General features: G+C 39.2%; 1 protein-coding gene across 9 annotated transcripts; it reads right to left on the reverse strand.

The window, feature by feature from the left end:
- Positions 1-3690: 3690 nt before the first annotated feature.
- On the reverse strand, positions 3691-31524 carry LOC101155219 (paired box protein Pax-2a). Of its 9 annotated transcripts, XM_023963510.1 has the most exons (13): positions 30956-31524; positions 29689-29866; positions 29206-29226; positions 28623-28820; positions 24601-24686; positions 24365-24484; positions 23409-23453; positions 16776-16951; positions 13661-13781; positions 8845-9060; positions 7386-7487; positions 6355-6441; positions 3691-6185 (listed from the first exon to the last, which is right to left on the reverse strand). In XM_023963510.1, exons 1-13 carry the CDS (start codon positions 30996-30998, stop codon positions 6109-6111), a joined length of 1470 nt encoding a protein of 489 aa, XP_023819278.1. In that variant the 5' UTR covers positions 30999-31524; the 3' UTR covers positions 3691-6108. The 9 variants fall into 9 exon arrangements, with proteins under 9 accessions (XP_023819278.1, XP_023819277.1, XP_023819276.1 ...); XM_023963509.1 differs by lacking the exon at positions 29206-29226 and having other exon boundaries at positions 3691-6166; positions 29689-29854; XM_023963508.1 differs by lacking the exon at positions 29206-29226 and having other exon boundaries at positions 3691-6166.
- Between the last annotated feature and the right edge of the window lie 40565 nt (positions 31525-72089).

Here is a 72089-nt window from a genome sequence, read left to right on the forward strand (position 1 = left end):
ACCACCAAGCACAGTCACAAAAGACAAGATCAAACTTTTGGCACAGCAGCGCTGTGGTGGCCTGATAGTGTTTCCGAGCATTGCTGGCTGGGTATTGACCATATGGACACAATAATCACCCGTGGGATGAATCAGCAGATTCTTGATCTGGAGCCCAAAATCACACGACACCTTAATTAGGTAGTGTTGATATCGCCCCTTTACAGTACAAATTTGTCCCCGCCAGCAGAACTTCTTGTGGAAAGCACCGTTGGGCTGACTTTGTCAGGAAAACAGAGCAAAACTAAAATGAATCTCTCCCTCTCTCCCTGGTAGCTTTATCTTGCACAGTCCTTTGATTACCACTAGAGGTTTATGTTGTCTTGTTATATTAATTCATAAACAGAGAAAAAAATTCATACCTTGGTGTTGATATCTCGAATAATTTATGCAACTATTAGATAGGTATTTGTTTGTTTCCAGTGGTAGACAGTTCCTTGTACACTGCAAATAATTGCTTTCCTCAGGAAGTGCAGGCACCATAAAGCAGCAAGTTAAAAAGGTCAGGCATGCTGGAAGAGTTTATTAGCATCCTAAAGACATCTTCAGGAGATAGTCCGAGGCATAATTACCTGGATAAGGTACAGATGAATACTGTTTTTTGGGGGGAAAAGGCAAGGTTGGTTGGATGTTGGCTTTGTCTCCATTAACCTGGAGCACGGTGTTAAAGGATCTGTTTGTGGAGAAGAAATGACAGGGAGTCGAGCTGACGAGGCTGGGGTGAGACAGTTAAAGGTCCCTCACTGCATAGGATAATTAATAAATAAAATACCAGGGGAGCCCCTGCCATGCCTTCGTCTATGACAGGGGCTGTCTCCAGTGCGCTAAAGCATTAAATGACCAATTTCTGTCAGACTAACTTCCACCACGCTTTCTCCCCCTCTCTCTCATGCTTGCCCCCTCGTCTCCAGCACACTCTCACCCCTCTCTCCCCTGCTTCCTCGTTTTCTGAAGTGGGGCTACTTTGCTCTCTTTGCACTGAGTTTTTCAGCGACTGATGGCTCTAGTTCATTTCTGCTGAATTAATTGGTCCCTGAATGAATTCTGTTGACAGGGCAATTCATCATGTGTTTGGCCTGACAGTGACTGGGTGTTGGGTGGAGGGCTCATGCATGTGTATGTGTCTTTGGGTGTGCACGCGCGAGTTAAGGGGGTCGGTATGGGGAGCCAATCAAAGGTGGTGGGGGGTTGGTGGTTGTGGCCTCCCACTTTTTCCTCCTTGTGTCTTCTTCTCGACTGAGGCCGGTCTCCTTTCAGACTGAAGACACTCCGCTTGGAGTAGGGGTTGTAGGGGGGGGGCATGCGGTCAGTGCTACCCCATTTTACACACATCAGCCTTTTGTTGTGCCCCTGCGCGCTTCCTCATGGATTTACTAACGACTTAATACGTGCATGCAAACACAGCAAGACAAGCCCCCCACCTCCTCAGCTCTGACATAATCAGGTAGTAAGGCGTATTTTGTGCTTAATTACACTACGTGTTGCACAATGGCCATTCAAAGAAAGATCATCTAGTTCCTGAAGCAAAATTGCTCTGCACTGCTGACTGATCTAACGGGAATGGGAATATTATAACAGCATATAGTTGGCAGATGAGGCCTGGGTTGAGGAACACAGCTATTGCATTTCTCCAGACAGCTCTTTGAGGGCTCATTATTCTAATTGCATACTAGCAGCAGCAAAGGATGCACACGGAGCCTGAGTGTCCTCTGAGCTTAAACATGGCGGAGACCTCTTTAGGCTGTGTTGAGTCAATCAATGCTCACTCATTACAAACATCACAAAGTCATGTTCTTGTCGCCTGGATGGTCTCACCCGCCAACAGTGAAAATAACCTCATAATCATTGCTCTGTCAGGATCAGGATCATCAGAGATCAGACCGGAACTTGGTGGCTCTCCCACCACACAGGAAGAAACGTGAGGTGAAGATTTTTTTAAATGGGATAGTTTGACAATATTCCATCTCATTTTAGTTACTTTTGTCATTGAATAAACACATACTTTAATATATAAATTGCACTTCAACCTTTATTTTTTTTTTATTTTTGATAAAACACTCTGCCACTGTGACGCCTCGTTTTTCCAACACGAATCCATTTGGGATTAACAGAGTTAACGAAGGCCCCATTGTTAACAATACGGCACCCATGCATCCACTAATTAAAATAGCTTCTAATGAGGCCTTGTTGATTGACACAGCAGAGTTGGCCTCTCCCCTCACTTGCATTAACTGTCACAGCCATATGATGAGGCTGATGACAGGCTGCCATGCAGACACATGACAGTACGTCAAGACTTGACCATCAGTGCACCTTATCCATAACGGACAAGAACAAGAAATACGATGTTTAATCAAAATGGGGATCTTTAAATACTTTCTTAACAATTTTTTCAAAGAAAATGTCTGTAAAGACATGACAACAGTAAGGAAAAACAAGTTCAAATAAAATCTATTCTGATGTAAAATTAAAATATAACAAATTTAGTTCTTCTCCACTCATCAAAGTTGGTTTAAACTCTTAAAGGTAATCTATTTTTAAGAGTTAGCTGGATCATATTTTGATGTGTTTTATTAAGTATACTGAGTCCTGGAGTCTTTGTCCACCAGCAGCTCTTTGAAATCATTATATTTACTGTGTTGTAACAGACGTGAATCAAGCTCAAGAGGCCAAGCTGTGGGGTGTCTCCAAGTCAAGCTGACAATAAGGGTGAAGCGTTTGAGTAAATTTTGCACGTGGTTTGCTGGCCCCCGTGGCAGGGGCCTCTCCATACGGGTTTGAGAAGCCCAGAGGATGACAGGTGCTTTTCGTAATGCCTAACTGATGAGAGCCAATCAGTGGGCCACATTCTGCTGGTGTGTGTGTCTCTTCTCCTGTTGTTGTCATCTGGCCTGCTAAAGTAAAGATGAGCTTGACTGACAGATGCATCCGGGTTCACAGTTTATTGGTTTCTACGAGAGAGCCAGATATGCCAATTTAGACAGGGTAGTGACAAAAAAGTTCCCATCTAAATGGAATGATTTTACCACAGGGAATTCTCAGCTGAGAGAAGATGGAGTGTCTGTGTGTGTGATTTTTTTTTTATCTTTTAACAAGGCCTGAATGACACACACACAGGACAGTTAGGTGCTGACAGAAACAGCAGCTTTTGATGCTTCACAGGGGATCCATGAAATAAACAATAGGCAGAGGAAGCAGAGAAATTGAATTACAACTCGTTCGGTTTGTGTATTTCCAAGGCAGGGAGTGTGGGGTGAACGAGAGGCAGCACCAGTGTGGTACAGCCGGATGAAACCAATGCATCAATAAATATACTGGGAGTGTGAAGCGGAGGAAACGCTCTCTTGCTTCCCCAACTGTCTCCCTTTCTTTGTTTAACTCTCTTCTGCCAGTCCTGTGCACACATGCATCAATAAAATGTTTTTTTTCTTCTCTTTTTGCAACACAGTCTAATTAAAGTGAATCATATTTCATTTCCATGTACAGGCACACACATGTGCAGCTTTCATATTTCAGAGTTGTAACCCATGTGCTGTGTAGTACAAACTGTTCATAAAAGCAAACATCAATATACCAGCAGCAGCAAGGATGCAACCCTGATTTCTAAATCATTTGTTATGGGTGTGATAATGAGGGGACACCAAGTCAATGACAGACATATAAAAGAATTTATTTCTCATGTGCACAAAAAAAGAATTGGAACAAAACTGAAACAAAACAATGTTCGAGGCCACAAGACTTTCCTTTTCATTCCTTTCATTTTCATCAGAAATCCTTTCAATGTTCATGACTTTTTTATCTTTACATCAATGGTCCAGCTCCACTTCCAACAGCAAAGACTGTGCCTGAGCGCTCGCACCCCCCCCAATCCACGTAGTTCACATGGGTCTGCAAGTACACAGAAGCAGGCAAATCCCAAGTGCAATTTTTACAGGGTAGCCTCTCATGGAGAGTCAAGCTTCCTGTTTCTCTGCTTTCTGATGCCCTCACAATGACATCTGGTCCTAAAGTAACCCATCAGCTTGTGAAGATTAAGTGAAAACTTTGTCGTTTGCTCAAAAGTTGTACAAGAAGCGGAGTAAAATAAGGAAAAGTGAGCAGCGGGAGATGATATGCTTCTGTTTGGATGCATGGGTCATTTGGATGATGAATACAACATCAACAAAAAGCAAACTGGACAGCTTCTTTGATTGTTGCCAAAGACTTTTGATGCTCATTAAGATGACTTTCAGGAGCTAAGACAGGGTTGAAAAAGTAAACTCACAACAGTGGGCTTCTTCGCATTCTTTTTAAACTTTCACACTGTCCTGGATGGGGATCGGTTATTCTGAGTCCAACAACAAAACACAGAAAGCCATTAAACTCATTGCATAGTGACATAAAACATTATCATGACAATCTCATGATATTAAAAGATGAAGACAACTTATGTGATGTTAGCATCTAGCCGTAGGTTGCCCAGCAGTTGTGTCTTCCCTCAGAGCACAACAATACATTAAGACACAAATGTAATGCATGTTTTTTTTTTTCAGTCTCTTTATGTACAAAGGGGGCCGGTATATTATTATGATACTGTGACAGTGTGTGTGTGACATTATATTTACAGAAAAACATTATACATAAATCATCCTATAAAGCAGCGCTTTGTTGCAGTTGTTATATTGAGTTACAGAAATGCCCCCCCCCCCTCAAATCACAGTCTTGCTTGACATGTTGTCCACCTGCTGAAACGTTTCAACACACATGTTCAGTCTTGACTTTTTCAAATGATAATACTGCTTTAGTTATGCATACACATACTGTAAATAAAATATTAAATATCAAACTAATTCTTTGGCAAATGTAGGAAAGAGTACATTCATAAAATGTTTTCCAAAACAAAAAATGAAAATGCCTAAATGAATCAGTGTTTCCATTCAGCCTCTGTGGAGAGTAGTGGAAGGAAGTGAATATGCATCCTCAAAGGCCATTTATATCACGAAACAGGTGTGAATTTAGCTTGACAAAACAGATTTGTAAGGCAATTATTGGAGCTAATTTACAGTCTGTTTACACACCTGCATACAGCGTTCTAAAGTTTGTAGGCATCTAGTGGTATGAATGATGAAGAGTTGTTGTGTTGAAAAGGATTTTAGCCGAAGAGCAATGGCTTCCAGTGTACTCAGAAAACATATTTATGCAGTCCAACTTAACTTACAGTGAATGTACAGGAAAAAAGGCTAAAGAAGCTGAGACTGTAGTGCAAAACATAGCAAAGGACTTGACAGGGAAATGTGACAGTAATTCAGTATAAAATCTTTACTTAAAAATACAAGAAAACAACAACAAAAAAGTGAGTAAAATTCTTATACGCCCCTTTTAAATGACTGAATGTTTTGTAAAATGATTGTTTGTCACAGAGTGTCGTGGTGTGCAGGGTCAAGTAAAGTCGGAGGGCAAGCAAAGTTTAGCTGATGTTGTGAGGGACTAGGAGAAATGGAAGCAGACGATGTAGTCAAAGCACCAAAATAAAGCCTCTTCTGCAGTGTGGAGCCACCGCGACACCGAAGATGTCAGAGGTAAACACACAGAAAAGCATTTCCAGTCATTACATGAGCGAGCTGTGGGACCATTGACATCTCCCTTTGACTTTTTTTTCTTCCCAGCAGAAAAATACTGCAGTTCATAACATAAAGGAATGTGAGGATCCATGAATAAAATAACAACAACAGCAACAAAGAAACATGAGAATAAAACCCACAACATTTTCCACATGGTAGTCTTCACACTGTTTTGTTCAGTTTATATTTTATGATATATATTTATATAATCTCTTAAAGTCATTCTGGAATTGTCTGTTGCCTGACAGGTGAGCTCCACACGCACGTGGGCCCCGCTGACCTAAAATGTTTAACGCTGATGCTGGATAAAACGGCGCCGACTTTGCCCATCCCTCCTCCACATCAAAAAAGATGACTGGATTTCATTTGGGAATCCACCTTGCTCCCCTTCCACCTTGGTGTTTCTCAGACGGGGACAATATGGAGGCCGAAGCTGTGGCCCTGCAGTTTCAGCTGGTCTCCGGGGTAACTAGTGGCGGTCGTAGGCAGTGGCAGCAGCGGGAGGTGCGGAGCCACGGGATGCGGCACTATAATAATAAGGGGAACCTGAAAGTTAACAGAAGAGCGAGCCGTTGGAAAACACGAAGTCAGACATTATGTAAGACAATAACTGGTTAGATCCCCAGCCTGTGTTTGAATATCGATTTTGGGGCATTTTAGAGCATATCCAATTACATAAAAGACAACAAAAAAGAGTACTCAGGTTTGTACTTACTTAGTAACGCTGGATTACTGAAACGCCAAGCTTCGTTATAAGTCGTGTACTGTGGATGGGAGTAAGGGTTTCCAGAAAAGTCCCCTCCTGTAGATTGAAAAGACAAGAAATGTCATTACTTCAGCTAAATAAATGAAGTATCAACATTCAAAATAAGTACTTTTCTTTGTATTATTAGGTTATCTTGCACAACATCAAAATGTCTTAAAGACATTTTAGTTTTTTAGATCAAACAGCTTCGTGCCACAGGAGGAGGGATCATTGAAGTTGTTTGAATTACGTTCTTTTAGATTAAATCTGTGCTTTTGTTAATTTTCTTTACACAACCACACCAATAAAAAGGTGTTTTTGGTGCTTTGTCTAACTGACTGTAGTTATTCTGGATCAGCATTTCCATCAACAGTCTAGGTGGTACATTTGGAGAATATTCTCTAAGGAAAACTGTGTCTTCACCAGTTTGTAGGACAGATCTACATGCTGGCAGGGATGGCATCCTCACTGCTAGTTGTGTAACTTGAGCTCATCCCTGAGAGAGATAGTGATTTAAATATTTACAGGCTCTCCACGCCTCTGTGTTTTGACCCTTAACTGTTTGCTGTGAACCTGAACTGCAGGTTAAGTAGAGGGGAAAGAGATACGCTCTGCAGCCCTGGGTGTCCGGGGAGGCGAGGAGAGGAGCAAAAGCAGTGTCTATCGATGGCGCTGGTGAGAGTGCGCTGTGTGGACACGGCAAGGGTAATGAGCGCTGGGAGCTGGAGTGTAACTGAGAGGAACTGTCCTATCTCATGGCCACTGATTGCGATGATCGCCTATCGAGTTCATCTAATGTCCTCATCCACAGATGCTAACCGCAGTCTTACAAAGTAATAATGAGCCTGCTTGAGTCCAACACTTCAAGGTTTCCTCCCCATCACTGTACTCTGTTTCTTTTGATGAGTTTTGGTTGATCTGCTTCCTTTTTTACATACATGAAGGTGACTCCATGATGTTTATGCGGTGAGAAAAAAGTGGCAAAAAGTAGCATTACTCACCAGGAACCATTCCTGCCAGTGTGGAGGTGGGGTAGCTGCCTTGTCCTGTTGGGGGGACGTGAGGCGGGTAGCCAGGTAAGGTGGTGCTGGCCATGTCTCGACCTGCAGGTACAAAGACGGCTTTGTTTAATTTGCTTGAAGGCACAAACAATGATATGTATGCCTTTCTACTTTAGTCATTACTGATTCGCAGCCAGCGTTAGATCTACAATACTGTTTAGTCATGGGACTTTGTAACCCTTAAATCTGATTTCACATCACTGCCCTCAGCAGCCGTTTTTGTCTCTTATAAGCCTGTAAAAAAAGGAATTATTTGAAAGAATGCAAAAATTTGTTTTACATCCAAAGCCATTTGTCATGAGTGGATTTTGTTTTTTTGTAATATAAAAAGGGAAACAAGTATGAAACTTTGTCTGTGAACATTTTACTTTCATTTATTAGATACGTTTTGTGTCACAACAAATCTAATAGAAAAATAATATAAGTTCTGTCTCAAAATATAATAAGAGTGGATAAATTATTCTTAAATATATATTTTTCGAAAAAAGACTTCATACCAACACCATTTGTGAAATACTATTATATTTATTTCAAGTGAGGCACCACCTTTATCCTTAGAAAACATAGTTTTGTTTGTGTTATGGCACGTTTTTTTTGGTGTCAATCATCCATCTGATTGCAAGGACATGTGAAAAACACACACTATAATTGGTTAAAAAAAGCACAACATCACAATGCCAGCTTTTGATAGACTAAAGGAAAAAAGACCTTAAATGATTAAATACTGATGTAAAAATGCTGACATTCACATGCTTCTTCTGGGACTGCAGGAGTCCAGCAGGTTGAGAGTTGTTGGGAGGTCTTTATCAACATTTATTCCCACAGGTTATTTTGCATGTGTTTTGTTGTGCATTTATTAGCTGCGGAGACGCAATCCATTCAGAAAATGCAAAGACACATTAGCGTTGTGCTTGTATCCAGCAAACTGACAGCAGCATCCGGCCAATGAGGGCTCTTTCTGCTCACTGCTCCACATTCAGACCTCTAATTACCAGCGACAGCATTGGCCTGGCTGGATGAGGGGGCACACAAAACTTGGGAGGTATGAATCATCAGCATCAGCCCCGCATCCCTGCCACAACCATCCCCCAGACCTTGAGCCTGTCACGAGGCTGGAAGGACTGGAAGGTCCATTGTTAACCCTAGAGACGAGCAAGGGGTCAAATGCAGAGAAAAGCATGGTGGGAAGGGGAGGATAGCAGCCTCTGTTAATGAGGGCCAAACAGTCAGTTTGGCTTCTGTGTACAAAATAGCAGAGCAACGGCGCAGCATGAGAGGCGGCGGCTTTGTTGGATGTTCAACAGAGAAGTCCTTGATGCTTATGAATAAGCACAAAGGTAAATCCGCTCCGACTGATTAATTTACTTCTGGTTATGGGGCCTTATAGGTAAAATTGTACCTGCTATAAAGGGCTGGCTGGCATACTGGCTGTAGCAGGGGCCGTGGGCATAGGCAAGGTAGCTGGGGGTAGAAGCATCTACAGAAAGGCTGGGCTGGTGGGGCAAGACGTCAGCTAGAGAAGAATCCCCAACAGAGGATGGGGTGAAGGGGGCAAAAGATGCCTCATGGGGCTCCCGCTTTACACACATGGAAGGTGGGTATGATGGGTGAGAGTCTGGCAGGTGGAACACACATATAAAAGGGAAAAATAGGAAATAAAATTTAAATGGATGCAAACATACAATGAGCACACATCCTGAACATGCATATATCAGTCACACGCATGAATGTTTGAATGGATCAGCTTCAGTTGATCTATACTTGACCCATGATAAACGAACAGAAGAAATTTATATCCTACAATGTAGAAAAGAGAAAACGAAAGTCTTTCCATTCATCATTAGACTGAAAATCGTAATGAAAATGATCCTACATCTAAAAAAAAAGCAGCAAACAACAAATTTGACTCTATATTTTACCTCGATATCCTTCTGAAACTAAAAAACCCAAAATGTTATATGAATACTGAACAGAAAAGCAGTCTTTAGAGCTTGATTTGTTCATTTACTTAGCTCATAATAATAATCTTATATGCATCCAGAAGTGATTCATTCAACTAAGTGGAAACATAGACCAGTGGATGCTGTAACAACACACTGCGCCTGATCAATCAAGCTCAAATGCATACAAAATTTCCCGAAGGTTTTGAGAAAACAAACAACATAATCTCACCGCTGCCTTCTCGCAATAAATTCACTTCAACGAATAACATTCGGCCTGTCGACAGTGCAGAACTCTGATCTAATTTGTCTGATGGGTTGAGGCATCTTCTGTTTTATCTTAGTCTTGAACGTGTGCCGTAAATGTCAGATCTGTCTCTGGCTTTTTCCTGCCTGTTGGCTGAGGTCAAATTTCCTCTAAAGGCTTTAAGGGAAATAAAAAGGAAATCTGGGTTTCATTAAATTAATGAATCAAAGTCACACAAAATTACAAGTTTAATTTAAGTAAAAGTTGGATAATTCACTCATCTACCAAATTGGCAGTTGTGTTTTTATAAAATTTTTGTTTTAAAAAATGAAAAACAATTTGGATCTCATTCAATTTAACAAAATAAGCAAATGTTGGATTGGATCTCTAGGATAGAGGCAATACTATTAATCGTCTTTTAAATTTTGAAGTAAAAACTGTCAAGTGCAAGACGGATGCACACACTTTTTTGGAACATATCTAAGCTCTTCTAGCTCCAAAACATTTGACATTTAACATAGTAAAGCCTCTAAAGTCTCTGCTCCTTTAAATGAAATATTAGAAATGATGCGACCTCATTAATTTGGGACAATTTGTATTACAAGCGTCACATCAGAATTTGGGCATTGAAAATTTGTGGTTGTGTTCAGCTTTCACGTAAGTGAATGTTGTTCCTTTAGATATACTGTGTTATCTTGTTTTGATGTGTGCTCCAAGTTGTTTACACCGTATATGAGATTTCCTGCATATCTACTGTGAGCTTCTGTTTTTTTCAACCCCCGGGCAACCGTTGTCAAACAGACAGTGGTTACAGCGTAACAGCAACTGATACAAATGCTGCGTTCAAGACCACTGAACTCTGAAACTAATCAGATATGGTGTTGCTTATTGTCCTGGAGACGAGGCAGCGCCCGGGAAAAGGGAGCCTGTCAAATCAGAGGCCCTGATGATGGAGATAGAAGATAAACTCAGGGTCCACAGGGACCTTTTTCCCCTGCAAACACATCTCTGGGAGAAAGGAGGTGGTATAGAGTTCTCCAGCATCTGTCTGTGCTCCACCACAGATACCACATCTACAGACCCCATCAACCATAGAAATGGACCGTTAAGAACCTGCAGCAATCCTAGGAATGATGTTTCCAGATATAGCAGCAAACAGAGACTCTCAAGTGAGCGTTTCACTTTTAAATGCGCACGGAGGAACTTTGGTGAATTTAATGGTAGAACTATTGTTTTGAAAGGTTGACATACAGTTGTTTTCTCTGTATTGTCAAAGTAAAACTTTCCTTGTGCTGTGTCAATGAAAAGTCATCTCCTGAGGAGTATCTGGACATCAAAATTTTTCCTACTGTTGCACTTAAACATATGCTTTTATTTACCTACATCGGTTGCTGTGTTAAGTCATAAAAACCTACACGAAAGGAAACAGAAGAGCAATAGCCAAAGGTTGCTCCTAATTATGAACGAGTGAGAATATTTACAGAGCACAATTCCCCATTCATGGTTTTAGAATCGTTCATTATCAAATGTGTGTTCAAAGGTTAGTGGGAGCTTTGGGGAGGAAAGGGGGTGCAGAATTAATTCAAAGTGCGGAGCTCCGGGCATTTACTGAGATGAGATGAGATGAGATAAGATGAGATGATTGTCTTCAAGCTGCACAACACAGGATTGGCCATCACTTAATTTTTTAACATTCAGCAGAAGAAGCCGGGCAAGCTAGCAAATACAAAATAAGAGTTGGGAGATTTGTTATTTTTTCATTCACAAAAAAGCAACTGAGAAATAAAGACAGTGAACAATCATCCCCTCTTTGCAGGGCAGAATATACTGGGCAAAGAATGTGCCCAATTACATCTGGCTATAGTGCTATGCTGGGAACAATCAAGCCCAGCATTTAACACTATCCTCAGCAGGTTTTTGCCCTATTAAAAAAAGGAAACAATGTGGGAACCATTAAAAGAAAAATTCTTACACATAAAAAGCAAATTTACTCAAAACAATATAATGTTAGGAGTATGATTGCCAAAGCACCAACACGCAAGCAAAAAACAAAGCAAGCATAAATATCAATTTATCTTTACATATTAATTAATATTTTTTACTATTAACATTAAATCCCAGTGCTGTATTATAATGCACTAAATAGGTCTTTGATAACAGGCACCCATCCCCTACCCAGAAAGGGTCTCTTTCACACATTAGGAGAGAACTACAACAGACGATACAAAAGATGGCCGACTTTGCGTTCGCTAGAGCCCCTGGAATGCAAAACTGGGCACTTCATTAATCATTCATCTTTAATAGATTATGCAAATTTCAGGACATAAAAATCAACAAGATCAATAACTGCATGAATTTTAATTGGGAGCAAAAAAACATTTAAAGAATGAATATAATCTTGTGGCTCCATCCAGTATGAGAGCATAATTTATTGATAATTGGATCCCAGCCTAAGTGAGGAAGGTAATTTAGCTGTTTTTCAGGCTTGGCATGCATTCCTATTTACAGGGTTTGCTAATGGCAGAGAAAATAATATTATGCACTAACAACCTACACTCTGCCTCATGCATTACTTTGCATACTTTAAGTAATAAAAGTTTACTGGATATTACCGCAAGTTCACTTTTGTTTACATTCAGATCCTCATTTAAAGTGATCGTTAAATATTAAACTTTATGAAAAGTTTAGTTAGTCTGCATCTTCTTTAATTCAAATGTTGGCCCTCACATGCTTCCTAGACCCCAGGCCTCCAGGTGCCTTGAAGGCCACCTGCCATGAGCGTGTTCCCTAGAGCGAGACCACTTTCATAGGAGGAGTCCAGCATAAAAGACAAAAACACACCTTTCTACTCCTGAGGCCCAACTTTCTGCAGAAAAGATACCTCCCACATATTGAGGCATGAAAAAGGGGTCTTTCTATTCCCGTAGCTCTCGGTTGAGGCTGGACTGCAGGGATCATATGCCATTTTCAATCACGCTGTCTTCGTCTTACCTTACTCTCTCCTTCTCTCTGTCTGTCTCACACACACTGGATACTTTTATTGACGTTGATTCCCACTGCATAATTATGGGACTTTTAATAAAAGTTAGGCATATTCGTCTGGAGTCAGTGTACTGGCCAGAAAAGCTAAATTCACCTGGGGGAAAAAAATCCCCAACAGAGACGAATATTTCAATTAACCCGGTGTCCATCAACCTGGACAGCATATAAATAATAAAAAAACAATATAAATAATATTAAAAAAAAACTGTGCAGCAAAGTTTATGAATTCCAAAACAGTATAACTGCACTGCACCTGCACCCTTTATTGACTCTTAGTAGCACAGACATATAAATGACAAAATTTGACAATAAAAAATAGGTAATGTCATATTTTTCTTGGCTTTCTTGCATTTAATGTTTTTTGCAGCAAGAACCAGCTAGTCACTGTGAAGCTCCAGTCGCTGTCAATCAGCAAACTATGATAGGCTTTGATGACAGCGTCGTGCAGTGGCAAGTACAGCAGCTGTCTTTTATGAGAAGTGCTCCCAGTCAATCTGTTAGTGAGCCAATCTAGGCCAGCACAGTGGCCAGTTAGGAGTTGTGTGTGAAAGACCTGTAGGATTTAATGGGCTCAGATGGTCTATCGCCTCAGTCTGTCACTTAGAAATAAATGTGGAGTGCCTGAAAAAAAAAACACTTGAAAACGTTTTTTTTGTTCAGAAGACCCACCCCTTTAGAAAGTGGCATATACCTTTCTTTTGTTTTGCAATACATTCTTTAAATAAAAATTTGTTGGTAACTTAAGGTGATTATGCTGTTGGATTATTAGAAAGGGCTTGAAAGTGTTTATTTTGCAATTGATTTTTTGGAATTAGGAAGGAGGATTAATGGCAAAAAAGGAGGAATTTTCTAGAAGTTTTCTACAGAAAATTGTAACTACAGTTTTTCCTCATTGACTGAGTTTAACCACCTTGGTGCAGATGTCTTGGACTGATGCAGCTGTGTGCAATTCTTGAGAAGTCAATGTTGCATGGATGAGATTGTACCTGTCACAACAGAGTAGCTCTGGGAGACGCTGGAGGCGAGGTCTGAGCTGGCGCTGGTGGAGAGGCTCGGCTTCACGTCTTCCAGGCCGGCGTTCAGCGATGGAAGTGAGTACTCGTTTGCCTGTGAAGAAACACTTCATGAGCAGGAGGCCACACAACCTTCTTTATCACATTCCAACAGATCAGATCATTTTATTGCAATAACTCAAACTCTCCATGTAAGCTTGTCTTAGACTCCAAATTTGCCAATTGTTGCGACAAATATTTTTCAAACTTTATTATTTGTATGGCGGCTTTCATTCAGTTGAAACACAAAGCGCTTTAAATAAAAGCAAATAAAATACACATTAAAAGGCAGAGTGTTTAAAAAGAAATACACACAAAGAAAACAGGATATTAAGACAAATTTAGCACCCCTCCCTCTACCCACCCAGTTCCCTAATTTAACCCTTATAACGAAAAAGACATAAGAACTGCAGCTCTAAGGAAACAGTCTGGCTTAGATTTTTACATTAATCTGATCCTCTGACTTTTTTTTTCTTCAGTGTTTTTTCTGTGAACTCTGAGAACATCAACTCAGTCCCCACTCGGTGGCCCTGCGATGATGTATGCAAGCATTAGGGCTTGTCTGAAGAGAATGTCGAGAGGGAGAGAGGGATGAGAGAGGGCTTGGGAGAGGAGTGAAAGGACGGGGTGTCAGCTGGCTCTTTGTGCTCCACTGCAGTCATCCCTGTGACCAGTCAAGGGAGAAGACATTCAGGGCTTTGTTACAGGAGAGACATGTGGTGTGTGTGCCATCGGATGTGTGTGTGTTTACGAAGACTACAACCTTAAAAAAAATCTGACTTTGTGCATTTTGTCAAAAGTGGACACAGATTTTTACAATTAGTCAGATTGTTTCACAATTTTGTTTGTATTTTGAATGACATTTTAAGGCTTTTCTTGAACTGTTAACCATCTTTTGTTATTCCAACTGTCTTTGATTTTGCACTTTGACACTCAAAAACATTTTTGTGCAGATCTGTAGCATTGATTCACTTTAATCCCTTGTTCAGAATCTGTGTGCAGTTGTGGGGAATCCTGTTTGTTAATGAGATGACATTTCCTGACCCAGTTCGTCTTTGAAAGGATAAGTGTGTGTGCACACATTTGCGTCTGTGAGTGTTTGTGTCAGAGTGCATGTGTGCATCTGTTTGTCTCAATAGGTTGGGGTCCCATAGGGGCGAGCTGGTGACCCCAGACTTGTCTGCCTCTATCCCAGATAAACTCTAATTGTCTGCTTACAACTGTTCCTTGGCACTAGGCTGGATGTTCCTCTCTATTCCGCTGGGCCTCAACAGCACAAGAGCCATTTTGTCATGCAGATGGGCTGTGGGTAGGGCTGGGCAGGACTGGGCGGAGGGCGAGTGGCAAGCACAGAGGGACCTGAATGACCTGACCACATGGCTGCCAGAAGTGTGGGAGGGATGAGGCCTATTCAGGTTGGCCTCTTCAAAATGGTTTTTTAATGCTCCAACGCAGACAGCAGACAATCCTCTAATAGCCTAATATGCCACCTTTTCGGCAGTTTAGGAAAAGGAGGGGGTGTTGGAAGCTGGCAGTAGAAAGGAGGTGCATGGAAAGAGTGGAAGGCTGCCTGATTAATATTACATTAAATTAAAACTGATTTTTCTGGACCATTCTGATGGCGTTTTTCTGCCCCTTCCTTTAGCTCTCCCCTTGCCTTTTTAATACCTTCTCCTCCACTCTTTGTGATTGCAAGTCATTTCCAATTCGTTTTGGTATTGATCTTGCCGTAGAAATCACTTTGGTAATTAGCTGCATTAGGGGCTGTAAAGCAGGCTGAGGGGCTGTCCCTCTGATTTATCGCCGCTGTAATTCCCTGCGATCGCGCAGAGATGAAAATGAACTCAATTAGGGCACTGCAAAGGCTTCATGGGTACCCATGTAGAGTTCCAATGCAAAATTAACGGTCTCTGGTTGTTTAACAGTTTAATGAATGTAAATAAAGGTTATCCTCTGTGATAAGTTGTAGACTTTCAGGCAGTCTTGAGCAAGAAGTTAAATAGAGCTTTTTTGTCACAATTTGCCTCTCAAGACCTTCTGGCCAGCAAAGCCTTTGTTCCTTGAACAAGGTTCTGCACATTCAGGAGTTTTCAGGAGCTAGATATGATATGTTGTTTTTAGGAACAGACTTTTGTGTGCAAAACTTGTAAATGCAAGTGTTGGATTCAATTCTGGAAACTAGGAGGACATGCTTTGATAAAGAATGTACTTTATTTTTACTAACACATATCAGGATGTCTTGAAGGGGTGTAACGAATATTTTGATACAATTCATAGTCGATATTGGTTTATTTTAAACATTCCAATTCACTGACCTAAAAATGATCCAGGACATCTTTAACCAAAGATTCCACCAGTGTGATTCAGAGATAAATATTTGGGTACTGAAATATTTGGGAGAGATTTTCAAGATTCTTTGTATTTCTTGCAAGATGATAAAGTGTAAATTAAATGTGTACAAACAATTAAGTAAATAATAAATAATAGCAAATTAATTCAAATTGTAGTTTAATAAAGATAAGCCCACTGTTGTTTTTTCACATAAAAACAGTACAAATGGAACCTTATTGTAGGAAAATAAATCTACCAAGCCTCAGTCCAAATGGTATTTTCCAATATATATTATTATTTAATTATTTAACGTTGAAACAATTTTATTACGGTATGGTTTGAGTTTATTAACAACTTGCCTGAGACAGATTGATCTGGTTGGATCATGGAAATATGAATAATTTCATTGACTAATTGATTAATCATTACACCCCTAATTTTGGTCATTTATAATCAAACGTATTAATTCATTCAAGTTTTATAAAAACGAAAAACAGAAAAATCTATGTTTAAAATGCTCCTCAATCTTTCCCATCATCAGTTTACATACAATTGATTAGGGACACTGTGAATCTTGCTTATGGACTGCATGCAGTAGAATGTGCCAAAACTGTCAAATTCTTTAATCTTTCAAAAAATACAACCAAAAAATAAACATGCTTAGATGGGATTCCATATCAAAAAATTCAATGCCTTTAAAAAAGTCTGTGTTCCGAACCTGTTCAGGTTTGATGTGTTCCGAAGTGGGGAAGACGTCCGGGTAAGATGGCCTTTCGAACACACGGTCCAGGGCCTCCAGCTGTTGCTGGGTGAAGGCGTCTGCTCGCAGGTGCTTCCTTAAACTTTCAACGCTTCCCTGAGAGTCGCTGCCTGGTCCCGAACCATCCGAGCCATCTAGATATAATAGAAGAGGAGGGAGAAAAGAAGGACAACAATCTGCATCAGGATATGACTCCAGCAAATTGAAGGACATTTTAGAAAGGTTGTAGATTTACTGAGAGCCAAAATCAAATCTAAGCCTTTTGCTTATTGGTATAAGTGTACATTCATTTCAGCTGCATTCCCAACCTTTAGCCAGAGCCACCATAAGCACGGCCATCATGCAATAGGTAGTTGATGGATTATTTTCAGTGCAAATAAATGTAAGGGAGAGAAAGCATTTCAGGAGAAGAAATAGGGCCAACGATTACACACAGACTATCTCATTCTGACTGAGGGAAATGGAGGGCCATTGTTTAACTGAAGTATTTTCATCCTGAACATACTGCCCTCCCCTTTTCTCTGTCTCTCTTTATCCCTTTCCATCCACCACATATTATCTGTCTTTGGGAAAGCAGAATGGAGTGGGGATGGAGCTCAGGTCGAATGAGAATGGGGTGATGAGGGCGACGTATGCATTTCCTCACACCCTATATACACAAATAAGAACCATGCTTCGCTCGCTCCTCTGATCTCTGACCCCATCAGCTCTACCATGGAGCCTACCACTGCGGTTCTCCTTCTGCTCACTCATCACGTCCTGAAAACTGAAAAAAAAAAGAAACCTAGGGCTGAAACCTCCAGACAGAAGTCCAGCAGCCTCCACTTCTCTGGCTCCCTCCCACCAACCCCCTCTTTTCCTCTTTATACTGCGCCACCACCAACAGCGGATGAGGGCTTTAGCTCCCGTACAAATCTGTCATTCTAAATTTGCAGCAGATTATGTTCTCTCCTGGGCGAGCCAGCGGTGATATATGATATGCAAGGCCGCTATTGATTGCCTGATCTGCTCGCAGAGGAGGGAGGCGAAATGAACTTGGAATGAACATCATGCCTCAACTCATTGTGCGTATAATACTCTACTTAATCCCACATTTTTCTGTGCTATGGAATTCAATTGATCAATCATGTTCCACTGATGGTACCATTTCAGGGGCGTTATTGCCATTCTGCTCGACTGCTTGACCTTTTTTCAATGGCTGAGGCCAGAGGATGAACTCCATTCATACCAAGAAATAGATCCTTGGAGAGAATGGAATGAAGGAGTAAAACTGGGAGGGAGAAGAGTTTAGGTAGATTTGATAAAATACCTTATACTGGCTTCAACTTTTGTGAAGTAATGCTTTACTTTTCCTACAAAAATCTGTTTTCTCATGAAAGTAAACAAAGCTATCGTTTTTTTGTTTTGTTTTCCAGCTTTATTGATTGGTTACAGTGGAAAAAAGATGAAACTTTAGTATTGTTTCAGTATGAAACTTTGTTGTTGTCTCTGATAGAGGAAGATTCAGTCATTATCTACATCGTATCAGTCTCTCAGAGAAGAGGCAAGCCTAATCAATAGCATTTGGCATTCACAACAGAGGGCAATGCTTAAATTCTCCTCACACAGTTAATGAAGCCCTCTGACCTGACAGTAGAAAAGCAGGACACATTTTGGTGGATTCCTAAGGAATCATTGCAGAGACAAATTCCACTCAAAAGCATAGAGCCTAAAATTAACTGATCTAAATAGAAAAACGTACATTTCCATGTTACATTAATATTCTTCAATGCAAACTATTTGCAAAGATTTAAAACCTAAATAAAATGAGTAAAAATCATTATGCTCCACACCACAGAAAACAGAAAAACATGATTTAAGACTAAACAAACAAAACTTAAATTGCACTGTAATTTTTGGTTGAAATTTAAGGAGGTTGTTCAACAAATGTTGACACATTTAGATTTAGATTTGTGTTCTAGAGAAAAAGGGTTAGATTATATGAGGGTTTATTAGATTGGGCCAACTTGTATTAAAAATAATATTCTCATTTTGTCAACATCTTGTTTTAAAATGAGTGACAGTTTTTTGTCACTGTTATTAGGTTATAACTCAAAAATACAAACCATTAGCTCAGAACTAACAAAAGAAGGAATTGTTTGGCTGTATAAAATTCAATTTCAAGTAGTTCTGTAACAGCTAGCTCTTTTAGCTTAATTTTCCCAATTGAATGCATGTATGGAACTACTTGTTTCTAGTTTTCTGATAAGATTTCTTTTGATGTAAAATTCCCTTGCTGCATGGACAGATAATTTTACTAATTTCCATGGATTTTCTTTTTTAGATTAGTGGTCTTTTCCCATTTTCTTGCAGTGTAGATTAATCGTTTTTGTTTATTGAGTCATCCTTTCCTGGTTTCATCACTTTAAAGCCTTTTTTGTAATAAGGATTTTTTATAAGGATATATTTAAAATTTGTGGCCAAAAATTGTAGAATTGGCCTTTAAATCATCTACTTTGAAATCATCTACTTTCAGAATTTACTATTAGAGCTCCATGTCTCACATACATCACGAGACAGCTGCGATAAATCAGATTCATCCTCTGACAGTCGGTGTGTCAGGTGGAGTGTGAAGCCTGACTGTCAGTCTGTGTGTGCGTGCGTCTCATTGACTGGCTGGTTTCGTTTTCCTAGTGTTCCTTCAATCTCTTCCAGTGTCTCAGCAGGTATTCTCTTATCGCTCCCAAAGCACCAGCTGACTGTGTCTCTTTCTTTTAACACCAGTGTGCCAGGAGATAAAAACAAGAATCTCCCATGGTGTCAATCCCACCTGTTATTTCTGCTACATACTGTCTTTGATCAGCATATTGAAATTCTTTTTGACCTTATTGGGTCCAGAAATTCCATGTGTCATCTTGAAATTTTGTCCAAAACTTGATATTCCTTTGTTTTTAAAAAGGGGGTAAGGGGAGGTGCTCGATCCATCAGTGTGATACCCCCACTTGTTCATACACAAACATGCTCACACACTTAAAGCAATAAGAGTAACTATTGCAAAACAGACCACAATGGCATCAAAAGCTTTCGTCTTTTCCTTTGTCTCTAAGGGGGATGTTCGCATCCTGTTGTGGCATGGTGGCACTTAATGTGCTGCTTTCATCTCCCCTGTTCTTGTGATAAGATAACTCAGAGTAGACAAGAGGAGAAGGCTTGTTTGAAAGGCAAATGAATTCCAACGCATTGCCTGGCGCACTCCGTAAATCAATGATATGTGGTGCTCCCTGGATCAGAGTCTTTTGAGTCAACCGTTTACGTATTTGTCCTGCACTGATAGGTGAAATGATGCTATCGCAAATTGTGGATCATTTGTTGATGCTTTTAAAAAGGCCGTTGAGCCTGGGGAGGGAAGAGAGAAAGAGGGAGGGAGCACAAACAAACTGGTGTACCCAGAGGGTGAAAACTCCTTCCCTGTAAGCTGGCTATATTTATGAAATCTCTGAAGCGGAAAGGAGAGGTGGGTAGGGGGTGGGGGAGGAGAGAGAGCAACACTGCCTTAGCTGTTAAGATCCTGTTATGTTGTGGCGTGTTTAAGAGCTTTATTAATTTGATTTAGCACCACCAACCAGTGTGTCGACTGACAGCAGGCATGGCGACGCTCTTCTGATGTTTACTTTCCCTGCCAACTTCTGGATCTTACGTGACTTTCTTTCATTTCTTAGACCAGGGCAGAAAGTTTCTAATAAATAAATGAAAGCTATCCCATTCAGATCTAGTTTGTAGGCAAATAACATCAATATAATCTGGTATTGAGCAAATTTGCTATTTAAAACTCTAAATGTAAATGTTTATTAAATTGAAGAATTCCAATGAGACTACTGCCATAAAGCGTGTAATGTTTTAAACAAGTTTAATTCATTTGCTTAGAGAAAACAGCCTTTTTATGAGTAAATTAAGGGGGGAAATGTCTTGCTAATAAGGAGATTTTGACACCCTCTACCTCTCTAATATGACTCCATTCTCATCTATGATGTGGTGTGTATTTGTGGAAATGCAATTAACATATCCCTCCTTTTCTCAACCCTTCTCTCCCTCCTCAAGCTGAGTATCGCTCCATTAGCTCTCTGCATTGCCCGTAATTGACTTTTCTCTGACATGATTCCTCTCTTCTGCGTGACTTCCCTCTCGACATTTCTGCGACTGGTCTCATTGTATTTTGTATATGTGGGGTCTCAAACAGCCATGCTTGATGCAAATGTTTCAGCCTCAAGATAGATTAGGTGGAGGGACAATAAAAGGATAAATGTGATCTTGAGGAGAAGAGAGGAGAAAGAGGACAGGCTGGGGTGTAATGTGGACCGTTTGTGCCTTCTCTACTGTCAGGGTCCTAACAGCTTCTTGTCTCTATGTTCCGCTCTGTGGCCCCTCACAAACCTGGGTTTTTCTCTCACATACACACCCCATCAGGGCCATCACTGCACTCATGATTCCAATTTTTCTGTGTCGCTCTGGATGCATTTATTTTCTAAAGAGATCCTCTATTGACTCATTGTCATGGCGTGGCTTGACTAGCCAACCAGTGCAAACCCAGGTTCAATTCCATACACTAACTGATTTAAACTCCGCCAGTGGGTCATGTGTGTTCAAAGATCCACTCTGGACAATCTCGTAAAGGGGCCAAATATAAAATGCGAACAAATCAAAACATCTACTGCATTCGTTTTATTTTTCTTGTGCTATTGACTGAGGTTGATACGATTTTGGCGGTTGCCTATGATCTTTCTTTTGTGTTATGAATGAACAGCCTGCGAGGTCATATTTCTTTCGGCCGTCTCACACACTCATCAGCTCCTTCTACACTCATCCCACACCCACGCTAAACTCACAAGTTATGACCTTTGCTTTCTCCATCTAATTTATCACCACTGCTCCCTGCTGCCTGTCCTCCCCGGAGCTCCATCCAGGACTTAGTAAAGCAATGAGAGAAAGCATTCTGTTAGGTCACATCAACCCAACTTCATTCAGCAGCAAGGTCAGGGGTAACCTGTCATTGCACACTGGAAGAACACTGAACTTACAGGAAGCTTCTGCCGGCAAGGGAAAATTACAGCAAGTACTTTTCATAGAAAATTAACAAAAGGCTTCGGGTTTACTTTACACGTTGGGTCCAGAAATGTCAACAAAGCCTTTTTCATTCTGTTTTTGTTGGTATTTTTCTTTTGGTTTCCAGCACAGATTTAAATAGCAACATGCTGTACAATTGTTTAATTTCCCAATGCCACTGTTAATGTATTTGGCAGGGGAAACTTTCTATTTCCTGTAATGGAAAACACACATAATTCTGGCTATTGATGGAGTTGGAGTGGTGGTGTTTGAGGTGATGTTGGTGGAAGAGGGGTTGAGGAAGGGGAGGGGGGGTATTAGAAGCGCGTTCTCCCAGGGCTGGCATAATTGGTATCACTGCTTGCAGACATGCAAACCAATCTCTCCACAGATAGGACTGCGACTCCCCTTAAGGCTATTTCTTTTGTCTTTTCGATAGCTTGCACATCCAAGATAGGAAAGGGGGGTATTAATTTGTGAATTAATAGCTTTCCTCTGCAGACTCGCTAATTCTTTTTAAATGTCACTGTGTTCACTATGTGGAGAGTAGCTAAAGCCACAGAGTCCCATACGAACACATAAAGAAAGGTGCAGCTCTATGCCAAAGTGAGTCAGCCCTAAAACTAATTCTTATTCAAGTCTCACTGAGGCTGCTTTATCCCTCCTTATGCTCATAAACCCCCTTTTCTCTTTTTTCCTATACCGTTTCTCCTGTATCTCCTGTTTCTCCTCCCATTTTCACATCCAGGGTAACTTGCTACTTTTAATTTGCCATACTACATGACAAGGACAGATTAATAGTTCTTATAGCACCTACGTCCCTGAGGCCCGTCTTATGGGGACCTGGTGTACATAACGCGTGTCACACTACATTATCTCTACAGCCCTGCAGTAATGGGGACCTTTTTCTTCCTGAAAGGGCAACCACTGACTTCAGTCATCAGGAGCACACGCCACAGTCATCACAACATAAGCAGTGCAAGGACACTACAAGGCGATATTACAAAAAAAAAATCCTGGTCAGGCTTTCACGGTGCTTGCACAATCATATGAAGCTTTCAGTTATACTGTAGCTGATTACGAGTGAGTCATTTGTTGAAAATGAGACATGTTAACCCTTTAGCTGGCATCTGTGATTCAGGTTTAAACAGCAAATTCCTGAATGAAAAAAAAGGAAATCATATTGTTTGATTGAAAAAAAAAAAAATGAATCAACTTTGCAGATATATCAACAGAAAAGTAAAGATTTGTTTTAAGTGTAAATTTAAGTTATTACTTTTTCTATTATTCAAGTAAATCTTTATCTAATAAAATCTGCAAACCAATCACAATCTTGTTCAAAGTAAATATGATTTTATGAAAACAAGTATTTTCCATGGTAATTTTAATTGTTTTTTGTTTGTTTTCATTGTGTTCGTAACCCTGTAGGAGCAAAAAACAGCAGGTGAAAGTAGAGTACTTGTAGTCTGATTAACCAAAGTAATAGAAAAGGTTGTCTAGCTTTCAACTTACAATGTCCTATTTTCCTTCCATCCAAGTGGTTGCCACTCCAGAGAACTAAAGAGACAGAAACATAAAAGAAGGAAGTGGCCTGTTTTGATGAATGCTCTTTGAGATCATATTCAACCATGACATCCCATCAGCCAGCTCATAGCACATAAACTTCACATGTGCGTACACACAAAGACATGCACACACACAAAAGGCACGCAGGCTCAGCCCCTTCTCTTTCCTCCACCGGTCTGTTTCTACACCTGTTCAGACCTACACTAGGGACATGTTAATTCACAGGTATTAAAAAGCCAATTGTTTGCACAACCGATTATCTATTAGCCCTCAGGCAGCGTGTGTCCAGTTTCTGCTCTGCCTTGGAATGAGACATTCAGGTTTGGACCGGATAGCCCTCCGCATAATCTTTGACTGTGTGTGGTTGGTTTTGCTTGCCAGCTACACTTTTGTGTTTTGCTGTAAGAAGACCTTGACTTTTTTATGTTTAAAACACTTTTTCCTTTCAGGTTAGTGCAAAGCTGCAAATAAAATAAAATTAAATGAACTTGTCCCTGCATTTTCAGACAATGCTGATTATAAAGCGTCTTGTCAACAAATTGTATCATGATTGACCTGTACAGAAGACTTTTTTGTTACAACTAGAGCAGCTAAACTCTGGCTTACCAAAGGGGGATTAGAGTTGTATGACAGCTATATAAGATATCAAAAATAGATCTGGGCATCAAATAGAGATGCAGCTCTCTTGGAGTATCTGTATGGTAAACTGTAAGGCAAGGCATTTTCTCAACACTCACCCTGCCTGATATATACCATAACAAGTCACAGGAGACAACACACAGAAACACTCTTGGCTGCAGCGCTGTCATAAATGCCAACTTCTTTGCACACAAGAAAAAAAAATACAAGACGAGTGATGAGGAGAATTAAAAAGACGGGGAGCAAAGACATTTGTGTCATACCATCGTCTCGTTTCCTCTTCTCGCCGTTGGACCGGGGGATGCCCAAAATGCCGTTGATGGAATAGGATCCAACGGGATCGTTGGAGGCACTGGTCACAGGAGGGGAGGCTGTGCTGGGCACTGACGGAAAAAAAGCTGAGGTTAGAGTGTGTGTGGGGGTTCATAGACGAGTGACTGTACTTCGCTTTTGGTGCTCTCATTATGACTCGTTTGGCTGCATCCTCGTTTGAGCTCACCTATGGTATGGCCGGGTGTGGAGAGCGGCGTGACAGATCCATCAGGAGATGGGTGGAATTGCTGCTGGACTTTGGTGCGGATAATCCTGATAAAGTGAACAACAGACAAGGATCAATCAATACTGCTCCCAGAGCGTCGAGATTACAAACCAACCCAGCAGACCCTTGACGCTTAAGCATGGCACGTCACGTCCACTTACGCCTGTGCATGTACAAGTGCTCCATCGTTTGGGCACTTGTATCCTCATACTCAGGCACCCTCTCACAAATAGCCAATCTTTGGGCTTTAAGGGCAATCTCTCTGCTGCTGTATGCAGCTGAATAGGGGGTGCCCCATGAGATTGTGGATTCAATCTAGCTGGATTCTGAGGTTAGAAATATGATAAAGTCTCCGTGCCAGTAAGATGTGATGTGGTGGGAAAGTCTTCATTGCACTTTGGTCTGAATGATCTTGCAAACAAAGCATGAAATCACATCAATTCACCTCAATGATCGGCTTCACTGGCTCTACCTGGCCAACTCTAATAATCTCTCTCTTCTGCTCCTTCTTTTCTCCCAGTGCGCTCCTTCTCCCTCCATCTCTCAAAGCCAATCTTTTATTTATCCTCTTTTTCTCTTTTCTGACGTCTGCACTGTCCAGAGTGTTCTACCTTATTTACTGTACTTCACAAACTTATCTTTGAAAACTCTTTTTCTTCCTGTTTCCTCTCAATGTTTTTTTTAGTTTTTGTATTTTATTTTGCTTCTTAAGGAGAACAAACAGGGGTCACATTAATTAGAACAAAGATGAAAGCGCAAATTCTATTGATGATCTATATCCATGTAACAGGAAAGCAATATTATCAACTATGTAGGAGTTTGAACCAGAATCCCCGATAGCCGTAGAAAGAAACAAATAAGGGCAGTGTAAACAGATTAGCGTGATACATGTATGTGTATATATATGTGTGTGTGTGTGTGTGTGTATATTTTAAATGCAATTTCAAGAATAAGTTTTGACAAAGCAAAGTGCTAATAGGATGACATCCTGCTTTTGCTTTTATGCGACATAATTGCCGTATATTAAGCCCTGACTATGGTAATCTTTAGATTGACAGAACATGAGATCATTGATTAACAGGCAGCACTGCACTCAAAAAACGTTCACTTTGAATGAACATAAAAAAATTATGGAAAGGATTTCCACATGATTAGATTGCGTTACTTGAACAAAAATGAATCATGTTGGTCCTACTTAATTTATTTAGGTTGGCTCAACTTAATGTATTTATGTTGGGTCAACTTAATGTATTTAGGTTCAAACTAATAAATTTAAGTTGATTCAATTTAAATAGAGCAGTTGCACCCAACTTTAAATTGATATTGTTGCTCACTCTAAAAAGAAAAAAGTTGATCCAATTTAATTGAATCACTTCAATTGGTCACCTAAGTAAATTAAGTTTATTTAATTTGAATTTCTTTTTATTTCTTTAATTTTATTTATTCATCTGTAATTGATATGTTGTTCCAAAGTTACAACCAATGGGTCTTTTAATTTTCACATCAAAGACATGAATTACCCAGCAAAGTCCATCACAAGACAGGAGCTCAATTACCGCGAACTCTGTGTTAAGTATTGGAACATTAACAGTTTGCCACACAAGGGGGTTGGTCTTCATCCTCTACCAAACTTTAACTCATGGTGCAAAAAAAAATAAACACAACAGTTTAAATCACTAGTTAAAACAGAGTAAAACAGCTAGACAATAAAACCCATGGACAAAAACTCACACTTAGACCCCAATCTGCCCAGATAGACAAAGAAAATGGTATCCCACAATTCCTTGCGATTACTAATGCATCCAATTTAATGGTATCATGTTGGATCAACGTGATTGAAATTAGTAACTTTTAAATGGATTATTTTTATGTACAATCGACATGATTCATTCACGTAACATTTACAAACATAACATTTTCTGGTTGAAATGACAAGTTACTTTTTCGTTAACTTAATTGGCTGGTAATTTCCTTTTTTTGAGTGTGTAAGCTGACATATGTCCTACATGGGAGCCCTTTTACTCAAGGGGAGGTGACAAGAACGGACTTTTACAGACTGCAGATGAGGCGACCGGCATCGACATGAGCATCGGGAGCAAGCTATCAGTTCGGAGTCAGGCGGCTGTTGGGTTCACCTCCTCAGGGGGGGAAAATGCACATCAGACTCTTTTAGTTCTCCTCACTATTTCATGTGTCCTCCTTACTCTGCGCTTCAGGCAGGGCAACAAAGGCAAGAGCCCTCCTCTCTGAGACAAACATCAATATTTTATTTGAATGTATTTTTTTAACATCTCCCCACAACTGTTATCTGACCTCATGACTTGAGGGAGTCTCGTAAACTCAAGGATGTCGCTTCGAGGCTGTTGTTGATATTGAATAAGCAATCTGGATGGGTGAGTTAACGACTTTGGCTCTTGTGAAGATATGTTCATCCCTAAAGAATTATTAAAATGTTGATCAATATAATTGAAAGCGGCTCGTGGGTATAGCTTTAACCACTGGGCATTATACAGTCAGGGGGGACACCTTTCTGCAACAACAAAATAAGGTGCAACCCTCTGTGGAATCTTTAATAATTAATGCGGGGAAAATGTATTTAAAGCCAAACTGTTAGATCAACAGAGCAGCTCTTTTAGCAAAGAGACCACCAGGTGTCTGCTGTCCCTTTCTCCCTTTGTTCATTACTTCCTCTCCTCCTTTTACACACTTTTTCTAATATTCTCTTTGGCAGAAACAACAAAAAATATTTCATCACACACTTACAAAAAAACAAACAAACTTTGAGGTAAATGTTACATTTTTAAATTTGGATTTTAATGCAAACGATGATCTAATTGTGTGACGCTTTAAGAAAAGAAAGAATGTGCAGACTTTTGCATCAATTTAAAGTCTGATGTTAATTATTTACCTTAATTGATATGTGGATTCAGTTTGTTTCTAACACTTTTACACAAAAAATAGTTTTTACTATTTTTTAATAACGCATAAAATGGAAAAATATTGAATTTTTACCTGGTTTTATGCACAACAAATATACTTTTCAAAACTGTTAAAATATTTTTAATTTCATATTTATTATAATTTATATGGAATTACTTTTATTATTATTATTATTATTATTATTAAAACAAATAATTAGAAATGATGATTAAATACTGAAGTTCCCCTGGTTTTTGCATTTAACTGGAAGTGTTATGAGACTCTCTTCAGCTCATTAAAATATAATGCTGATGACCAGCTCTCTGGAACAGTGCCTCCTAACCAAAGTTCATCACTGCAAGGCACAACCAGGACTCTTTTTTTAACCCCCTCCCCCCTCTGCGTATACTCTGCTGCCTCCATTCATGAGAAAAGGTGAAGGTGGGTGCCTGCAGTTATGACTAAATTCCTGTAAAACATTTTTAAAAAGTGCAAACTGTCTGTTTATCTCGTCCAAGCCCAAAGATTAACCTAATAATAATAATAATAATAATAATAATAATAATAATAATAATAATAATAATAATAATAATAATAATTTCCTTAATTACACAGCCAGCATGTGACACCTTTGTGTTGGAAAACACCTCAATTGGCAATAAAGACGCCTCGCCTCCCCGTCCCAGAGTGGTTTGCGGATCGAACGACTTTGTTGGGTATTTCCTTTTGCTTCTGGATCTGGTTACGCGGTATTGATCGGTTTTTATCGAGACAGATGTGGCTGCTCGTGGCCCCAGCCTCGGAGGGCCGCGCGGCGGATTGAATTGCGCACGGCAGACCACCCTCTGAGAGGCTCTGCTGCAGTTGGAGGCGCGTCTCATGTGAGAAAATGAAGGATTTCAGTTACGGTGTATGCTTTGTTATTCCATCCTTTTTTTATTTGTATCTTTTATGTGTTTCCTTTTAATGTGCATGAATTTGTTTAATCTGAGAGGAATTTTCCCCTCTTTTGGAGCAATTTGTAACGCCATGATAAAATAACAAAATAAGTAATTTCCACGTACCTGTTGATGGATGAAACGCTTGGAACGGTGTCGTTGTCGCAGACGCCCTCAGCCAGTAGTCGGTCCCTTATTTCCCAGGCGAACATAGTGGGGTTTTGGCGCTTGTACTCTGCTATTTTATCCACCACTTTTGGGGTCGCAACCTTTGGTTTGGAGCCACCGATGACCCCGGGTTTAATACTGCCGGTTTCATAGTACCTGCACGGGGACAGAGACAGCGTTCCTGAAGGGATCCCTCTTTTACCCAACAATCAAAGCAGCCCTGCGATAATTAGTGAGGAAGCTGCGACGTTTGTGCCGAGACATCGACCTCCCGGACCCACACTTAACCACCGAGAATCACCAACAAATGCGATGGCGGCGTTTATCTATTAACTGTTCTATGAGTGTCAGCTGGAAGGCGGAACAAAACGGAATTTTAGGGAGATGCAATGCACCCTCATTAAAATCCAAACATGATAGAACAAAGGACACACTGAGCAGAAGAGCACAGTTTTACACCTCATCTCCATGATCTACATGCCACCGTGATAGTTTATATAAATGTTAGTGACAAACATTCAGTGTGTGTGAAATGAAATACCTCTGAAATGCCTTCTGATAGCTGGAAAAAAATAGGCCAGAATATTATCTCACAACATTTGGGCTCTGAGGAATTATAAAGTTTAAATAATTTTTAATAAAATATTAAAAGCATTTTCCCCCCCAACTGTTTGTGATGATAAACATACTCTGCTCTTCTTATTTTATTTTATTTAGCATTTACCTTTCTCTTAATATATTATGTCTTATTTTATTTTAGAATTTAAAATAGATTGTCGATTTTTTAAATGTTTTTCCTTTATTTCTGATTGAGTGAAGCTCCAAGGGATGGATGGAGCATCTCGTGCGTAAAACTGCTGCGTTTCAGACAAAATAAAAATAAAAAAAAGAGGAGAAAAGAAAAGTCCTTCCTAAATCTGCGATGACTGAAATCGAGCAGGGTGCGCGTAAAGTACAGCAGCTGGAGAAGATTGATGTTTGACACACACATAGGGCCGTGTTGGAAGTGAATCCCCCCTTTTACCTGCCGAGGATTTTGCTGACACAGCCGTGACTGACCCGTAGCTGTCTGGAGATGTCGCAGGGCCGGACGCCCTGGTGGGCAAGCTCCACGATCCGCTGCCTCACCACGTCCGGGAGGGGCCTGCCGTTCACAAACACCCCGCCGAGCTGGTTCACACCGCCGTGCCCTGCGTGGGATACAACAGCAACACCGGGAGATATAACATTACATACCTGCAGAGGAACAATACACGGCATCAGCGGAACCTTACATTTCTGCCCATGCGCACAGAAACATTTTGTATCCAAAATGCTAAAAAGTCATGTAATAATAATAATAATAATAATAATAATAATAATAATAATAATAATAATAATGAGAAAATACATTGATTATTATTGTTCCTACTTTTTGTCCTTCTTAGCCAACATTTTCCTGGAGCATCTCTTCCCCTGCAGCCTAACACATGTCGCAACTATTGGGTTTCCACCTGTTTAATTTTCCTCGCAACAATTATTGTAAATAATTAAAATAAGCTTTGATAACTCATATTACAAACGCGGATTGTGCGAATGAGGGCGGATAAATAATTTAGGTACAGCGCGGGTCTTCTTTACGCATATCATATGGAGGGAAAACATGAAGGGATCCCTACAGATGCATGAAAAAAAAAACTTCTCCTTTGTTCATTTTGTTCAATTTAAAGTCGGGCTTGTTTATTCCTATAATAACACGAAGACTTTACGTTCATTTACACACAGCACCGTCCTCGCTTCCTGCAGGACCATGTCATTGCTCGGGTAATAAAAGCTTTGTATTCAAATTGAGCCGCTCATGCAATTTGGAGAAGATGTGACAAAAACTGTTTGAACTTTTTTCTGGAAACCTTTGAGGTTTCCGGTAAAATAGGAAAAAAAAGAATACAATAAAAATGTACGACTATTTTGTGTGTATGTAGATTAGACATCTTGATTAGCTTTCTGTAATAACTTTTTATAGTTTAAAGACAAAAATAATACAATGAGTTGAATGAGTTTTAAGTTTTATTTTTACGTGTAATAAATCGTTTAAAGCCAAAATTTAAAATCCTTAGATTAAAAATACTTGTGATTAAGAAAAGGTAAGAAAAAAATTAACAACACTTCGATTACAACAAAACAAACGAACACAAATCCATTTTAGTTGTGTTTTTTTTAGCTACATTTTTCAGTAAAGCTGTGAGGATGCGCACGACGCGCATCAACACTACAGGCGGGTTTTGTTTTCCAAACTAATCCAGCATACTCACGGTGCATCGCCGAGAAGGGGTCTGCTTTGCAGTGAATATCCATGGGATAGCAAAGGAAAGAAAGGTAATCGACTGAGGTCGCCGTTTCGCCTTGGTGATGCAGCTTTAGAGTGAGAAAAAAACGGCAACAAGCTTCTTGTTTTTGGTACCAAAACAGTCCGTCAGGGAGGTGGGCAGACTCCGCGGACTGCAGCGGCCAACAACTTCTTGGGGGTCGATGCTAAGTCCTGTCAATTTAGAAGTCTGCAGAAGAATAGCCTGTCAGGTGCAGAGTATGACCCACGCGTGTGCAGAGCGCACCAGCCACAGCAACATTTGGCTCAAACCGAGTCACTGTTTGCCTTTAGGACATCATAGGGGAAAACAGAAAGAGTTGCTGCGCGTCTCCACTGGAAAAGAAAAAATCCCCTTTTCTTGGTTCAATCAGATATAGGGGTGGAGATGACAACAACATGGACACGGCGGAGTGTATGGAGCGGTGCGTCCCCCTCTCCTCCGGAATGGGCTGTGCCTGAGCGGAGCTTTGGGCTGAGAATGAAAGCCCTCTCCTCCTGTGTCTGTTTCTAAAAGCTGCAGTCCCACCGATCAACCACCCCCCACACCCACCCCCCTTACCTCCATCCCACATCCCCTTGCATAGAGATGGATGACTTGTCAGACAAAGGCAATAGATTCCTACACTTTGTGATTCGCCCACGTAAAAACCTGGAGCTCAAATGAGGAGGTCCCTGCATCCGACAGCCAGGGAGGGGAGGGAGACGAAATAGGAAATGATGAGACTTTGGGGTGAAGAATCAAGGAAATTAAAGCCAGGAGGCTGGAGGAGAGCTAAAACACTGGCAGGTTATGTTGTTTAAAGCGTCGCTACTCATTCAGATGTTTTCACCAACAGGGGGGCATATGTGGAGGCTTTTAGCTGCAGAGCCTGAAACACTTGAAACACAAAAGGAGAGATGATGACACATTACAAGACTAAACACTTTACAAGGTCTACCATGAGTCTCAAAGTTTAATATTTTATTGAGTTGAAACAAATTAGTGGTTTCTCACAGATTACAGATTAAGTAAAACACTTTTGAGGATTGCAGATTGAGTGAGGTAAACCCAACATATTCCATATGTAAGACATTACAGCCTGTCACAATATCCTCCCAGAGCTATTTGTCTTTTTTCCTTAAATCATTCATAAAAAACGAGACAAAGCACATAAACCACAAGACATTTTTGTGAGTTCTTCAACATTGTTGTGTTTTTTCTTTCTTCTTCTTCTTTTTTTTTTTTTTTTTTGGGGGGGGGGGGTTAGTTTAAATGTTCTGATTTGTCCGTGTTTATCCAGGTTGAGCTCACATCCTGCACAAGGAGAGTCAGTCAGCGGACTATTATCATCCCCATCATCACCAGCATCATCCTCACTCAGCGTTTGCAGCTGCGCTCTGTAGATGGCGCTCCGGCAGCAGCTTCAAGGCCCCTGCGCTCTGGCAGGCAGGCTGCAGTCACGCAGTCCGCCACTGTACGGGTGGATGCAGCTGAGGCCGGCCGGGTCAAAGGTTGATAGTAAGATATTGTGAATTAAAGATAATTAATTTCCTTTTCAATTAAGAAACTAAAAGAAAAAAAAAACATGTAAGGGTAATGTGTGTCAAAAGTCTCAAAATTGTAAAAACATACTGACTTCAGGAATGATTGCAGCCCTCCTACACAAGACACACACACACACACACACACACACACACACCCACACACACACACAACAGTTTAATGCAACAACAATATCTAGCTTTTATTTAGGGGTTTTGCCGACTTCACATGGTCCTTCGTGCGTCCGGATACCCTCTGGACAAGTTTGAGGACGATTCCTCTTGTTTCTGTGCGTTTTTTTTAAAGGCGGGGAAGGAGCTTCTGGTACAATATGTAGCACCGTGGGCTGTAATTTCACACATCGGTGCACTTTTGCCCTAAAGCTGCTGCTATTTCGCCCACAACACCCGCATTTGCCCCCCGTACCTCCGCGCGCTGCTGCAATGACGTCCCCGTGTCACGGCACTACAGCAAAACAAACAGCGCGATGATTAAGAAGCTGTTAGTCCTGACTTTGGCCCTTTGAAAAAAGCTTGACAACTGAAAGCCTACTCCCCCCCCCCCTCCTCTGCTTTGATAAAGCTTTAAAAACTGCATTAAAACTTCATAAACTGTACACAGACTGCGCCATAGCATAACGCTCTTTTTTTGGCTTTTTTCCTGTTCAGAAAAAGGACAATTTACGCGCAGTGATAAATAATTATATGAACAACAAAACGGCTGTAAAGTGGGGAAATAGTCATTCAAAGAAACGGAAACAACGATTTAACGTCATTAAAACTAAACATTTAGATTTGATCTCCCTTTTTTGCTGCATGATGAGGTCTTTGAGGCACGTGCAGATTAATAATTGATCATGCCCGGATTGTCTTCCTAAACCTTTTCAGTTAACCTTTTTTTTTGTTAAATAACATCGTCTATGTAATATATTTGCGATAATCTTCAGAGCTGCGTAAAAATTGAGAAACATATTAAAAAATTGAATTTAATGCCAGTTAATCCCAATCTTGTCTGAATATTTGTTAATTTTCTCAAAATATTCTTCTTAAATAATCCACTCAGGGATATAAATCAAAATGGAACATTTCTTTTCATAGTTCAATATTCGCGTAAACAAAGAAAACCCGCCTGCAGACTGTTGCACTTTTGAGTCACAGAAACGTTTCCCCCTGCCTTACACTTATTATTTTTTATCAAGTACTCATTTGAAAATAATCTGCATCATATCAAGAGTTCCTCGCAACATCCCAGAATGATTTGGAGTCTCCTGACACACAGCCATATGGGAAGGCTCTGCCACACTGCACGATATCAGCTGCGTCCTTAGATTGCCCATTCATGCGCTTTATAACGGGAGCAGATGGATATCAATTTGACTCTGTTCTCGACACGATCACAGATTGATTTTGTACTTGCTTTTAATTTTGCCATAATTAATTAGATCATTACAAGGGCTTTCCATTGATCTTCCCATCTAAACCCAAAAATGAAGACGTGAACTGGATATAACTTTTTAATTGTAGTCATAAACATGTGGTCTTACCATAATAATAATAATAAAAATAATAATAGTAATAATAATAATAATAATAATAATAATAATAATAATAATAATGCTCTTACCTTAAAAAATCTAGTGTACTATGTGGAACAATTAATATTTTAAATAAATTGCACTTTTAATTTAAAAAATAAATATGAAAAGAAAGTATAATCCAGATTAATCTCTGAGATCAATCCCTCAGAGTATTTTCTCCGCACAGTGCAACCAGCATACCTGCAAACAAATGCTGACATCAGTCTGAGACGGAGGGAGAAATCCTTACCTGATCGAGCGGCGCTGTGAGGCATGGCTCTCCCCTGTCTAATGGTGCGTCTCCCCGATGCAGCTCAATAGATCTGTCCGGCCTCCTGCGCTCCCTCCCCGGCTGGGCGTCGCGCTTCTCCCCGCTGGTTGTCAGAATCTTTGACCGATCATCCAAAACTAAACGGTTTAGGCGACAACAAAAAGAGGAAGCAACCTTGCTCCACTGAGCTACGATCTGATAAAGGAGCGAGAAAAAACAGAAATCAAAGAACAAGGGACGATACAGGTGTCGAATTAGGAAGAACTGTAAAACTTAGGAACAATGAATCACTCAACAAAAGGAGCGCAGTTTGCTGACAAATGCCCAATTCTTGTCACCTCAGATGGAAATAAATAATCTTTCATTTTTCAGAATACAAATATAATTTCTGTAAAATGTGAACTTTTAAACACATTTTTTCAGTTGATTAAGTATTTAAAATGTGAAAAAAATAGACTTTATAGCAAAATAGAGCATGGAAAGCCTATCAATCAAACCATCAATCATTTGTCAAATTCATTTTACTTTCAGGGATCCCCCTCACTCTCAAACACACACTTGCGCTCACAGGAGGGATTTAATTACTAATCCTTTAATGTTCAACTGATTTTTTAAATAATTGACTTTTTTTTCCGTTAACTTCATCCAGACTAAACTAAGACAACAGATTTAGTCAGATAAACTTCACCCTGGAAACGTTTTGTGTGTGCCGAGCAGTGGAAGGAGATACAGGGAAAGTATAAGGTGAGATTATAAAACTTAGCAACTGGAACATTAACAGATGAATAACCAGTAAAAATGCAATATTACAATATCCACAAGAACGGCAGAGCGTGGTGAAGCCATAAAATCAAACATTAAAAGATTATAGCTTCTCTATCGGCTATTTAACAAACATTTTGTATTATAAGACTCTTTACAGTGCTTGAAGTTCAAAAAAGGCCTATAAGACTGCCAGTGGACCAAGGACTATAATGGATATTGTGGAACACTTTATTCTCAGCCTGAAGTGATGTGTTACTTACTCAAAATGCCACTGAAATAAAAAGGTTACTTTTTGGCTTTTCTACTTAGATTTTCAGAAGAAATGGACATGAGGAACAATATTTTAAATCAGGTTTCAAATAAATACAAATAAAAACTTTAATATTTTTAATGAAAAAAGCGAAACATGACAAGAAAATTGTCAGCAGTGAGCTTCAAGGTTTTGGGTTTCCTTTTCACCTGCTGACCCACTATTATTGCCTTTCACAGTGTTTTGGTTATTGCTTCAAGTATTAAACATCCACTCCCACCAGTGCTTTACTAATACTGACATTAATGATCTTTATAAGTGTTTTTTTTTAAAGTTTTCTGTTAATGTGCCCCGCTGGAGTTCTACAGGAGCATCCAAATGGGAGGAACCAAATCGAGAATCTTAAATGGCCATAAAGCTGTGTGGGCCGCCAGTAATGGAGCCTTAGCCCTTCTCAGAGTGACACACCACATATACGGGTTATGACTGGACTCTGCAGGAAAGGCAAATTTCAAATTGAGGGAGAGGGGTGATTTTTGCCAGTGGGGAAAGGGGATCTTAATGCCCAGTCCATTAGACTGGTCAACAGTATCTATGTCTGTAATTTCCAAGGATGGAAGTGTGGGGGAGGAGGTGAAAAAGTGGAGGGGTGAGGTTAACGTTGAGGCATCTGTAAGCCCCCTTTTCCTGTCTCCTTGGCGTTCTCACCTGCACCTCCACCCTCTGTCAAAGAAGCTCTGCCGTATTTATTTCAAAGTTCTGTCCCACTTACTCACGGGCCGAAAACTAAACACACCCCACTTGCCTTCACCCTTCATGCTCCCCCTGTGTCTCCTTGGCACCGTATCCCTTTGCTCGCTTGGATGCCACTGTAACCCTGCACCAACCTGTGCTCATCTTTCGATGCATTCAAATAAATGTTTCTTTTTTTGGGAGAGTTAAATTAAAAAATTGAAGTTTTGTTTCATTTTTAAACACCCACTCCAATGAAAATTGTGCTTTTGGTATTTTTTAACATGTTCTTGTGCCATTTTTCTCACAATGGAGGACATACATAAAGAAAATCAAGCTTAAAATTGTGTTTCTGAGTAATTCTTTATTCAAATTGTTGTGAATAAGGATAAGACGAAGAAAAATAACCATTGGAAAAAGCTTGTAGCAGTGTCATAGATGCTACAATCGGCAGGCCACAAGCTCTCTACTCCGCTGCATTCTGATGCAACCACTTACTCAAAACTGTGTATATTTAAAGCATAAAATGTAATAAATAACTAAAAAGATATTTAAAAAAATCAAAAAAAGTGGTTTATACAAACATACAGTATGGCCATTAGAAGATACATAACCCCTTCTTTTAATAGTAAAACCTGTCCAACACAAGAAGGCCTTCAGCTCTCATATGTTGGCTCAGTTGTTCGACAGGAAAAGTAAAAAACCAAAAAAAAACTGTACAGGAGGATACCACAGATATTGCTCGCCATTTTTTGCACCAATAATGTTAGCTTATTGGGTGTGTGATGGGCTGTAAGCTTGCAGGAGAGAGTGTAAACAAGAGGGATGATGAGAAGTAAGCTCAGGCTTACTCTATGCTAGTGGTCCTGCCCACAACTTAGAGGCACGTTTCTTATGAATTTCTGCCGCTCTTCAGAAAATATGTCCTCGAAAACGACACTTATTTTCCCCCCTCCAATTTTGGCTAAAAGCAGCATAATTATAATTAAAAGACCACTGGGAACGATTTTAAAATAGCTCAAAAGATTATTGGAGTGGGACCTTAACAGCAAAAAGCCCAACTCTTCTGTTGTGTCGGCTTAACTAAAAGCAGAATGAAACAATATGTTTCCTGCCTGCTGTGTCGGGATTGTTTGTTGGAAATCTGGACAGAGCGACAGCCAGTGTCATCATCATCAGCTCTTGCCAGCTTTTCATATTTAAAGCCAGTAAGGATTTAATTACCAAATGATGACAGTGTCATATGGTACCACGATGGCATGAAATGAGTGTGCGAGATGTCTGTCTTTCTCTCCCTCTTCTTCAACCCCACACACTTGTTTTTGGTGACGGTGAAAGAGGGTACGCCTGACATACACTGGGAACGTGTCGCGGGCTAAGAGGCCTGTAAAGAGAGGCAGAACACAGGAGATTCAACGAGGGGGAGGAGGAGACAAGAAGCACAGTAAAACATCTGTAATTTGTTATTTCCCTGTATTCAATGGTTGCTCATGGATTAAAGATTCAAATCTATTGTCTTGACAGATGGGAGAAAGAGAAAAGGGGAACACCCATGCACATCCCATTTCCATTTGTATATGAGCGGCACAGTTTGGCTAATCACGGTGGAAAAATAAGCTGTCTGCTTGCCTCACTCTGGGCAATGCCACCATGTGCCTCGATTCCAGCTGTGGTGACAGAAGTAGCAGGCGGCGCCCTCGCTCTGTGTCAACCCGCATTTGTTTAATAATTTTCCTATGGGAATAAAGCACACTGTGATCAGCACATTGACTCTTTCAAAGCATTTCAATCATGACAAACAAGTGGCAACAATACTTTGAAAAAATTATTTGTGCTCATGATTCAGAATTATCTTGGTTGGTCTTTACCGAGAGGCTTTGAGTGCGTGTGTGTTTGTGTGGGTGTGTGTGCGTGTGTGTGTGTGTGTGTAAGAGAGAAGTAATGGTCTGGTCACTGGAGTGAAGCGGACCACCTGAGAGTTGTTTTTGGGCATTAGTGTGTGTTCTCCTTCTCTCTGCCTTTCTTTCTATGTGTGCGTGTGATATATGACACTGGCCATCTAAAGGAGGTACCACGCTCTCCCTCTCCAAGCTGCATGAAAGGTAGCCGAGAAGCCCCGATGAATTAAAGCCTCTCTTCAATAAAACATCAGAGTCTTTCAGTAACACACGCTTGAGATGCCCCAGTAATTGACTTTTGGACTTAAGGATTTACATGAACCCTCCAAAAGCAGCTTACCTGTGCAGTGATGCCCCTTGAGTCTGCATCCTTTCCCCACTGATGTGGATTTCCATAAACTCGCGCCATATTCTTCTTATTATTATTTTTAACATGTGATGAATGCAAAACTGTCCTGCAGTCAATTTGAGGGATTTAAGAAGCATCTGAATTATTTATCAAGACTTGGAAATCTTGGAAAATAAGTCTTAATCCATAGTTACTTGGCACAGTTGTATTCAAATCTAGTTTGCTTTCAGACAGAGTTAAATCAATGCTTTATTTTCTATGTACAGCCAATTTGCAGAGAGAATTGCTATTCTTTAAGCGCCTCCATTTAAAGTCCCACTCCGATTATCTTTTGATCTATAAAAGCATTTCCAGTGGTCTTTTAATTATCATTATGCTGTTTTTAGCCCAAACTGCTTTTTGTGTGCTCCTGATTTACAACGATTTTAACAAAGAAATACTCAGAAATACAATTTTAAGCTTAATGTTCTTTATAAATGTCCTCCATCATGAGAAAAATGCCACAGAAACATGTTAAAAACACCAACAACAAAATTTGTATTGGAGTGGGTCTTTAAACACTCATAAAAGTATTCTTCTTTTCAGGTATAATACACACGCTCCGTGTGCCTGTAGACGAGTGCAGTATATTTGCTGTTAAAAGCACACACTTGTGGCTATCTGTCACACTACACATTATTCATTGCAGCTGGTCAAATCAGCCCAAGAGGCTTTGGTATCTTTTTGTTCTCTTGCAGCCAGAACCCAGAAGCTATTAAGAAGGGCAGAACTGGTGCAGGACACAATTTATTGGTCCATTCCTCACAAGTGCCAAGTAACACTTGCTTCTTATAGCTCCTATCCATAAGAAATGGGAATTCCGGATGCAAATGGATGCCTGGAAATATATCATGTTGAATATAAAAAAAAAGAAAAAGACTAGGAAAGATGCTACCAGATAAAGTTGTGAATCTCGTGCAGCGCATAATAAACTCTTTAACAAGATGGGGAAAGTAAGAGTGAAGGAAGATCTATGGGAGGGGCAGAGGCGCTTGGCAGATTTAATTAATCACCGCATATTAAAATGTTTGTTTACAGAAGTGAACAGCTACAAGAGGTCCGATGTTAATTAATTTAAGACGTACTTCCCCCCCAGCCTCAGTGATGTGTCACAAGCTGTAAAGCTGCTCCCTTTGGCAGGACTGCGTCTCATTGGATATCCATCAGTTGCTCTGAGGTGTGTAAGAAACAAAGAGGCACGGAGCACAAATTAGGCCCAGCGTTGACATGATTGCATATTAAGATTTCTAATTAGCAGGCAAAAGGAAAAGGTGAAGTAGTTCAGGGATAGATGATGTACGGACGGTCATTCTAGTCTCACTACATTGAAACATGAATATTCTTTGTGCTTGTAATTTTAGAAACTGATCAACAGGATGGGTTCTGTGTTAACAACCTGAATACATGTGTGCAAAGCTTCGACAGGTGCGCTGGACAAAGTCTCCATGTTTAACACATGCTGCTTCTGCAGGGTCTCCGGAGGTTCCACTCTGGACAATGATATATCTAACTCCCCTTTGAGGTCAGCTGGACGGAGTCCAGAACATCACCTGCAATCAATAGTGTTGGTAAAGCAGGCCCAACTGAACACATGTGAGGGCAATGTCTCTGCTCAGAGTCCCACGGTGGGTATGAAAGGACTGCATGGCCCATTGCCCCGTTAAAACCAAACCAGAGCCAAACCGGACACCTGACACAACAGCATGTTGAGGAAGGGCAAAGATAACAGAATGACAAAGAGAAAATTAAGACTAGTTTTTGGGGAAAATAAGATTAGCGCATATATAAGTACACTTTTTTGGATGGTAAAATTATCTGCTTCTTTCATAAAGATACTGTAGATAAAGATAAAGAGACAGAGAAAATCCATTGGGGCAGGGCTCAATGATGGGCTAGATTCATATATTTAATGTCGCTTTAATAACTCAATGTTGGCTTTTAATGCATCTCTGTTAGTATAGCTAAAACCCTAATGTAATGTTTTAGCTGCCATCTAGTCAGACAACACATCTCACTGCATGCCATACTATGTTTATGACAATAAATCTACTGATTCTGATATTCTCTCAATATGATCATTTAAGGATCCACTCTGATCATCTTTTGATCTATTCTAAAAGCTTTCCCAGTGTCTTTTAATTGTGATTATGTCATTTTTAGCCAAAAAAAGAAATAATAATAAACAGTAGGATTTTCTAGGACATAGTTTCTGCAGAATAGCAGCAGTTCAATAGAAATTCACTTCTGAGTTGTGGGCGGGACTGTTGGCGTGGAGTGAGCCCACACCACTTCTCCTAATTCATCTGTTTACTCTCTCTACCACTGGCTTACAGCTCCTCACAACCCCAACCTAACAAACAAGGCGACCAATACTGAGCTATCCAGCTGTAGAGTTTTGAGTCAGATACCAGGTCAGACGAGGAAAACAAAGACGTACATGGTTCTAGTCGTCTACAACTATGCATCAGAATGGAGCGGTGCAGGGAGCTAATGGTCCCTCTAGCGTATTTTCTGTGACTTCTACGAGCTTTTACTTTTTACTTCTTTTCAAGTTCACTTGAGTCCAATTCTAGGTTTCTGGGAATATCCAGAAAACCACAGAAAAGCACAGAAAATCCAGAAAAGCAAACAATCAGAGATGCAAATGTAAGCTTAATTTTTATTATAAATGTCCTCTATCATGAGAAAAATGCCACAAGACACATTAAAAACAAGATCTTCTTTGGAGTGGGTCTGAAGTTATCTTAATATCCAATGAACTGATGAAAGTTTATTTTTATTCAAGTATTTTAAACTTGATTGAGGTGAGACGCGTGATTTTCATCCAATGTTTTTGTCTGAAGGATGACACTGTTTGCTTTCTTTGTCCTGATGTGTGCTTTGGACTAGAGATGTCTTACTGAGTGTCGCTTGTGTTCAATTCAAGGTTTCTGGGAATATCCAGAAAAGCACAGATTGTCATGTTAAGTTTTTTTTTTCCTTTCACGCAGAGTACCTTAAATTTCTTTAATAGAGTTGGGTAGGTTTACTATTTAACTATTCCATTAATATACTAAATGAACACATGGTTTTTGTAGAATCAGATTAATAAATCAATTTCATTACATCCAAGGGTCAATAATTGCCTAAACATGTTATCTATAGATCACAATTCTAGTAAACAAAACGAAAAAGATTCAAAGATTTTTGTGGCTTTCAGAAAATATTGCTCAAAAAATGTCTTTGCCTTCAGTCTGTTGATTCCATTCTCACATTGGTGGTCTAAGGCCGAATAGACTGCTTACTATTTATTACCAATTGGTGAATTTAGTGGGTCATGCTAAACTCTGATGCATGAAGCCCTACTGGCAGTTTTTGCAAAAAAAAAAGGGTCAGATGAAGGTACAGCTCTGTCACCTTCTGGAATCCATCAGTACTAAAGCACATGACTGCAACCACGTGAAGACAGATTTCTGCAGTAAATTCAGCAACAAACTGGATAAAAGTGTACTCAAACTTATTAGCAACTCCAGTGGTTTTTTTTCTTTTCAGTGACACTACATTTTGAGTGGAATGGAATGAATGCCTTAAAATGTATATAGTTTGTACATCAAACAGAAACGTAACAATTTTCCAATGAATTTCTACGCATCATACTTTTAGACTTTTTAAAAAAGGCTGTTTAGACATCTTCTAATAGAAAGTTCAAATTTCCTCAAACTAGTAGTCACAGAAAAATAAATACACTTTATTTTGTTTATTTGTGTCTATTCAACACAAAGAACACAAAAGAAAAAAATATTTTCAAAACATTACATCAAAAAAAAAATTCAGCAGTTCTTTTAATTGATTTTCCTGTGTGATATCATAGAAAAAGTATCTTCAATAAAAAAACAGAAAAAAACAAAAATCCACATGCTGCTTCTGCCAAAACAGCCATAGTGATTACTTTATTCATTCATCTGTCCACAGAGCCTTCATAGTTACCTCAATCAAGACTTCAGATTGCCACAATGCAGACTCCACTTTAGCAGACACTGATTCCAGGGACACGGAAAGCTGGGGAAAGTGGCAGATGTTTGGGAGAACATGTTGTGCATGTTTGTGTAAACTCCTACTGTAAGTGGGATTTGAAGAATTGGCACAGTCATCTGTGCAGCGCTCCGCATCTCTCACAAACAAATGACGGCCCAGAGCCTCAAAGTGAGATTGATATCTCTTTCTGAACTTCACAGGGAATATTCTGAATATGGAGAGGGCCTCCACATTCCCAGGGGGAGGATACATAGAGCTCCTCTCCCCACCTTCGCACAGATGACAACAGGGGAAAAATAGCTTGGGTTCATCGTTTATGTTCATCAATATTCACTCATTCATTGTGTGTCCTGGCAGCTGAAACGCAGACAAGCCAGGGCCTGAAATCCACTTTGTCGCAAAGGAAGGCAAAGGAAATTGAAATGAAATTGAGTTTGGAATTACAAACAAAACATTAAATAATTTTTGCCAGTGGAGGCAATTTACATACGGTGACTGAAAACTTTTCAATAAACGGATGGATGTACTCGAGCTACAAAGAAAGAGAGAGAAAGAAAGAAAAAGCAAACCTAGACAAAGGCGTCATTTGACTCCTTCCAATACAAACTTTCAGCAGCAAGCATTCATTTAATCTCCCTCAGCATCACTCCAATCGTCTTTTGAGCAATTTTTAAAGCATCCTCAGGTTTTATTATTTTTTATTATGACTAACCCATTTATAGCCAAAAATAAAATTGGTATTGTTTTCTAGGACAGAGTTACTACAGTGCAATAGAAAATGTACCTACATTGGGGATGGGTTCTGTTGGCACAGAGTAAGCCCGTCCTCATTTCCCATCATCCAATTATTTTACACTCTCTCCTGCTATCTTAAAGCCCTTACAAACCCCACATTACCAATGGAGCAAAAATAGCGAGCAATATTGGAACACTAATATTTGAGCCAGATTAAGCTCAGACGGGGAAAACCAAGACGTCTATGGATGTATCTGTCTACAAGTGAATGCATCAGAATGGAACAGAGCAGAAGGCTTGTGCCCTGAGACGTCATTGCTACAAGCTTCACAATGATTTGATTAAAGAAATACTCAGAAACTCAATTTTTGCTTAATTTTCTTTATATAAGTCTTTCATCATCAGATATATGCCACAAGAATAAGCTAAAAACACCAAAAATAAAATTTTCGTCTTTATGGCACCAGTAATTCAAGAGTTTGACAGTTTCAGTGTTTGATTCCTTTCCTCTGCAATCCAGTGTCTGTAGAAGGAAAACCTGAAAACCAGGTTAAACTGGATACCAGTAAAAAAAAATCCATGTTAATCAGTAACAGTAAATAGCAGTGTAGTTTTTAAAGCTTTATGAAATACCTAACTGATGTAAGTGTTATAACTCCAGACAAATGTTGATGTTAAACAGCAAGAAAAACGTAAAAAAAAAGTAGTGCCAATTTTATATTTCGACAAAAAGAACATTTAAATGTGTCTTTTGTTGGGGTTCATTGCAAACGATAATAACTGATTTCATCTGACAGTGACACACTGACCTGGTCCTGCATGGGTCACAAGCTAAAGAAAAGTTTATGACAACTAGGCAGCAGTGCAAAGACCATGTCTCTTTTAACAGCTAGGAATATCAGTAAACCATGGTTATATGTACACAAATTGTTATTCCATTGTTGGTTGAATTTTGTGATACAGTCTACATCATCATTATCATACAGCTTAATTGTCTAAAACACATAAGAATTGTATTGTAGGCTAGTGTACTTAAATTGATAGACAAAGCTATTTGCTCTTTAAATGACACTGACAACATGTAGAAGCAAAGCTAAACCTTTATTCTCCTTTAAATCCCACTCTCCCAAAGCCACTTCATAATGATCTCCCCATTGAAAGGTAAATCAATTATATAACCACGACAAAGGAACCGTTTTGTCATAAAATGGTAATTAGATTGGGTCCTGACCTCCCTCCTGGCACCTCAACTCCCCCAGCTGAGGACCGGGGTAGGTCTGCGGTCCACACTTAACGACAGGCAGGCGTGACGCACAGGCTGCGCATTGTGGGACCTTTGTCTTCATTCAGAGATGAAGCTCTTGGAGCCGCGTTTATCAATCATGGAGAGGCTCCAGCTGTTTCGCAGGCCTCGGCCTGACTGCTACCGCCGGCCTTACAAATTGTCTGTGAATAGCGAAGGGAAGAAACCCCACCACCATGCCCACCAAAAACACACCACATGTACACAAATAAAAAGCCCCCCTCACCTTAACAGCCAACAGATCCAATTTTATTTGTTCCTGGCAGTACCACAAATTTGTCCAAATTTTTCAATTGCTTTAAAATACCCCCTTTTGTTTGTGTCTGGTGACAAATTTTGTATTGCAGCATTCACACAGACATATTCAACCCAGCAATCTGCTCCGTTCAATTACAAGATGGATTAACAGCTTTCAAAAAAAAAAAAAACCTGAACAGATCTGATTGTCAGAAAAGCATTTAAGGCAATAGTAAATCAAAACAAACTTTTTGTGCCTATGTTAAGCTTAATTCTATCTCGTGGAGAAAATAGATTCAGAGTTGAATTCTAAATGAAAGAAAGCGTTGCATATGTCAAAAATCCAGATAGATAAACACAAGAATGAGTTGTTCCTCAAGGTCAAATGGTGATTGCTTTGTTGCTCTCATGTGGCAGGGTGTCAAAACCATCTGCACTTCTACTTTTTCTTCATACTCTCCACATCAACAAAACAGCAAGACAATGAATTGAAAGAGGTCAAGAAATAGATGGAAAGAAGGATACACGCAACACAGAAGAGAAAAAGAGAGTAAATACAAATTGATTGTTTGGTGGCGAGATCAGTCATAGTCATCCCGGGCGGATGGATGAATGTCTTCGTTGGCCGCGGAAGGTTCAGGGAGGAACTGTCTGAAAACAAGAGAAATTGTTTTGGGCCCTGGGGAGAGGAATCAATGTGTGAGGGCCATTTAAGTGCTGTACAGTTGTTCTGAGCAGGCATGGGAGGGTCACCCAAACTTTGGAGAGGAGGCAGCTGAACATTCAACTTTATTATTTAGCCTTTTAAAAAAAAAAAAAAAAAATTGGAACCAGTTGCAAAGTTACATATCTTAAAAGTCCCACTTCAATCATCTTTTGATCAATTTTAAAAGCACTACTACTGGTCATTTAATTATAATTATGCAGTTTTTTGCAAATATATAAAAAAACTGCAGTATTCTAGGACATCTTTTTCGCAAAACGGCAGGAGTTCATCAGAAATTCACCTCTGAGTTGTGGGCGGGGCTGTTGGTGCGGCGTAAGCCTATCCTCATTTCCCATCATCCCTTTGTTTACACACTTTCCTACTTGCTTAAAGCCCTTCACACCCCCAACCTAAACATTACCGGTGCAACAAAAGGGTTAAGTAAAATTGAAGCTACCAGCCATACAGTTTTGAGCCAGATCCAGCTCAGTTGAGGAAAACAAAGACATACATGTCTCTATTTGTGTGCAAGTGGATGAATCGGAATGGAGCAAGCGGGGAGTTAGTTGCCCACCGACTTTAGCGTCCATATCAACTTTTTCCAACTGCATTTTTTGTCTGCACCTGATTCACCACAATTTGAATAAGGAACAACTCAGAAATGCAGTTTAAATCTTAATTTTCTTCATATCCTCCATCATGAGAAAAATGCTACAAGAACATGTTAAAAACACAAAAAACACAATTTTCATTGGAATGGATCTTTAACAGTAAAAGATCCATATCTCATAATTAACTCACCCAATTAAACACTCATGGAACATACAACTGTTGTAATTGTGGTAACTGTATCAAAAAGTATTTGTAAGGATAATATAAGTTACACACACTTATTATGTATGGGTGTATGCTGTTATATGCTGTTGTACGGAGCCATTACGCCTTCTTCTAGTCGTAAGTAAGGTGTGCATACTGGCTACTGAATGACTGCACGCAAATGCTGCGTGCGAGGGGTGTACATTTGAAACGTAAGTGTCCACAGGTTGCATTTAGGATGCCCACACAAAGTACACTAATTGCCTAATTTTTCTAATTTCTAACAGTCAGGCTGCGAGAACGGAGCAAGGGGGCATGCAAGGAGCCTGACTACCCCTTTAGGTGCACGGGGTTTGGGGTGGTTGAAATGACCACTACTTTCAACGTGCCTGCATTCCACCCTTTCTTGCCGTTACGTCTGTCGTGTTTACCAGGACATGTTGCCAGCAGCATGCCTGTAGAGAAACATGTGCTCTAACGTTTTGGCTATACAGGGTCGCTGAGCGGCCCATGACCTTAAAATGTTGTGCAGGCCATCTGTGTGCTCTGTACAGGAATAACCATTTTTCGCCCGCAGACAGCCAATATCCACCCGTATCCACCCGTAGGGGCAATTGTGACTGAAGCATAAACCCAAACAGGTATAAAATAAAAGCCATGAAGAACAATAAAATAAGTTCAGTTTCTTTTTATGCCATTTCATATTTTGTCACTTTTATCTCTTCCTTATATTTTACATTCTAGTGCTTTTTAAAAGACATTAAACCGTAAACGGAGAGTGTTATAGAGAGTCGAAAGTTGACAAGATCTGTTCTCTGATTGTCCTCCTCTGACACCTGCTGTTCAGGAGGCCCGAGGAGGTCAGCAGCTGGCCCGCTCACTGCATTTCATTTAGTCTTTTATGAATTATCTTCCATCTCATCTCTTTTGAGTTGTGTAGATTCCTTTTTTTTTTTAACTATGACCAGAGGTCGTGGGCAAGGAGGTGTTGAGGCAGGTGGTTCAATTTTTTAGGAGGTGGTGCACCAGAAAGACTGATGGTCAAAATGAATGGAAGTACCTGCAGGAAACATTGTTCACAGTTTTTTTTTTAAATCGTATTTACAGGCTTTTTCTATCACATGTCAGCTTCTGACTCTCTCATTTAGCATTAGCAGAGTGTTATTAACTGATTAGTCTCTATTTTAGGGGCAGAAATAAAAATCAAAATCTCACGCTACTTTATGGAGCCATTGTGACTTAAGTAGTTTTTCAGCTGGATTATGATTTTTCTGCCTGACAATCTCTTTGAACGATGATGCAACCAAGTCAACTGTGCTCTGGTAATGAGTCATATGACAACTCCTGGGGTTTCTTCTAACTATCCAGGCAAATGTCAGCAGTCTACCCCCCATTCCCTTTGATGACCTATTAAATATTATGAGGACCCCCTCCTGTGTACGCTGTAGTTTCACTCATATCAAGATGGTGTTTAATGCCCATGAGACAAATAACAGACAGATTGAAGCTATTATTCCCTGCTGCACTCCCACACTCACCCTCTTCAAAGTGGAGTTATGATGAGTTGTTTAATAGTTTTGCAGCTTTCTATTTAGTTTATGCGGTGGTGGGCTATAAATGATTCTGAGGAAAATATATCTTAGTGATCTTTCACAAGTAAAGTGGACTGCTGACCTTTGCAGCTCTTCTTTCTCACGGCAAACGTTTCCCTGTGGCTATATGTGCCCACAGTCCAATATTAAAAAACAACTGATCCCACTTGCCAGACAAGCACCATGTTAAGATGAATAGTCATTTTTGAAGATGAATAAAATAGTTTAAACAATAGTCATTTTCTGGCTTGTAAGACAAGTATAAGGTGCTAATTATAAGGTGTTACGGGCAAAACCAACTTCTCGTTTTTAGGAATAATGGGAGTGAAATGGTATAGAGTAATGGTGCTATTTATCTTCTTTAGGTTTCTGTCGTGCTCCTGCAGTGGCAGTGCTCTCCAAGGAATATATTCATAAAAGGAAATTGAATTCATAACTTAATAGGTTATTACAATTTCTGAATGCAGAATCAGCTTCCCGATTGCAGTGCTGTAAACTTGAATAGAAGTTTGTGGCATTGTGAGACACCATTTAGTGCTTTTTTTATGGTGGAAAAAATGAGTGGGACATGAATCTCTGTCAACATGGGTATTTGCTATTCTAATTTTATGGCAGGGCAGATTATCAGGCACGAATGTCACCGTGCACAGGCTGACTGCTGACAACACTTTAGCCCTTAGCTATGTGTTTCCATTATTGAAAATCAGTGTCCAGGGCTTTGTTCTCTCTATTGCTTTCTATTTCTGTCTTTTATCTTGATTTAGGCATATTCCTCACCTGACATTTCTAACCATTTCCTGCCACCACTTCTCGAGCACATCTTTCCTCACTCTTTTCCTTCTTCCAGGTGTGCTGTCCTCCTGCGCTCTTCCTTTCTGTCATTTAGTGGGGTCCTAGTCATAGATAGAGTTAAACTTGCCATACATTCCAGGAGATTTAGATACAGAGCCACTAAAGCCAGCTATGTGTTATAGGTACTACATTGGAGGCAGTACCACAGAAGGTAAGATGCATTGAAGAAAATAAGGGGGGAGTGATGGAGGAAGAGGGGTCCATCATCTCAGCTGGATGAGTGGGAGGGGATTTTCTAACCTCAAGGTCAAGGGGCAAATTTATTTATTTCCCTGGAAGTTACAATGAGGTTTTACTGAACACTTTGCGCTGATGACAAGGAGAGATCAGCGGCCATAAATTTGTCTTGCAGTTTGGTTGCCAGTGATGAACCATTTATTATGGTGCCTTCAAGGACACAGCGTGGTATTTGTATGAAGGTGCCATTCTGTGTAATGATATCCATTTCATTGTGCCATATAACACAAATGAGAAAATTAAGAATAAAACTGCTCGGTGAGGAGCAAGTCGAGCTTTTGTCGGATATGTACAGTAAATGTCACCTTATATTTGTGATGCCCTTGTCCTGCTTTTATGCCGGCATTTAAATGTTGTCCTGTCAGGCGGAAAGTTTGACTTCTGCCATTTTTATCTCACAGCTCTAAACCCTTTTGTGTTTTACCCCTGAATTTGATAGGAAACAAAAAAGAAATAATCATCTTGACCAACAAATTTAGCTTTTATCTAGCTTCCCACATCAATCATGGCGAAAGAATAGGGTTCTGACAGTGCGCCTCACATTTTTTGTGCTGCCTCTCAGCACAGCAGACACATCCAGGGTCTCTGAGAGGGCACCATGAACTAATGCTTTGTATTGATTGGTGGTTTAAAAGCCTCTTGTAGCTTTGGGAGCATGTTAATGCCATGAGGTCTTTTCTCTAGTGCTGCTTCATCGTCCCATGGGCCCATGGGTGTATTCCTCAGTGGGCTATCATAGGGACTTCATTAATGGTCAATTACCAGCATCTGATGAGACTCATTGTGTTACTACAATGTTGTAACTGGGCATCTGTCTCTGCTACTTGCAAATATCACTATGTCACAGAGCTGTAGTGATGAGAACAACCAAGACAAGGAATAAGGGTGAAAAAATGTATGTGACATTGATGTTGTCTAATTTCACTTTCAATATAAAACCTCTTTTTTTAGTCTTTTCTTTTGTTTATGCAAGTTGAGAACTATAAAAGTATTTTATTTGTTATATTATCTGACCTGTTTAAGATAGGGACTTGATGCTGTCAGGCCCCGAGAGCAAAGAGACCATTGCATTCGATGAGCCCTTCCGTGACTGCTGGCTGAATATTGGAGGATAATAAAAGGAATAAATCAGACAATCTGGGTGAAATTTTCATTTGTTATCCATAGTCCTTGCGGGAAAATGATACAGAAATGTAAAAACAGCCATTTCTCTCTTGCCCCTGCAGGGATTATGCCAAAGAAGAGGTGCTGTTTTCATGTCTGCAGATAAAGTGCATCGTTGCCATCCTTTTCTCTCTGGTATAAATCTTGCAGGCAGCTTGTTCAGTGTCTATACCAGTACAACATAATTCTTAATAGATAGAATAGATTTGTTATTTTGATAAGTTATTATTTCCATTTTTTCCCCCCTCCAGTCACTTCCTGTCCGTCAACACGGTTCTGTTTGCCTCTATAACTGTCCCTCATCTCTTCCTTTCATGTCTTGTATCTGCTCTCCAGAGGACAGTGTTCAGTCTGGGACTGGATAACTCGTGATGACATTATAATGGCCTTCACTTTTCACTCCCTCTGGTGATAGATCCCCCGAGTTATCTCTCCCTCTGTTGAGAGGTGAAGTTTATCTGAATGAAAAGTGCCTGTGCAGTGATAATAGCATGCATCATGGCCACTTGGCTACTTTAGGAAAGGGAGGAAATGAAACATGTTTGGTGCAGCAGTGGTAATGTGCTCAGCTGACTTTGTTCTGAAAGTTTGGAATGTAGTTTGGAAGGTGCTTCAGATAGTTAGTTGTAACAAAGTCTCTTCGAAGTCAAAAGTGCCTGATGAAACCCAAAGAGTTGATTTTCATTCAAGTTCTGATACATGATCAGAAATATGGGCATCGGAATGATCATAACTCAGAAAAAGACCTATTTTGGTGAGTATTTTATGCCAAATCAGCACTCTTCTCACAGCGCCATGTCAGATCTGTCAGTGGACCCTTTAGTGTCAGGTAGCACAGGGGTGGCAGGGGCTGAAAGCAGGGCAATTGGGATCAGTCTGTGGCTCGTAGGCTTTATCACTTCTGGCCTGACAACGCATCTACTTTTCACTTTCACCCTAGAATGTGGAGGCCGGCGTGGCTTTCACAGAAGCAGCAGCAAGAGCAGGAGATGACAGACATGAAAATGAGCTTCTCTTGCCCCCATCACTGAGCGAATGAGGGAAAATGTGTCAAATCATAGCTGAGTTTGGCTGCTGGCCAAGATAATATTCATGCTGGTACATCAACGCGCTACTCTGCTACTGAGGTCACTCCCCAACATCGTGAGCTGCTACGAGGGCACAGATTTACTTATGTCTGAACACAAACTCTCAAACTACCAAAACTGCAAAAAAGTTTGGGATGTTGCAAATATCTTTGTGGTAATGTCGGCTGTACAACGCATAGAGGCTTCCTGTGTTTTTTTTTCTTGGTTTTAATAAACAATTTAAACATTGTTGCAGTTTAACTAGACAAGACAAAGGGTTAGCCATGCCATCATCAATGCAAAGGCTTCCATTCAGTCCACCATTTCAATTATGCCATAAAATGATGTATTACACATCTTTCGATGCAAACTATACCAACTGCATGAAAGCTGCAAGAAGAAATGCAATGCATGTAATAAATCTGACTCCAGACAGACTTTAAAATTTCCTTAAGCAGTCAAGATGAGCTGTTCCTCCATGTTTGAATTCATATTTACCACTTTTTCATAAACAAATATAAGAAGAAAAAAATACATGATAGCAGCATGTAAGCCACTTTGTAGTCTTTTTTTGTTTCCTTAAGGCCCACACATTTGCTTATAGCTTTGTAATTCAGAAAATTAATGAACAAATACTTGAGATATCAAACTTTTCATTTACAGTAAAAAGCAATAAAATCAATTGTGTCAAAAATCTAAATAAAAATGACCACTTTTTTTAATAAACACAAAACATTATCAGCAACACTTTCTTAGACACCAATGCAAATTATAAGTATGTTTTTTAAGTATCTTTAAAAAGGTTTTTTTTAAACTGAATGTTAATGAATGATTTATGCCTGAAATTGAAAAACATCAAATAATTGTAAATAAAAGGACCACTAAACAAAATCTTTGTCAGATTTGGTGAAGTACCAAAATTGTTATAGTACCATGTTTTCTTTATAACTGTTTATAACCCTTATCCCACTTTTGATATATATATATATATCCTCTCTCTCTCTCTCTCTCTCTCTCTCTCTCTCTCTCTCTCTCTCTCTCTCTCTCTCTCTCTCTCTCTCTCTCTCTCTCTCTCTCTCTCTCTCTCTCTCTCTCTCTCTCTCTCTCTCTCTCTCTATATATATATATATATATATATATATAGGTCCTCTACCAGAGGCCTGGGAGCTTGAGGCTTCTGCACTATCTAAGCTGTTCCTACCACTGGATTTTCTGAACTGAGAGGTTACTGCCCCGAGTGCTCCAATTACCACTGTCACCTTCAGTTTCCATGCTTTCTCCAGTTCTTCTCTGAGTCCCTGGTATTTCTCCAGGTTCTCATGTTCCTTCTTCCTGATGTTCCCATCGCTTGGCACTGCCACATCCACCACAACGACTTTCCTCTGTTATTCATCCACCACTACAATGTCTGGTTGGTTCGCCATTACCATCCTATCAGTCTGGATCTGGAAGTCCCACAAGATCTTTGCCCTCTCGTTCTCTGCACCTTCTGAGGTGTTTCCTATTTTGACCTTTGGGTTTCCAGTCCAAATTCTGCACACATGTTACTGTATATTATTCCAGCCATTTGATTGTGGCGCTCCATGTATGCTTTACCTGCCAGCATCTTACACCCTGCTGTCATGTGCTGGATTGTTTCAGGCGCCTCTTTAAACAGCCTACACCTTGGGTCTTGTCTGGTGTGGTAGATCTGAGCCTCTACTCTGGTGCTCAGGGCTTGTTCCTGAGCTGCCAGGATGTGTGTTTCAGTGCTGTCCTGTAGGCCAGTCCTTTCTAGCCATTGGTAGGACTTCTTGATATCAGCCACTTCAGTTATGGTCCAGTGGTACATCCCATGCAGGGGTTTGTCCTCCTATGAGGATCTGTCCTCCAGCGTTGCATCATCTGCTCTCCATTGCCTGAGACATTAGCTGAGCACACTGTCAGTTGGGGCCTTGAGCTTGATGTGTATAAATATCTATATCTATATCTATATCTATATATATGTATATATATAATTAAAATAAATCTGTTAATCAACAACTCAAAAGTAATGGCTGATTTTGATTATTTAATTTTCGATAAATTATAATTGATTGTTGCGTTTGAACGTTTCAAGTTATTTCAGTGAGCATTGTGGACTTTCTTTCTTTAACTGAGGGATACCAACAATTTTGTCCACCGCTGTATACATATACGTATATATATATATACGTATGTATATATATATATATGTATATATATATATATATTTATTGTAGGAAAGAAATCTTCCGCTTTTCAGATCTTTCCATCCATGCGTATTCAATAGTCGACAGAGTTAAAGCAAACCACGGATTCAACCAGATTAAAAATACACAAAGTTTATTGCACTGACAATAGTTCTAAAACAGATTAAAACACATTGTTGCAGATGTCTGGATTCTCAAGTTAAAAGACCTACAGACGCATAAGTTACATGCGAATTACTCGTAGATAACATATATATATATATATATATATATATATATATATATATATATATATATATATATATATATATATATATATATATATATATATATATACACATCAGTGAACACATGAGGATCCCCACAACCGCTGCTTCGAAATCAAAATGAAACACTTTTGATTTCGAAGCAGAGGGTGTTGGGATCCTCATGCGATCACTGATGACCATCAGTCACTAAAGGCTTCTGCCGATATGTTGGCTCTCCAGGCTTGGATAACCCCCCCCCTTTATGCCACACCCTGGGGTGCAACAAATATCAGCATTGTAATTTCACGCCTGTGATTATTATCGTGAGTTCCTGTCTCTGACTGGGAATCCTTCACCCATCCCCTTTAGTCCTCCCAGCTGAGAAACTGTTTAACAGTCTCTCTCCTGAACCTGGAAATTTAGACACATACCCTTAAACACACAAACACACACACACACACAGAAGCATCCACACACACGTGTATAAACTCATGCTGCTTAAGTGCCTTTCCTCCATGGGCCTATTTTAGGCCTTTCATTTCTTTTTCTCCCATCTTCTGTTAATTCACCACCATCTGCCTTAGCATCTGCTTGAAGAGCCAGAAAAAGTGTTTGCAACAGAGAAGAAATGGCTATTTCTCTCTTTCTTCTATCTTCATCACCCCCCCCCCCCCCCCCCCCCCCCCCCCCATCTTTTCCTGGTGTAAATAGCAGCATCCTCTTTGGTCTTTGTCTGGCCTTCTGCTCCACCCCCTCCTCTAAACTGAATCTGATTTAACATAATCTCCCAAAATCCTGCTCCCTCCCCTTTAGCCGCCATGCCACACATGCTCATTTTCCGGCTGATTTTAAGCACTAAAAATCAGTACTGAAAAAAAGCTGAAATATTTCAAACCAACTGAAAACTGCACAGTTGCACATAAAATAAAATAAAGATCTAGTCTACAATTTTGGAGAAATATCGAAAAAAGGGTCAAACACCAGGATAACAAATAAATTATACGGACAGTTAAGGAAAGGGGGGAATCTTTTCGTTTGTAGCATAACCTGTCCAAACCTGCTCTAAATGTAACCGTTTCTTCTGCCCTGCTCTTTTGCTTCCCTCCTGCCTGCCGTCCCATCTTCCTTTTCTCCTTTGAGCTTTTAAGCAACAATGGACCGTCCACTCCACAGCCGCCCTGAGCCGCGGGATCCGTTCCTGCCACAAGAGATTACAAGCATTCTTCATGCAGGCCAAAGTTGTCAAGGAGATTTGCAAAGCTGGGAGCTTTCTGACGACATCTATTTGTAATAAGCCTGCACTTCCCAGAGGTTTTCCTCTTTGGTTTTGATGACAGGAAACACATTCATGAGGGAGTCAGTGAGGAATGTTTATTATCACAATAAGATATTGAAAAATAAAAATATATTTCTTTAACTTTTTTTTTTAAGTTTGATGATACAAACAAAACCGAGAATCTAAGACATTACAAAACCTATAAACCACCTAACAAACAAGAGGGTGTTGCAACATCCCACAAACAAACATACAATTCATTCTTTCATATATGTGGCAATAAACAATAGACAGAAAAGGATAAAAACAGATAGAAAGTCAAATCTTAACTGAGTTTCATTCATTTGTCAACTCATTGTCATGTACATGTGTATATATATATATATATATATATATATATATATATATATATATATATATATATATATATATATATATATATATATATATATACTGTATGTATATTCCTCAAGTTATTTATTAGGTTTTTCATCAAACAACCTCAAAATCAAAAATGTAAATCCTCTTTTACCCCACTCCCTCTCTCGTTAAAAATATCTGCCCTCGTATGAAAGGAGACAGTCAGTTTTTCCATTACTTGTTTTAGTTTCTAAAAAAAAAACATAATTAAATGTTTAAATGTCTGTTTTATGATAAGTTATAATGTTTAGGCCAAAAAAAACAATAATTTTGAAAACTACTCTTGTATGTTACTTATACCAACGTGTTTGTTATTTTAACTTTCCCTCTGACTTTGCTCATGTTTGAACAAATCTGTCAAATATTTTGTTACACAGTAAAATCCCAAACACTTTCTGTCTTTCCTATTTCATATTTAGAGTTTTTTATTTTATTTTGTAGGAGGCACAAACTTTCTCAATCAAGATGAGCTTTATATGAGCTTTTTTATTTATGTCTATGAGTAGGACAAAGAGCTAAAATAAACATTAAAGAGTGTTTCAAAACAAGTCAAATTAACTTTTACTTAAACTTTTGTTAAAAATATTCTAAAACACAATATTGGTGTCAAAGAAAACAAATGTTTCATCTTTTGGCCATTTGATGTTTTTGTGTTTTGACTGGGGGAGTTTAACGAGAGTCAGATTTATGGTATTCTTTTGTAATTACAACCTCGAACAAAGGGATAAAAAGACACTCTAATGTTTTCTCTGGAACAATCAAAGCCATCATTTGCAATTTATTGGTATCAAAATGTTTTGTTTGCCAACAGCAGTTTAACTCCGCTGACATTCGGATAGCGGACCAACAACACGGTCTGTTTATTTGTCTTGACACGGCTAAGACACACGTCCTTGTTTTACTGCGTTTTTCTTTCTCTCAAGACGTCGCTCTGTGTTTACATCTTTGGGAGTGACAGACTTCCCCTCATGATCTCAGGCCCGCTGGGACCGGCAGTGTTTGTTTAGCAGCTCTTACAGACCGCATTATAAACCCTTCACTTACTCAGAGGGGTTGCCACAGGCCAGAGCTGTTGGACTCATCTAATTAAATGCAGAGCTGGACGCTCCTCGCTCCCCTCAGGCCAACATGGATGGGACAGCTTTGTGCAATATGTCAAAACATATGGAGCCAAGGCTTTGCACTTACCATGATATTTGATACTGGCACTTCAGATAATTATGATTATCATACAGTTACTTCTTCTTCATCAAGCTATATTTTTTTTGTCTGCAGGCAATGATATTTCCCTCCCTTCCACCTCCTTCCTCAATATTTCTCGTTCTTTTTTCCTCTCTCTGTGGGGGAGCTTTTGCCTGATAAGTTGTCACATTAAGAGCTAAGTTTTGGGTGATTGCTGGGCTTTTTCTTTCTATCTCTTCATGGCCAGACCGTCTAATAGCTGTCCTGCAGCAGCACCCGAGGCAATCATGTTACAAATAAACAGGCTGACACAGTCATTTACTCAAATAGTCCCTACACTATTCACAAGCCTCCCCTGGTGATGATCTTTCGAACAACAATTATTTCAAATGTCAAAGATCCAAGCCTCCAGGGCCCAGATAAATGCACATTAAAAATCTATTACCAAACTCTTTAAAATATATATGTAGTTTTTCTCTTTATTTGCCTGATAATTTATTATGTTTGGGAAAATCACTGCTTTTCTTTTTTTGTAATAATTACACCTCTTTTGGAGAATTGTTTCAAAAGTGGCTGCGGCAGGGGTTCGAGTTTTATCTCCTTGTTTCCTTTCATCTCACATGACTGAAAGCAGAGGGTGGGCTCTTGATTTGTGGTCACGCTGAGCTGTTCTACATGACCTCTCATAACCTCATTTCATCTCTCCGAGGACTTCCAGGAACCTTCGGTCAACCCAGCGGATGAGATGAAGATATTCTTACCTCAGCAGACTGTAAACTCTGGAGGAGATGAAGCTTTTTGAGAAGTCAAATTTTGACCACAATGATTTATTATTTTACAGAGAGAAGCTCTAAAAGAAGTGTTTCAGAACAAACTTGAAACCCTGGAATTGTTTTGTTTGGCAGCATCCTGTTAAACGTTTCATAAGTGAATTGTCCTGTTAAGATATATAAGCTTAATATCAAAATACTGCTTGCGGTACCAATCTATTCCATGTGATTGCCCTTCATGATGGGCAAGAAATCAATCCAGTGATAATGGCATCAATCTTCACCTTTATGCTGCATGTATTTGTTACCTTTGGCCCAGTAGCAATAAATCCAATCTAGTCTCCTGGTTGTGGACCACTGACCACTGTGAACTGGTCAAGGAGAATAGCTACAGTTCATTTCACTTCACCACCTGTCATGATTATGAAGAGATTAAAAGGCCTGTCCAGCACTTTTTTTTAAAAGCTCATATACTTTAAGTCAGAAAAAAATAAAGAATTCAAACATGATTTTAACTTTACAAAAACTCCAAAACTGAAACTGTTAAGATGACAGGGACCTTTACTGCTTTAAACATTTAAGTGTGAAAAACAGAACAAATAACTAGATCTGGTTTGTTTGTCTCTTCTTTATCTTGTCAAAAAAATAATCAAATAACTTTAAGACTTTAAAATTATATATTTTGAAGATCATAAAAGTGTTCCTTTCAAGTTGAACATGTCACTGATACTTTAACAATAAGTAAAAAATGGTTTTCCACCGTTTTTTATGGTAATGAACAAAATATGTGTAAATATAAAACTCCAGTTTAAAGAGAAAATATAATCAGGCACACTGCAGAATTTACTTTATTGTGCTGTATCTTTGAGCACAAAGTATTTGGGGTGGAGCAATTAATTGACAAATTGATTTTTATTCATAGGATCGAACCAGAATGACCCTATACCATTAAAAAAATCCTTCAAAATGATATAAATCGATAATCAAATCAAAATTGGAAAATACCAAATGGTTTGAGACAGTAGTTTTATTGTAACATGAAAATGACCATCAGTACCATGTACCAAAGTACAATCACAACAGAAAACACACATGTGATGGCAAAAAATGATCAACCATAATTTCTGTCCAATGTGTGGAAACACTTTGAACTTTGCAAAGACATGTTATTATACAGTGTGGTAGAATGTTCTAATAATGTTTCCTTTGTTTTATTTTGATATGGAAAAACAACAGTGGGCTAAACTTTATAAAACTACTATGTGAATGTATTTGCCATTAATTCTTGTTTAATTGTTCTTCACCTGCACTGTTCAGTACCCAGGTATTTATCTTTGAGTCACAATGGCTCAATTTTTGGCAAAGGATGTCTTGGATGGATTTTTTGAGTTGGATCGAAGCTGATCATTTCAAATCAATCAAAATCAAAAGTAAATTGAATAGGCAACCACAAGTGTCGAATCAAATCATTATTAAAATGAATTGTTACACGTCTAAAAAATATAAATAAAACTGTTGCATTCTCACAAATATATGTGTATGTATATAAGTGTGGATGTTTGAGTTAGACTTAAAACTTATGCTACGTTCATACTGGGCATTTAATAAGCACTCTTGAACACACTTTCGGTGTTCGTACTGGACTAGTGGGGAGGGGCTTCTTTTTTCTTTTTACTGTTAACCTGCGCATTTTTGCTACCTACAGTTGGAAGAGGCTTGATGCGAGATGTCAAAACCAGGCTCCAGGCTTTTTCTTTTACAGTTTTTTATGAAAGACTTATCATATAAAAAAAACCTTCAGTTATTATATTCTCCTCAGTTTTCTGTGAACACCATCCATACGTCACTACCAAATGTGAGTCTATGATTAATCATTAAGCTTTCAATGCAGGTTCAATGGCCATGTGTTTGGTATGTAAAGCCCGCAAACGGTTGTAGAAACTTGTGTAACGATGTGTAAATGCAAGTTTTGAATGCAGAAGCCTAGCTTTGTGTGAATGCACTTTTAGAACAGTGTTTTTTAACCTATTTTGAGCCAAGGCACACTTTATCCTTGACAAAAATCCCGCGGCACACCAGCATCCAAAAATTAAAAAAGGAGAAACTCTATAGTCTGTATATATGTACAGTCCCTTCACAATCTCGCATGCATTTTAGTGATAATTGTGGCAGAAAGAGCTGGAAGTTGCAGCTGTTTTTTCTAAATGATTTAGTAGGTTTTCGGTGATAATTTTCAATTAAATTATTTGATATTTTACCCTGGTCGTTTTTTTTTCCTCCAGTTTATTAACATGCAATTTAACGTAACCTCACAAAAAAAAAAATGTATTCTTTCTAAATAGTGATTTATTTTTTCTATATTTATTTTAATGTTAGTGCAAAGGCAACTGTAATCTTTGAACAATTATATGATCACAATATGTTTGATAAAATTTACACAAAAAAATGATATTATATTTAGGCCTGCACAATGTATCGCAAATTTATAGTTATAGCGATTTTAAGCTGTAAAATATGTATATCGCAAAATATGGCGAAAATTGCAATAAATGGTTACCTTAAATGTGCTAAAACAATCATATGGCAGCTTGAAGTATTTCACAAATCAAGTAAATCTCTTAATCCATTTGACTAATTAGATGTACGCCCTCAAGTTATTCACCAATCGGATGGAGCCATTTAATGTTAGATTTTTGCCTCCTATGTAGACTATGGTTTACTCTTGTTTAAATTAAGGTGTTTCAGTAAAATGGTAATTATGGTTTTAGTTGTTTTGCTATTTATTCATGTATCGCAAGTTATACCGTCATCACAATATTGATCACGAAAATTGCATATCGCGAGTTTTCCTCATATCGTGCAGCCCTAATTATATTTATTTTTTCTGGAGTTACACAAAAAGTGAACATGTTGAAGTTTTATTAGTTTTTCTTGTGTCTTAATCAAAAATGAAGACTTTGAAAACATTAACAAACATGTTTTATTTCTTTTTAGATTATAAAATTGTTTGAATTTAGTTTAATTGTGTCTGTTGGCCACTTCACCTTAATCCTGTTTCTGAGTCTGTCCGCCGATGGCAGACAGACTCGCTTCTCTGAGCTTCGTTGTTTTGTTCACTTGTTCCACGGTCTGACACCGGATTCTGTGGAAAGCTACACCGCTGAAGGCTAAAAGCTATTTTTGTTGGAACTGAGAGACTTTACGAGTTAAATCAGAACAAGGAAGTTAAGACTTTAACCACTTCTGATTGGTCAGACTGATGATGTGTGATTAAGCCTATAAGAATGATTGGTGGAGACAGTTAAAGGGGCGGGACTAAAAAAAAACAGAGCTGAAGCTAAGGCTAAATGTGGTACTGTCATTCTTATCAAAGTGTCTTTAATAGAATCAAATAAACACAAAGCAGGAAGTGTTTCATGATCTTTCATATTCCTACAACTCAGTGTTTTATCAGGGCCTGTTTGGATGAACACAGAGCTGATATCCTGGAGATGGTCAATGTTTTTAGATCAGTGAAAGGGGAATTTCCCACGGCACACCTGACCATCTCCCACGGCACACACACTGGTTGAAAAACACTGCTTTAGACATTATATTAGCAACATCCACTTCACAGCTTTACTTATTTCTAAATCCTATTCTAGAATGTTGCTTCATGGGAAAACACATTCTTTGTTACTATATGTATTTGCTATATATAAAAAAATATGTACACAATGTAGGTGAAACTGCATTATAAACTTAAAGGTCTTGGCTTTAGAACCATAGATGTTTGCGAGGGTAAATCTTTTTTATTCTGTGGGACTTCCATGCAAATATCTACATTTTAAACTGGTTGTTGGACCTTGGTTCCTCATCTAAGTTGCAAAGAAGTCACACAGATGGCAAAGAACAAATTGTCAACATGAGGAACTGTTTGCTCTACTGTCTTTAAGCACACAAGTCTAAATTACATGAGTTTTTTTTGAAAGAAACAATTTTACCCCCCAAAAAATGTAGCATGTCACACTGACTTTGGTATTGCACTTAGAGTTCCACATGGCTCCCGTCAGTGTGATGGGAGCCATGTGGAACTCTAAGTGCAATACCAAAGTTTTACCATCACAGCTAATTTTATATGTGTGTTCTAAAGGTGCATTCATCATTATTTTCTTCAAACCAGGTTAATCAATTCAGAAGAGATCTTGTATGCATGCAAGCTTACTGCAGCATCTTTGAAAATAACTTTTTACTTCCTATACTGTAATTGTAAAGTAAAGTATATTTTTCTGCTTTTTACTGCATATCTAGTTTTAGTTCCAATCCTTTTTTCCTGTAATAGTGTAAAGACATAGTCAGTTTTCTACAATTATGACTTTCCAAAAATATTTCTGTTCCTCTGTTTCTTCCTATCATCTATAACTGCACATTTCCATTATCTTGTTTTGGAATATTCTGTGAAACAACAAAAAAGCTTAAAAAAAACAAACAAACAATAGGTTCTGCCTAGATTTATCACATACAGATACTTAGTAATTTTACACGACTTTAAATCTATCATTCTAACAAACAAACAAAAAACAAGTCACATGTTAATATTAAGGTAAAAAAGGTATATTCCACTCAGTTCCATTCTGACAAACTGTTTATAATCTAATGAAAATCAAATTAATCAAATTTGAATGAGTATCCAGTGCTTGATTTCAACCTATTATGGTCATCCCCCTGGGAGCTGCTAAACTAGAGCAGATGGGAAAAATTTAAGGGGTTTACAGAATTTTCATCAATTACTCAAGATAGTGTATTAATGTGAAGGACAACAACAGATTTGTAATGTTGTGACAGGATCATCAATATATTAATGTCGACAATGGAGATCGTCAATCTTAATTTTGCACTTTTAAGAAGAAATTTTTGTCACCAAACCTACTGGAAACTGGTATTATACGCAAAACGCTTGCCAAAGCCCATGTGTGGTATTCCCAGTATATCACATCAAAGGAATATGTGAGACTCTGTCCTAATTTTGAATGTGAGACGAATATTGTTTCTGGTATGTCTGTCGATTATTAATGTTATGTGTTTCATTTTCCGATTAGTGGCTTTAAAAAAACTCTAAGCTCTCAGCTGTGATCGGGTCTCTTTTCTAAATGCTGCAGCAGGTTTTGTATAATCATTTTAAATTTTAATTTCCTGTGTCCATTCAGTTTCCATTTGTATACTCTCCCTTACCCAATGACTAAAAAAGAGATACTTGGAAAGCAAAGCAGTGCAGAGAAGGTTAGACAGATAAAACTGGTGCATCTCAATAACAGCCAGGCACAGGGCTATTGCCTCTGATTGGCGGCCTGTACTGTAGGCCTTATGCAGTTCAAGAGCTACTTTGAGTGGCCAGGAATAATTTCCTTTGAAACAACCATCCATTCATTTTCCAAACCCGCTCAATCCCTTTCAGGGTCACAGGGATGCTGGAGCCGATCCCAGCCACTGCGAGGTAAAGGTGGGGTACACTCTAGCTCAGGGGTGTCAAACTCAAGGCCTCTAGGGTCAACCTCCTGGTGGTTTGCCAGAAATCCTGCCTTATCTGGTGCTGATTACCTTAATCAGGTGAGTTTAGCCAAGAAGGAGCTTCAGTGGGAGGTTGGTTGGAAAATCAAAAAACACATGCTGGACGCCGGCCTTCAAGGCCTGAATTTTGACATTCATGCCATAGATGGTTCGCCAGTGCATCAAAATGATGTTAAACATTTTTGACGCATTTTAAGTTAATTCAGAATTTTTCACACACGTAAAGTCCATGAATGCAGCACTAAGAGGAATAAATTGTTCAAAGTAACAAAAGACACTCCCAGTATTTTTCTAAATGAACAGTTTTGCTGCTTTTGAGTGACATAATGAAATATGTTACTAAAAAAAGGTTTAAATGTAGTTTGTTCTATTGACAATAGTATTACACTCTGTGATTTTGACTTTACATTATACACATTAATAACTGTTTTATGAATATACTTCTTTGGAGCTATAATACATATTTATAAGAATATTTTGAACTTTTTTTCCTAAAGGATTAAAAAACCTCTCTTTGCTATGTGTTTAATTATTAGTCCCATGTATGTGGAGAAACCTTGGGCTTGTATTTATAATAATCTACTGGACTTCTTCAAATCTTCTGACCCATTTCATTAAGAGAATAGTTCTGCTTGATCCTGTCTAACTGCTGAACTGAATGCTGAAGCACTGGAGTATGTGGAAATAATGACTTAGAGATTTAAAAGAAAAGATTATTTGTATTTTCTGGATTTCTTACAGAGCTTCCAAACACATTTTAGCCTTAATTGTAGCTTATTTGTCATGGGGGTTGAAAAACGACATAAATATTTACATTAAGGATTAAAAGTGAATAAGCCGATTATAGACTTATCCATTTACAAATCAGCACAATTCGTTTTTTTATATTCATTTTTAATTGTCATAATTGTATTTTTAGATGTTACTCTGTCTTTAACTGCTTTAACTTAGCTAACAATTTTGTTTAGTGAAATCAATTATCCGATTCACAACGGCCTTTAAGTTTTTTCCTAAACCTGCTGATCTTTAATTATACCAGCACAACAAGGCTAATCTACAAATTTAACTTGCTTTCCATGAAGTAAGAATTATGCACACCCACTTGCCAAGGCTTCCAAGTTTTGCCCTCCATTTTGCATTTTTTGGGCAGTTTGTCTCAAGTCATTTGCATTTTTATGCAACGTTAACCGTGAGGGGTTTCTATAGTTCCCATGAATACATTAAGGAAACCATTAATCTCATTTAAACTAATACAAAGTGAATCACCAAGACACCTGCCCTGTTTGCCAAGAGCTGTGCTACTTATCACTCATATGAGGCAGTGAAAGGACATACAGAAAAACGCCCCCCTCACCCCCCAATAGTAAGCAATGGTCAACAAAGTTTTCCAAACTTTAAAATATGGATCTATGTGTACCTTTTCATTTTCCCTCCCAAAGTCTTAGTGACTCTTCAATGCGTGTCTGTTTTTATCTGAACTTCTATAGTTTTATTTAAAATCTAAAAAAAGACTAAAGCATTTAAAATCAAGACAAAGTTGAATTTTGGTTTTAAAATTGGTTTTAATCAGCTTCTGCCTCATTTTGACCAAGTCTGTTATCTTACTCGGGGGCATGCCAACTTCAATACAAAAACGTTTATTTTGTTACTGATCAAAATCCGACCAGAGCCACTTAACCCTTTAGAAAAATACACTTTGTATTTGTTTATGTGACCATTAACCGCTTCACTTAAAAAAATGTAGCTTTTAAATATTTAAAATGAAGAAATTATAAAAGTGTTGTATTTTCTTCTAATTAACAACCTTAATTTATTTACTTTTGACAGCAGCACATACAATTTCCTTTCAAAATAAGGTACTTCCTTTGTCAAATAAGATCATGATTCTCCAGCTCCTTTACTTGAAATAAAAATGGAAGAAAACCAAGTGAAACATGGCATTATCAATCATTAAGACAACAACTGGATGCTATTGTGCAGCATATGTGCTTAACTTAATTTTCCAATTTAATATTTATTCAAATTGGGTTCAGGTTGCAGACCCCTAACCTAAGTGTCAGAACACAACGTCATTTACGAATATCATAAAAAAAACAAATAAATATCTTTAAATAATTTTAAAGTTGTGATGAAAATAGTTTTTAATCTGATGAATTAGTGGAACATCTAATGTAAAATTAACATTTTTTTCTGTTTCCTCAGGTAAAAATTGTTCTGATAAAATAATGCATGGTAAAAATATGAAAATACTAAAGTACAAGGAACCTATAAATAGAAAAACTTCTATACTACAAAGAATCTTGTAGTAAGTTTTAAATGGAGCAGGTCAACAAACACTATTTTTTGTCGTCTTTTCCTATTTTCATTCATGTTTTGAAACCAAATTTAAATATCTGCACTTTGAAACTAGGTTTGTTTAAAATTTGAGGCAAAAAGGGCTAAAAACAGAAAACTCAATTGATAAAAAATATCTGGCAGATTAATTGTGATGAAAATATGGTGCATTTTATACAGAGTACAAGTCAGATGTTTCTTAATAATTTCATAAAACAAACAACAAATTCAGCACAAGAACTTTTATTTCCCCATTGTTTTAGTCTATTTTAGTCCATGCATAATGAGTGAACAAAGGAAATAGTCTATACTAAATTTATGAATGCAACTTTCTTGCACCATAAATGCACAGAGAAGTCTTGCACTCTTTATCTTCTAAAGTGTGACACTAAGAGGTGTGTCTGAGAGTCTTTCAGGTCTTTGTGCATTTGGCATTGAGTGGAACTACATTTGTCTTAATGATCGTGCTCCTTGAGCTGATTTTTTTTTCACAATAATCAATATCGAAGTCGCCAGTGGCAGCAATGCCCAGGAAAAGGGGGGGTAAATGTAGAAAGACATTTTTTCTTTGCGCTGGCCTTGTCAGTGTAACAATGCTTTTAGAGTTTGGCCCTGAGCATCTAAACACACTCTCAATCACTCCTGAAATCCTAGTAGGCCACACTTGGCTGCTATTGTAACTTAGATACAGTCTCAATTTGTATGTTGTCTCTCAGCAGACACGGAAGCAAAATAGATGGAGTGGGCACTCGGCACTTCAACATCTGGGGCGCATCTGTTTGGAGAGAAGAAAAGTTACAAATAAACAGTAATTCTAATTTACCTGCAATGAATAATCCATATTTTCCCTCTTTTAATTTGAAATATTTTTATTCTCTGAAGTTTTTCAATTTAACTTACACATGAGATGTTCTAAGTAGTGAGTAAAAAAAAATCACATTTATATATTTTTATCAAGGAAAAGGAGGCTGTTTGGAAAATAGCAGTTAGTCAAAGTTTTGGAGCATAAAGTGAGGACAAAGATTATAAGAGGTTTGTGGCGGATATCCTTTTTTTTTTTTTTTTATGGGTGTAAGGGGTAAAGCCACTTAATCTGCTTTATGTCCTTGCAATTTTACAGCTTACTAACTCACAAAAAACGGAAGCTAATTACTTTGTTTTACTTGTCTGCAAACTTTTTTGCTACAGTTTCCCGAGCAGTAGGGTTAAAATTGTTGAAAACATTTCCCTGGTGCTTAATATGCAAAGCCTGTGAGGCTCACTCGGTTAAATTCAGATACATTTCTCTGCTTTACTATTCTAATCAGACTCAGACTTAGATTGCGGTCTACTGAAGCGAAGGTGTGAGAGGCGCGCGGCCCCGTTTGGCCCCTCAGTGACCAGCGAGGAGGTGATAAATGACTGCAACTCCCATCTCTGTCAGTGCTGGTGGTTGGGGGGGTGATGTGAGGTGGGATGAGGAGGGGAGCCCTGGTACCATGAGCTACATCATCCTAACAACATTATTCTTTTCATGCTGCTTGTCGATAGAAGCCCTCTGTGATTGGCATGGGGATCCGCTCAGGTTAATTGGAAGCCTGAACTGTGTAACGGCATGGGAAGCTGAGCAGACATTGTCCCTCTTGTAATAACACAGGAGGCCTGTGTGTCTGTGTATCGATTACATCTTAGGTTCACAGCACCCGTATGGGAATGAAATATCAGAGGACAGGTTATAGATGTTGCCATCAGTGGTACTGAAGGAGCAGAGATGAGCAACTTAGTAGTGGAGGGAAAACTCCATAATGAAATGTCTTTAGAGATGACATTATTATTGCTTCTTTGATCAACATCTCATATGTTCCCCATCTAAAAGATCACTGATGCTTTTCTTTATAAAGATCAGATCTACACCACAGTTTCAAATTTATAAAACTAATTTAATGATAGAGATCCGTGCACCTGTTTGGCATGCTGCAGGTGTATTTGCCCTCATTTCTGAGCTTCGAGGGCAAAGAAACACTTTGTCCAACTCCCCACTCCTTAGTCTCCTTTTGATCAGAGGTCCATAGCTCCCATTAGATGAAGGACACATGATACTCCATATAGTGAGTAACCTAACACAGTGCTCCCAACTTGGAAGTATGGTCATGTGGAGGGGCCACCCTGGACAGAGGTGAGATTAACAGCAGACTCACAAACCTGATATGAAAGAGTAGTAAAATTAAGAAACAAAAAAACTTTTTCTTAATGTTTGCAATTTAATTTAAGGAAGAAAAACTTTTCTTTTTAACATACTTTTGTACAATGCTCCTCAATCACCAAAGTCCCTTTCTTATTATCATCTCTGTCACGTGGGTGGCACCTTGATGCATTATTTAGTGACCACAATTTTAGGGGATTTGATGCGATAACCCAGAAATGTTGCTTATTAATTTCAAAATTAATTACAAACACAAAGTGACATTTTGCAAGAAATGTTTAGCATAGCATGAATTATCACTGCTGCAAATTAGATGCAAGCGACGGAGTGCAAAGCCTTGACTGGAGCTCTTTGTGATTAATAAAAGAAGCTTTCACTTCAGTTTTAAAAGCAGTCATGATGAACGATACGACGGGTTGAAACAGAACTCCTCCTCTGGCTGAAGGACAAGCTGCTTCACAAGAGGATGTACATTTAAAAGATGTATTATATTAAGAGAAATCAGGGTGATCATTTATTGTATTTGTTGTTCTGTCAGACACTTCAGTGACTAGCAGCCAATGAAGGACATAAGTTAAGGCGGAGGTCGCACATTTGTTCTGAAGATTGCAATTTCTGCCTTATAAATACGCTAAACGAGTCAGTGTGTGTCAGTAAGTTTTCTTTTGTTTTGCTGATGATCACATTAGTGTGTGACATTTTTGTCATAGATGTAATGCCGGCATTAGCGACTGCGCAGGCAGGCAATGACTTGGACACCCTCACTCTGTTCTGTGGAACACAAACAGGAGGTCCAGCTTTGTTTCCTGGGGAGAGGAGGATCTGGATTCTACATGAATGACTGAGACACAGCATTCTCCATCCTGCCTCTCATAGCCCCCTCGTAGAGCCCCACAAGGCCCACCACGTGTCTCTCAGTGCTGAGGTCCAGACTGTGCCACTGGGCTGATACCGGACTGGGGGCGACGGAGCCCCAATCCATCTCCCGCTGGGTCCCGATGACGGGAGCATCGGTTGCCCACTCCCCGGCTCTGAGCACAGTCACGAAGATGGATTGGTTGGCCAACTCACCAAAGGAGGCAAAGCATGCCGCTAAGAGCCTGTGCATCACTTGGCTGCTCATATGCAAAGTTTGATGAAAGAGGTTTTTCTGGGAGCAATGAATTAGGGCTCCACTGTGAAATTAGATTCCTGGTGAAAACCTTACAAGGTTTAGGAGTACCATTGTTTCTTTACCACCACCTATCCCAGCAGTGGATTTGATGAAATGATTAGTGGTAAAGATGAAGGTCAGAATGTTTTCATGGAGCTTTCAACATTTTAAATTGAAACTGGCACAAAAAATGTGAAAAGGTTCAGAAAGAATCCAGAAAGTCTTTCCTCCAAGGTAATCTGACATGGAGAAGCTAAACCTAAATTTATCAATAGTTGTACTTTCAAATGTGAAAGTGTTCCGGCAACAGTTGCAACGCACTGTTGTCATTTAGTCTGTCCCAACAAGCATAGAAACACAAGGTAACATTCAGGTATGTGCAGGATCTTTTTTCACTTTGATGAAAAAATGGAAAAATGGCCTCATCTTCAAAAAAAAGACTCCAAATTGGGCACCACTTTAGCCTCATACACTAAAGATCCCACCTCCTCCTCGCTCTGACCCAACGCTACAGCGGCACCGTGAGCTCTGACAAATTTGACAAAGGGAATTTGCTCAAAAAACACAGCCTCTATTTGGTCAGCCAAGCGGCAAATATGTTGGATGATATGGTTTATTAGGCAATCCATTTCTCTACAATAGTGGGGCCATCTGCAAAGGTTAGCGTGCATAAGGTTCGAATGGCAAATTCTATGTAATCTGCCTTCAAGAGGCTGCTGCAAAAAGTCAGTGGCAGATTTTTTATGTTGGTACGATTTTGAATGCAAATAGAATAGCTGATGAAAGAGGTGACCTTCTATGTGCAGAGCAGCAGGGCTTTGTGGAATATGCAGAGGCAGAGTAGAACAGAAAAGAATGAGTTACTGCCACTGCCAGCTTAGCTGCACGGTAATATACGACTGGGGTTCTGATACAAGTGCACCTGGCTACAGGAGCTTGTAGGTTAATCTACGAGGACAGCACATCATGAACTCGATTATATATATATATATATATATATATATATATATATATATATATATATATATATATATGGCTTTCATATGAGACACTTGTGTGTTTTATTTTTCTGCAAGAGTCAGAAGAAACATAATTTTTTTAAGTTAGTACAGTGTAAGCAAAACTCTACATTTGATCAGCTTTTACTTTGGAATGTAACTGGCTAACATCAAGTTCAATTTATGTCCCTACCGCACATTTTGCATAGTGAATAGCGATACATAAAGAACATTAAGTGCTAAATTCAGTTGATGGATGCTGCAACATGACTCAAATCTAGCTCAAAATGAAAGCTGTAACAAGATATTCCACAATATCAAGGTGGGACTATATGTCAATAGTGGGGTGTACTGACTCCTTTGTCATAGGCAGTGCAAATCTTGAACACGTAGACAAATGGGTGAGGTGTACCATGGTCATTCAGCCGTGCACGTCTCATCTGTAGCTAGCTTTGGCAGAGTAGTCATCTTCATTCCCTTTGTCCTTACAAGAGTAGGTAATCTATCAGGCCCCAGACGTGCCGAAGAGTCCGGCTGGCCTACTCGCTCTCCCATTTGAATTGAGAACCCAGTTTCTGTTATACCCATGGTCCCAGTTAGACTGAGCTGCAATTGAGAGTGATTGAGCTGTCCTTGATTCATATTACTGTCCCGCTATGATTGAGCTTCTTTGCTATTGCTGGAGAATAGAAAGAAAATTGAGCACTTGACTTAGCTGCGCTGAAGTCCCACTACTGCATGTATGCATTTTCTCCAAGTTTTGTTGTTTATGTTGTGGGCAATGAAGCTCAGCAGTGTTTGTAGCTTTTTTATTTAGAACATGAGAAGTGTTCTCAAAATACTTTAGGTAGACATCAGAGCTGGGTTTAAAAAACTAATTGATAATGAATGAATTACTTAGAAGTCAATATTGGATCATCAAGCTCATGACTTGATTTATTTTCTTTAGCAGCAGAAAACAGCTTTTACTTAACTTTCAATTAAATTAAATAATTAATATTTTGTTCATTAAAGTTGTTTAATTTACATTGCTAGTTTTGTGAAAAGTGTTTTTCCTGAGCAAAATAAATTGGTTTTAGAGTAAAAAATCACTTCATGTGGTCTTTGGTGTTGAATTCCAACCATTTTTATTTCTTTTAGTTCATATCTTTAAATGTAAAAATGCCCTAAACAGTAGTGGGAAAATATTAAGTTTGGTTTAGGAACCAATGTCTAGCTTCATGTGATATTTTCATTTGAAAGATTTTGTCTTTGTCCTTGCCTGCTATTTCTGTAACAAATAGCATAAAATGTGAAACTAATGTGAGCACTTTTTTGATACTTTTGGTTCATGTTGGATTTTCCAGGACATTTTTTAGAGGCAGCCTTTTTTAAACTCCCTTTCTAGGTTCTGTGGACTTGTTGGGAAAGGAAGTTCCATCTCAGAATGAAAGCAGTTTTAGCCAAATGCTGACACATTTATGCTAAGTGACAAACATATGTCCTTAGGTTGCATTTTAAAATAAAAAAAGAGATGCAAATCGTTTTAAGTGTCTTTTGAAGTTGAAAAATCTGTTGCAGGTTATCGAGCGAGCATGCAGTGTATGGTGATGATTAAATCAATAGGGATTTGACACAGACTTGTGGGAACACGCCTGCTTTATTTCTGCCTTTCCTTCCCGCGGTGCTGGACTGCAGTGAGTTTCATCACCTGACTGGTCTCTGTCACCTGATGGAGATGGGCCTTTAGCCAGGCTTCAATAGCTGAAGCTGATTGTGATTCATGTCGATCGTTGCAGCAAATATTGATGTGGACACAATGAGGAAAAGCTCATAGAACTTCTTCTTATGGTGAATGCTCGAGTGGACATAAGACAACTAAAGCTTACAGACATTTTTACAATCTCCACATCTAATTGTGTCTTTTTTGAAGCACCTCGGATTGCAATTATTTGTGTGTTTGTGTGTGTGTGTGTGTGTGTGGGGGGGGGGTGTTTGTTTTTGTTTATTTACTTGAAGGGAGGAGGAAGAGATCATTTCCTCCTCCGACACAGTTACAGCCTCTTATCTCCAGAGAGCTGGACTCCCTCTGCACCTGTTCCTGGGAACCACAAGGGTTAATGATGAAACACAAACATTGTTTTCTGTGAGAAAAAAGCCGATGAGGTCTGCTCGCGCTGTGAAGCCAGTGCAGATAGGCTGGGGGAGTTAGAATTGAAAGAGAGAATGGAAACTGTGTGTGTGAATATTGCAGGGTGGGGGGCGTGATAGGTGTGTCTGTAAATTCTTCATCCTGCATAGACTGCTAGGGAAACGGTTTGGCGGAGCGCTCAGCCGTGACTTTACAACTAATCCTGTTTGTAAGTTATTATTTATCTTCGGCAAAGTTTGTCAAACTCAGGCTTTGATTTTTCCCCCTCAGTTCCCTCTCGTGGCCCACTCCCGCACATGCTCCCCACATAATTTATGACTGCCTCTGGCCCTGATGACAGATTATTAAAAGTAGAATTAGTTTTTTGCTGGGATTTTTCCTGTGGGAATTGGGAAGGCAGGACTCTCAAAGGAAGGTCTCTGACGAGGCCTCCATTACTAATAGAGGTGGATTTTTTTCTCCTTCCCTGTGTGATGGCAGAGAGAAAAGACTAATGATTGGT

Source organism: Oryzias latipes, chromosome 15, assembly GCF_002234675.1.
Source record: "Oryzias latipes chromosome 15, ASM223467v1".
NCBI classification, from domain to species: Eukaryota; Metazoa; Chordata; class Actinopteri; order Beloniformes; family Adrianichthyidae; genus Oryzias; species Oryzias latipes.

What these genes read in the sequence shown, in the direction of transcription:
- LOC101155219 (XM_023963508.1), bottom strand. Translation starts at nt 30,998, where the DNA reads ATGGATATTCACTGCAAAGCAGACCCCTTCTCGGCGATGCACC. An exon ending in GTCAGCAAAATCCTCGGCAG is followed by an intron (nt 28,821 to 29,688) that starts GTAAAAGGGGGG and finishes GTCCCCGTGCAG; the next exon opens with GTACTATGAAACCGGCAGTA. An exon ending in CAGCCAGCCCTTTATAGCAG is followed by an intron (nt 7,488 to 8,844) that starts GTACAATTTTAC and finishes TTGTACCTGCAG; the next exon opens with GTCGAGACATGGCCAGCACC.